The sequence below is a fragment of the Pituophis catenifer genome, unplaced genomic scaffold, assembly GCF_029215685.1.
Source record: "Pituophis catenifer annectens isolate HBS135680 unplaced genomic scaffold, rPitCat1.0.hap2 SCAF_16, whole genome shotgun sequence".
NCBI classification, from domain to species: domain Eukaryota; kingdom Metazoa; phylum Chordata; class Lepidosauria; order Squamata; family Colubridae; genus Pituophis; species Pituophis catenifer.
The window spans coordinates 10,428,432-10,480,305 of NW_027256896.1; the positions used below are offsets into that span (position 1 = coordinate 10,428,432).

Here is a 51,874-nt window from a genome sequence, read left to right on the forward strand (position 1 = left end):
TGGTTACGGACTGAGAAAGTGGAGCAGGGAGAACAGTAGGCAGTGAGAGCGAGTTGCTTCAACATTTAGTCCTTGACATGCGACCATAATGAAGCCTGCCCATTGCGGTTGTACGTTGTGACGGTGGTAAAGCGGGTCGGTGATGTGAGTGATCTGATTTTGTGATGTTTTTTGTGGTAGTTGTTCAGCACCCTCAGCGGTTGTTAAATATCATAATTGTTAAGCAAACCAGCAATTCCCAACGAGTGAAGTTTTGCCAGAAAAGGAAAGGGAGGGCCAGTTTTCTGCCAAAACATCCTAAAAAGCGGTCATGTGACCACCCATCCCCCAAGACCCTGCAAATGGTTGCTGAGCGCCCCAGGTTTTGTTGGCTTGACGGTGTACCTTTTTTTTCAGGTGGGCCGCAATTTGAATGGTCGCTAAGGGATTGGTCGTAACTCGAGAACTACATTGTACGTCAACAGTAGGGGATCGGGGACTGGCTTTCATTGAAAGTTGGGGTGATATTTGGGGAAAATGAGCGGAAACAACCGAACTGGGGAGTTTTAAAAGGCCAGAAATTGAGACTGTGGTCTTCCTTGTAGATAGAGCCCATCTGTGTTGGGTGAGAGCAAATATTTGTTCAGTTTACTGGTAAAAGCCTCCAGCACTTCTGGTTTTAATGATTCAGTATAAGGTTGTTTTGTGCCCCATCCCTCACTGCGTTGGTTTAGCTGTGGTCCATTCTAAACCTGAGCTTAAAGGAAAGGGGAGAGGGAGGGAGGGAAGGAAGGAAGGAAGGAAGGAAGGAAGGAAGGAAGGAAGGAAGGAAGGAAGGAAGCGATTAACCATATGTATTCAAGGAATCTATGGAAAGGGGAAAGAAGGAAGTAATTAACCATATGTATTCAAAGAAACTGGAAAGGAAAGGGGAAGGAAGGAAGCAATTAATCATATGTATTCAAAGAATCTATGGAAAGGGGAAGGAAGTAAGTAATTAACCATATGTATTCAAAGAAACTGGAAAGGAAAGGGGAAGGAAGGAAGCGATTAACCATATGTATTCAAAGAATCTATGGAAAGGGGAAGGAAGGAAGTAATTAACCATATGTATTCAAAGAAACTGGAAAGGAAAGGGGAAGGAAGGAAGCGATTAACCATATGTATTCAAAGAATCTATGGAAAGGGGAAGGAAGGAAGTAATTAACCATATGTATTCAAAGAAACTGGAAAGGAAAGGGGAAGGAAGGAAGAGATTAACCATATGTATTCAAAGAATCTATGGAAAGGGGAAGGAAGGAAGTAATTAACCATATGTATTCAAAGAAACTGGAAAGGAAAGGGGAAGGAAGGAAGAGATTAACCATATGTATTCAAAGAAACTGGAAAGGAAAGGGGAAGGAAGGAAGTAATTAACCATATGTATTCAAAGAAACTGGAAAGGAAAGGGGAAGGAAGGAATTAACTATGTATTCAAAGAATCTATGAAAAGGAAAGGAGAAGGAAGATAAGGAAGGAAAGGAAGGAAGGAAGGGATTAACCATATGTATTCAAAGAAACTATGAAAAGCGGAGGGGAGTGGGAGGGAAAGAAGGAAGGAAGGAAGAAAGGAAAGAAAAAGGAAAAGAAAAGGGAAAGATGAAAGAAAGAAGGAAGGAAGGAAAAGGAAAGAAATATAAAGGAAGAAGGAAGTCTGGGGAAGTGGCAATTTTGGAGAAAGCAGAGAAAATCAGACTGGAATTCTGTATGAGAATTGAAGAGCGCATCAGACATCAATGCCCGGAGGGAGGCAAAAGTTTCTGCCCTTGATGGCAATGCTAATATTTTCTCTGGGTCATCGTGCTAAGAGCAACGAACTCCGACACTGAAGCTCTGGGTCGCAGCCAGATGGGGAGCCGGGTTCAGTGGGCAGGTTTGGAGAAAGTGAAATGCCCTGGGGGAAAAAAAACCCAACAACTTGTGGTTCAAGGTCTGACTGGCATCTAAGAGCCCCAACATAAGATAAAGACAGTCTTTTTCTCCTTGATCATTCACTGCTTGCTTTGGTGCTCAAACCACTCATTTTTATCCCTCGTATTCTGTATGGAGGATTAAAGGTATCAAGTGTGCACTTTAGTCTAGAAAGGTAAGATAAAGATGATTTGATTTAATGCAGGAAATTTCCTCCAGTGAATGGCAGGTAAAACCCTTATGAGAGAGTCTAAGGCACCAGCCTAGAAACCAGGAAATTCTCAGTTCTAGTCTTGCCTTGGGCATGAAAGTTGGCTGGGTAACTTTGGGCCAATCACCAGGAGAGTGGGAGTTCTAGCTCTGCCTTAGTCGTGAAAGTTGGCTGAGTATCTTTGGGCCAATCACCAGGAGAGTGGGAGTTGGCATGAAAGTTGGCTGAGTAACTTTGGGCCAATCACCAGGAGACTGGGAGTTCTAGTCTTGCCTTGGGCATGAAAGTTGGCTGGGTAACTTTGGGCCAATCACCAGGAGACTGGGAGTTCTAGCTCTGCCTTAGGCACGAAAGTTGGCTGGGTAACTTTGGGCCAATCGCCAGAAGATTGAGAGTTCTAGTTTCACTTTAGGCATGAAAGCCAGCTGAGTGATTTTGACCAGTCCCCTTCTCTCCACCCTACCCGCCTCACAAGGTAGTTGTTGTGGAGAGAATAGGAGGAAGAAGCATGAAATATGTTTGCTGCCTTGAGTTATTTCTAAAAATAACCTAATAACTGCAGTGACTCACTTAACAGCTGCTTTGCTTAGCAACAGAAATTCTTGTCCCAATTGTTTTGATATTAAGTTGAGAACTACCTGTACAGGAACTCTCCTCACTAATTGGATGGTACAAATGTGTGTCAGCGCTGGGTTAAACCTATACAATTCTTAAGGGCCTATGAAGAAACTTTCAGCTGCTCCAATCTACGTATATTGCATAGATCTCTTTGATTAGATGAGAAGGCTCCAAACTTGGCAACTTGAAGACCTATGGACTTCAACTCCATAGGCTGAAGGAGCCTGGATAGCTCAGCAGACTAATGCATTGTAATTTAACTCCAGCTGTCTGCAATTAATAAGTTCGAATCTTGCTAGGCTCAAGGTTGATTCAGCCTTCCGTCCTTTCTAAGGTAGGTAAATTGAGGATCCAGTTTGTGGGGGCAATAAGCTGACTTTGTAAAAATATACAAAACTATGGCTATTGCTTAATGCATTGTAAGCTGCCCTGAGTCTCCAGAGAAAGGCGGCATATAAATCAAATAATAAAAAAAAAACTCCCAGAATTCTGCAGTGTTGGAGAAGTTGCCAAATTTGGAAACCCCTGAATTATACTCCTTTGAATACAGCGCAGATACCATCTAGTTTGGAGATTCAGAAGTTACGGGAGGGCCCAAAGACTAGGAAGACTTAAAGAGCTGCAGATTTGGGTGTCATATGGAGCTTCTTGTCCCACGCAGATCCCAATCTGAAATATGATTTGGATGGAGGAAATCATCATCATTTAACGACTCCATAATCCCTGGCGGGGTGGAGTCTGGGCAACTGAATGGAGCTAGTAGAGCGTTTAATGGCCGGATGCCCTTCCTGTCGCCAATGCAGATCTTTTTTCAGCAAATATATTCTCATTGTGCCCAGAGAGAGAAATATCTGCCTCTCCCTAGGATCGAACACTCCTGCATGGAGGAAATGAGGATGGTAAATAAAGGAAGTACCGGAGCCGCTAATAAAAAGGAAGGACCGTCTAGTAGTCTGTTTTCCAGGCTTGGGGGTGGAACGTTTCAGCTCTCGGAAGTAATCGTTTTAATTTTGCACACAAGGCTAGAGTGGTGGCTGTATTTCCTAAACCAGTAGTAAACTATGGATTATTTTACTTGGAACTCCTTGAAGGTATCTAGTGCAGGGGTCTCCAACCTCCAAGCTAAACTGGCTGAGGAATTCTGGAAATTGAAGTCCATGAGTCTTAAAGTTGCCAAGGTTGGAAACCCCTGATCTAGTGGCTTTGTATGGACCAGAGAAACAAAATTTAGAATAGAATAGAATAGAATAGAATAGAATAGAATAGAATAGAATAGAATAGAATAGAATAGAATAGAATAGAATAGAATAGAATAGTTTATTGGCTATGTGTAATCGGACACACAAGGAATTTGTCTCCGGTGCATAAACTCTCAGAATAGAATAACAGAGTTGGAAGGGACCTTGGAGGTCTTCTAGTCCAACCCCCTGCTTAGGCAGGAAACCCTACACCACTTCAGACAAATATGTCTAAAATTATGGAAGGAGATCTGGTCTTGTTTTTTCTTTTCTTTTCTTTTCTTTTCTTTTCTTTTCTCTTCTTTTCTTTTCTTTTCTTTTCTTTTCTTTTCTTTTCTTTTCTTTTCTTGTTTTCTCTTCTCTTCTCTTCTCTTCTCTTCTCTTCTCTTCTCTTCTCTTCTCTTCTCTTCTCTTCTCTCCCTTTCCTTTCCTTTCCTTTCCTTTCCTTTGTGCAGCCGATGGGGTCACTGCTACTTGTATGGATTGTTTCTGGAGGGCACCCTTTGTTTTAAAGGGGGAGGCCCCTAATGGTCATCTGCGGTTCTGCTCAATTCATCGCGCCCAACTCTTCCGTCTGATGGAGAAAAAAAAAAATGCCCTTTTTTGCCTCCAGTGTTTTTAATGGCGAAATGACCAAAACGGAGACGAGGAAAAAAAGGCCATCATCTCGTGTCCCAGACTCCTTTCATATGGAAAGAAGAAGTTGTTTAAGCCCTGCTTTGCTACTACAATGTAGGACTCCGCGGGCTGGCTGGGCGCAAGAGCCCGCGGGAGCGCGCCTGGCTCCGGCTGCGCTCGGGAGGAGGAGGAGGGCTAGTCGGTCTCTTTTAAGGAAAGCCCCCAGCCTTCCGCCCAGCCCTCCCGCCGGCCCTGGGGTGGAGCCAAGGGGGCTGCTGCAGAAGCCGGAGCAGCGGCCCCCGAGGCTATAAACCCGGCCGGCCCCTCTCTTGCCCGGCTAAGCAGGCAGGCAGGCAGGCAGGCAGGCATGGGGGTGCTGCAGCGCTGCCTGGCGCGGGGACATTGGCGCTTGGGGAGCCTCCAGCCGCTGGCCGCTGCGCCCTGCCTTCGCCTTCCCGGAGCGCGGCTGTACAGCTCGGGTGAGTGAGTGAAGGGAGATCTCCGGGTCTTTGGGGGGCGATCGGGTCTCGCGTGGGAAACAGGCAAGCCCTTTCCTCCCTCCCTCCCTCCCTCCCTGCCTGCCTGCCTGCCTGCCTGCCTGCCTGCCTTTCTCTCCAAAGGCTGCGCGCCCTGGGCGCAAAGGAGACGAAAGGCAGCGCTGCGCCCGAGGCAGATTGGCATCTCTGGGTGGGGGGCACCCGGTTGGGGCATCTCTTTGGAAGGAAACTTTGGCCGGGCACATCTGGCAAGAGGTTCCTTCGGGGATGGCGGAGAGGGGGCAGTTTGGATGGCCTCGGGTGGTATTTTGCTTTCCGAGCTTCCCATCCTCCAGACAGAGCAAGGGTGTCCAAACTTGGCAACTTTGAAGACTTGGGGATTTCAACTCCCAGAATTCCCCAATTCTGGGATTTGAAATTCCCAAGTCTTCAAAGTTGCCAAGTTTGGACACCCCTGTTTCAGAGCAGGTACAGGTTCCCTGGACATTGCTGAGGATCGCTTTCTGGGGACCGGGCACCGGGCACCAGGCACGCTCTTTTCTCCCAAGTTGAAGGGCATCTCTAGAGACAGGCCAGGTTGAGCAAGGCTGATTGTGAAAGTTGGGCATTCCGCGGGCCTGTTTCATAGGAACAGCCTGTAGCACTGATGAACCTTCCTGTCAGATTCCAGGTTCCGCAAGGGCAGCCCTACAGACAGAATCACGGTACTTTGCAATTTGAAAAAGGCTACCGAATTCAGGGTGGCATCAGCCTACCTGGATGGTCATCCCACAAGTCCAGATCAGGGGTGCTATTCAGCAGGTTCCGATAGGTTCTGGTGAACCTGTAGCGGAAATTTTGAGCAGTTCGGAGAAACGGTCGCGGAAATTTTGAATAGCTTTGAGAATCGGCAAATACCACCTCTGGCTGGCCCCAGAGTGGGGTAGGAATGGAGATTTTGCAATATCCTTCCCCCAGGAATGGGGTGGGAATGGAGATTTTGCAATATCTTTCCCTCCAGGAGTGGGGTAGGAATGGAGATTTTGCAATATCCTTCCTCCAGGAATGGGGTGGGAATGGGGGTTTTGCAATATCTTTCCCCCCAGGAATGGGGTGGGAATGGAGATTTTGCAATATCTTTCCCCCAGGAGTGGGGAGGGAATGGGAATTTTGCAGCATCCTTCCCCTGCCACACCCACCAAGCCACGCCCACAGAACCAGTAGTAAAAAAATATTGAATTCCACCACTTGTCCAAGCAAGGGGGAGCCCTGCTGGCACAACTGTGTTTGCTGGTTGTGCTGTGAAGGCTTCCTCTGGGATCTTTTGCCAATGACTCTGCCTTTTAGCTAGCAAAGCTGGGATCTCCTGGTGGTCTCCATATTCAAGCCTTAGCCAACCTGACCGCCCTCTCCAACTTCAACCCGAAGGAGGATAATCGGGGGAGAAAAATCACAGGCACAAATCATACCAGTATCCTTATTCCTCTCATTTAGTATTTCTCATTGTCAGCAAGTTTCAGAAGTGTGGACTTCAACTTCCAGAATTCCCCCACCAGCCTACATGCACCTTGGCTGGGGAATTCTGGGAGTTGAAGCCATTACATCTTGCCAAGGTTGAAAAACACCACTCTTAATTAAAGATGTCCTCGTTTAATGTTCGTCTTGAGTTCTTTCTGTTTGCAACGCCGCAATTTATTTATTTTGGTTAAACTTGGATCCTGCCATGTACGATTCCCAAGCAAAATCCGGGTGCTTAAAACCCCAAGTTTCTTTAATTATAGCTTGTTGAATAAATTTAGTGTACATACTGAGCTGCGAACCATGGTTTACATGATGCCATTAAGCTGCACGTTTCAACATAGCTTAACATGACGTTAAACTTAGTAAACTCTTCCCAGCATCATCCTTTCCAGTTACGCTTCCCTGCCTTTCAAATACCGTATTTTTCGGACTATAAGATGCACTGGTGTATAAGATGCACCAAGATTTCGAAGAGGTAAGTAATAAAAAAAAGTTTTTGCCCACTCTGGCCCTCAGGAGCACTCTGCAGATCTCCCAAACTCTCTGCGTGCCCAATTTTTTGCGAAAATCAGCTGAAAAATGGGTCATTTTTCACCCATTTTTGCAAAAAATGAGGTATGCAGAAGGTTTGGGAGGCCTGCAGAGTGCTCCTGGGGGCTGGGGGAGGGCAAAAACGCCCCCGTTTTTGCGAAAATTGGGCGGAAAATAGGCCTGTTTTTTGCAAAAATGGAACGAGAGGGGCAGGGCTTCGGGAGGCCAAAAATGGCTGTATTCGGTGTATAAAATGCACCAACATTTCCACCCTCTTTTAGGGGTGTGGGGAAGGTGCGTCTTATACTCCAAAAAATACGGTAATATTCAGCATCTCTCTTCTTTGCTTTCCAGACTTATACACCATCACCAGGAAGTTAATACCACTGGGAAAAGGAGGGACAATAAAAAAAAAAAAGCTTGGAGCATAAAGCTTTATGCTTTTCACTGCTTTTTTTTTTTTCAAAGTCTTGGGAACTGACTAGGCAATCCGTTCTCACTTTACTTCTTTTTTTCATTGATGACTTCAAAATTGTTAGAGGGCATCGGTCAACCACTTCAACTGTTTTTCCCTCTTTCCCGAGAATGGAATCAAATTTGCATTTTAATTTCAAAACATCCTAAAGAAGGAGAGCCCTTCTTTTAAAGAGAAACCCGTTTGAGTCCAACAAGTAACCTTCAGCAGTATTGGACTATGTCAGTTCTGTAGAATTCGGCTGCGATGATGGAAACCATCCTCTCTTCTGTTGTAACCTCTCTTCTTAAGCCACCATTTAGGAAGTTTTAAATGGGAGACCAGGAAAATAATCCCCTGAAGGGTTTGCCACATACATGTCAGACAATAGCTGAATTCACCCCTTAAGTCAAGTCATCAGGTGGATACTTAGATAGTTAGATAAGATAAGCTGCATGAAACCTAGTGTTTCCACTACGCTTACTTAAAATAAACCATGCTTTTGTGCTGTGATGTATGAACGAATTCGCATTAGTTAGAACTAGGGAATTGGACTAGTTCACACTGAACTAGTCCACTTCGCTAGTTCTAACTAATGTGAATTTGCTCCCACTTGGGCAAATTTGCTCAGAAGTTGAGAATGATTGCTAGTCCGTGATTGGACTAGTTCGCACTGAATTAGTCCAATCACGGATTAGCAGTCATTCTCAAGTTCTCAGGCATGAAGATTCCTTTTTGATCAAATCAGTGCTGAATGTTAACATTGGAGATCTTCTTTGGTGCTGGAAAAGACTCCTGTGAGTCCCTTGGACTGCAAGGCGATCCAACCGGTTAGTCCTAGAGGAGATCAAACCTGACTGCTCTTTAGAAGGCCAGATCCTGAAGAGGAAACTCAAATACTTTGGCCACCAAATGAGAAGGAAGGACTCCCTGGAGAAGAGCCGAATGCTGGGAACGATGGAGGGCAAAAGGAGAAGAAGGGGACGGCAGAGAAGGAGGTGGCTGGATGGAGTCACTGAAGCAGTTGGCATGAGCTTAAATGGACTCCAGGGGATGGTAGAGGACAGGAAGTCCTGGAGGAACGTTGTCCATGGGGCCACGATGGGTCAGACATGACTTCGCAACTACCAACAAGCCAGTTCAAAAACACTGCTAAATTGGACCTAGTATCTCCTGATGAAACACGGATGGACTTCATGAACCAAAGCATCTTTGCTTCACTGTGACTCACTGAATGAAGGACACTTGGCCAGTTGTGAACAATATACAGTCACCGGCCATGGATTACAACTCCTAGCCCTTGGGCTCACTCAGCCCATAATCCTGAAGCCATGTAAACCAGTCCTGTCTTAGTTCACATGTTAAGGCCATTATTTGGTTTTGTCTTGGGTCAATGATATTAAAGTAGTGTAGTACTCAAAGCCCTTCTACCTCTGAGTCTGGAAATATATATATATATATATACACACACAAATGTTCTTTTTTGAATTAGATAAGCCACCCAGAATAAGTTTGGAGCTGGGCAGGCTTCTAAATCAAATCAAATAGCCCATGATGGTCACTTTTCCAACTGGGTCTTATTAATGAATTCTAGCACATGACACCTGTTGCACCCCAAGATCCCACCTGCAAACTTTATAAAATAACAGAGTTGGAAGGGAGCTCGAAGGGACCAGAGAAGAGAAGAGAAGAGAAGAGAAGAGAAGAGAAGAGAAGAGAAGAGAAGAGAACAGAACAGAACAGAACAGAACAGAACAGAACAGAACAGAACAGAACAGAACAGAACAGAATAACAGAGTTGGAAGGCACCTTGGAGGTCTTCTAATACAACCCCCTGCTTAGGCAGGAAACCCTCCACCACTTCAGACAAATAGTTATCCAACATCTTCTTAAAAACTTCCAGTGTTGGAGCATTTACAACTTCTGGAGGCAAGTGGTTCCATTAATTCATTGTTCTCACTGTCAGGAAATTTCTCCTTAGTTCTAAGTTGCTTCTCTCTTGGATTAGTTTCCACCCGTTGCTTCTTCTCCTGCCCTCAAGTGCTTTGGAGAATAGCTTGACTCTCTCTTCTCTGTGACATCCCCTGAGATATTGGAAGATTGCTATCATGTCACCCCTAGTCCTTCTTTTCATTAAACTAGCCATGCTCAGTTCCTGCAACCGTTCTTCATATGTTTTAAGCTCCGGTCCCCTAATCCTCTTTGTTGCTCTTCTCTGAACTCTTTCTAGACTCTCAACATCTTTTTTACATCGCGGAGACCAAAACTGGATGCGGGATTCCAAGTATGGCCTTACCAAGGCCTTATAAAGTGGTCTTAACACTTCACATGATCTTGATTCTATCCCTCTGTTGATGCAGCCTCATGGACCGAATCCCACTTTTCATTCGTATTGCTGTGTTTCCCCTTAAAGGACATTTTCTTCCCAGACATTTTACCATGTGATGATCTGGAACAGTAGCTATAGAAACAGGTGCAACACCCTAGAGAATGGCTTATGCGTGCGCATGCGCACAGAGAGAGAGAGAGCTTGAATCGCAAAGCCTCGGCGGCCCCCATTGCTTGCAGAGACACACAATTTCGCTTTGCCAGGTGTCTCTGCCGGCAACCGCCAGAGAGCAAATTAATCACCAGGAATCAGACAGTGTGCTTGGAGCATGTCCAGCCAACCTTTGCTGACCTCAAAGACTCAAGAGAGCCGTAAACTGGGATCATCTGAATTTAATGATTGGCAATTTGATTCCCCAGGATTTCAAAAAGCAAGCCGGTGGGGCGGGGGGGAGGGTTCCCCAGCTCCTTGAAGTTCAAGGATTGTGAAGCTGTGTCAGTTCTTCCTTTACGAAGACAAGGAAGTACGAGATCCCGAAAAGCAGGAATAAAGGAGGGACGAGAAAGCGAGACCTGTGAAATTCCCACTGAATCGGATTGCTTTAATCCACCGTTCATCAATCTTGGCAATCTTTTAAGATGTGTGGGCTTCAACTCTGCTAGCTGGGGAATTCTGGGAGCCGAAGTCCACACATCTTAAATTTGCCACGGTTGAGAAATAGTGGTTTTAATTTGCCATAGAACTGGTGTTCAAAGTTACAAGACAGCTCAACTTCCAAATATCTATGGAGATTCTCAGTCATCCAGGGCATGGCTGTCCTAAAAGTGCTTTTTCGAAAGGCAACTGGACTTTTTTCTTTTTCTTTGAAGATGTTTCGCTTCTCACTCAAGAAGCTTCTTTAGTTCTTCAGAACTGAAGAAGCTTCTTGGATGAGAAGCAAAATGCCTTTAAGGAAAAACCAAATCCAGTTGCCTTTCGAAAAAGCACCTTTGGGATCAACTTCCAAATCTCTTGCCGTTTTCCATGCAAGGGAGCCACCTTGCCTTGGCTAAGAACGCTGAGGTCTAGCATCTTGTTTACCGGCGTAAGCATTGACTTTCAATTTTTTTATAGAAGCGAATGCCTGCTAAATTAATGAGGCCGCCAAGGGTTGAAAAACAGGTGTGCCGGATCACTTCAAAGATCAATTCAGCCTGCCAGTAGTTGGAAACAGCATAAATATGATGAATTGATGAATTATAGATGGTCCTTGATTTACAGTCATTTGTTTAGCAACCGTTGGAAAGAGAAAACGTGGCTTACGATGGGTCCTTGCGCTTATGACTGTTGTAGCATCCTCACAGTTCTGTGATCGCCGCTTGCGACCATCCCAGCCGGCTTCCAACACGCAAAGACAATTAAAGGGAGCTGGACTCACTTAACAACTGTGTGATTCACTTAACAACCACCTTGCTTAGCCACAGAAATTCTGGTCCTCATTGTGGCCGTAAATCAAAGATGATCTGTAACGGGGGTCTCCAACCTTGGCAACTTTAAGCCTGGTGGACTTCAAATCCCAGAATTCCCCAGCCAGGGAATTCTGGGAATTAAAGTCCACCAGGCTTAAAATTAGCAAGGTTGGAGACCCCTGGTCTGTAATGAATGAATGAACTAGCAAACTGCAGGCAGGACTTGAATGTGGCTTGTCCTTCTGTGACTTAACATGCGTGAACCCCATCACCAGCCTTCGTGAACCATGGCTTATGGCTTAGAATAGCAGATGAAACCTAACCAATTGTGGCTGATTCTTTGAGCCGTAGTTAAATTTAATAATAACAATAATAAGCACTGGCTGTAATGACTAGAAACCTCCCACCGATTTGTCAAAGCTTCTTTCCGAGTCAGGCGCTTTGTTGCCATCTTGTGGCAGGGAGTTCCGCAGTTCAAATCCATTCCTTGCAACAACAACAAAAATCCTTCTTTTTGTCAGCTCTAAATCACCCAGAAATCAGGGTGGTCTCCTCAGGTTGGGTTTCAATACCCCCAGGTGGGTGTGATAGGAGGAAGACTGTTCGGTGCCAACTTACAGCCCTTTCTTTGCTTGGCAGGCGTAGGTGAGCTGCAGGAGCGCACATTGATCGCAGTGAAGCCGGACGGAGTCCAGAGAAGGCTGATTGGAGATGTCATCAAACGCTTCGAGAAACGGGGATTTAAACTGGTGGGACTCAAGTTGCTCCAGGTAAGCATCGGGGAATAATAAAATAGAGAAAATAGAATAGAATAGAATAGAATAGAATAGAATAGAATAGAATAGAATAGAATAGAATAGAATAGAATCTGGAAGGGACCTTGGAGGTCTTCTAGTCCAGCCCCCTGCTCAAGCAGGAGAACCTATACCATCTCAGATAAGTGACTGTCCAGTCTCTTCAAAAAAAAAAACAAACAAACCAGAAAGTCCAGTTGCCTCTTGAATTAAAATTAGAAATAATAGGAATAGGAGTAATAGGAATAGAATAGAATAGAATAGAATAGAATAGAATAGAATAGAATAGTATAGTATAGTATAGTATAGTATAGTATAGTATAGTATAGTATAGTATAGAATAGAATAGAATAGAATAGAATAGAATAGAATAGAATAGAATAGAATAGAATAGAATAGAATAGAATAGAATAGAATAACAGAGTTGGAAGGGACCTTGGAGGTTTTCTAGTCCAACCCCCTGCTTAGGCAGGAAACCCTACACCACTTGTGACAAATGGTTGTTCAATCTCTTTTTAAAAAAACTCCCAGTGTTGGAGCATTCACTCCAACTTCTGGAGGCAAGTTGTTCCACTGATTCATTGTTCTCACTGTCAGGAAATTTCTGCTTAGTTCTAAGTTGCTTCTCTCCTTGATGAGTTTCCACCCATTGCTTCTTGTCCTGCCCTCAGGTGCTTTGGAGAATAGCTTGACTCCCTCTTCTTTGGGGCAGCCCCTGAGATATTGGAAGACTGCTATCATGTCTCCCCTAGTCCTTCTTTTCATCAAACTAGACATACCCAGTTCCTGCAACCGTTCTTTATAAGATAACTGAGACCTGTTTGCACGAGCACCCACCAATTAAAACCTGTAGCTCTGAAAAACCAGGCTTGTCAGATGCGACTCTTTTCCATCCTGCTCTGTGTTTACATGTGCTTCATTGATTTTGAAAAAGCATTTGATAAAATAAGACACAGCAAACTATTACAAATCCTGAAACAAGTGGGACTAGATGACAAAGACATCCGAATCATAAAGAATCTGTATTAGCATCAGGTAGCAAATGTGAGACTCGGCCAAAAAATACTCAGATGATGCAGAAATACGAAGAGGGGGGTCAGACAGGGCTGTATTCTGTCTCCGCTGTTGTTTAACATCTACTGGAAAACACCGATGCTGGCCTCAAAGTAAACGGATCAACAATTTAAGATATGCTGATGATACAGTTCAGCTTGCCAGTAAGCATGAAGACCTTCAGCTCCTCATCAACAGTCACAAAAATATCGGAAAAATACGGCTTGAAGCTTAGCATCTCAAAAACCAAGATCATGGTCGTCAGCAAACAACCCATTAATTTACCACTGATAAATTCGGAAGGAATACCACTAAGAAAAGTCGAAAGGATCACATACCTCGCTTCTAATTTACATGAAAGCTGGGACATGATCAGTGAAGTAAAGACAAGGGTAGAGAAAGCTCGAACGGCATTTTTCAAAATGAAAAAGACCTTCTGCAGTCACGGCATAAATCTAAGATTGAAAATCAGGCTTGTCTGATGTTACATCTTTTCTATCCTGCTCTACGGAGTAGAGAGTTGGTCTCTCATGGAAAGCCACTTGAAGAAACTAGAAGCATTTGAAATGTGGATTTACAGGCGGCTGTTATGTATAAGTTGGGTTAACAAAATCAGAAATGAGGAGGTGATAAGCCTCCTGGGAAAGCCAAGGGAAATCATCAAAGCCATTAAAAAGCGAAAGTTAGAATATTTTGGACATGTGATGCGACACCCAGAAAAATGCGGCATCCTTCACTTAATCCTCCAGGGAAAGATTGAAGGCAAATGAGGTCCAGGCAGAAGAAGAAGATCATGGCTTCAAAATCTAAGGGACCGGTTTGGACAAAACTAAGCAGCCCTTTTTCATGCCGCTGTTGATAAAAATAAAATCACCAACATGATCGCCAACGTCCGATGACGGAGGTGGCACAACAAGAAGAAGAAGCTCTCATCCCCTCACCTGCCCTGGGGGAGGAGATGAGAAATTGGGGGTGCCATTTTCACGAGAAGGAGGATCATGACCAATTTTCTTTTTCCTTTTTTGTGGCTGATTTTATTCAAGTTTATGACAAAGTGAAATTCAAATACAGACAAAAGCTAAGTGGAAAAGACGGAAAGAAAAGTGTCAAAAAAGAGAGGGATAAAAAAACAGAACTTTTTTTCAGTGCAGTAGAATGCAAAAAACAAAAAAACAAAAAACCAGCCTCAGTCTTTTGCTTTTACATTTCTAGATCTTCTGAGCCATCTCTAAAACAGCAAAATGATTCTAATCTACAATTAGAATTTCAGGGTGTTGGGTTTTTTCCCCCCAGTTCTGAGCACAAAATCCAGAAATGGCTTCCAAATGGAAACAAAACTTGATGAATTCTTCTCTTTAATTAAAACAGTCAATTTTGCCATCTGTGCCAACTTTACTGCCTCTATCATCTGTTCTTCTGCTGTGGGAATTATGTACCATTCCATATTTTTTGCATATTTCCTGGTCTGGACTAGCTCACAATTACTTCCTTCCCTTCCAGGCCACCGAAGGGATCCTGGCTGAACATTACCATGAGCTGCGCCGGAAGCCGTTTTACCACGATCTGCTTCAGTACATGACCTCTGGGCCCGTCGTTGCCATGGTAAAGTGATTTTCTATACTGGTCCTGTTGTCTTCGATACTGGAGAGGGTTAGAATGTCCAGTTTCATTTCAGGAGTAAAGTCTCTCTGTCTCTGTCTCTGTCTCTGTCTCTGTTTCTGTCTCTGTCTCTGTCTCTCTCTCTCTCTCTCTCTCTCTGTCTCTGTCTCTCTCTCTCTCTCTCTCTCTGTCTCTGTCTCTCTCTCTGTCTCTCTGTCTCTGTCTCTGTCTCTGTCTCTGTCTCTGTTTCTGTCTCTGTCTCTCTCTCTCTCTCTCTCTCTCTCTCTCTCTCTCTCTGTCTCTCTCTCTGTCTCTCTGTCTCTGTCTCTGTCTCTGTCTCTCTCTCTCTCTGACTCTGTCTCTCTATCTGTATCTCTGTCTCTCTGTCTCTCTTTGTCTCTTCTCTCTCTCTCTGTCTCTCTGCCTCTCTCTGTGTCTCTGTCTCTCTATGTGTGTGTGTGTGTGTGTGTGTGTGTGTGTGTGTCTGTGTCTCTGTCTCTCTCTCTCTGTGTCTCTGTCTCTGTCTCTCTCTGTGTCTCTGTCTCTGTCTCTGTCTCTCTGACTCTGTCTCTCTATCTGTCTCTCTGTCTCTGTCTCTCTTGGTCTCTTGTCTCTCTCTCTCTCTCTCTCTTGGTCTCTCTATCTCTCTGCCTCTCTCTGTGTCTCTGTCTCTGTGTGTGTGTGTGTGTGTGTGTGTGTGTGTGTGTGTGTGTGTCTGTCTTTCTGTGTCTGTGTGTGTGTCTGTGTGTCTGTGTCTGTCTCTCTCTGTCTCTTTCTGTGGCTCTGTCTCTCTCTGTCTCTCCCTCTCCCTCTGTCTCTCTCTCTCTGTCTCTGTCTATGTCTCTCTCTGTCTCTGGTGTGTGTATGTGTCTCTGTCTCTCTCTCCCTCACACTCACACACATGCAGACAGACACAGACACACAGGAATGGATGGATGGAAGATAGATAGATAGATAGATAGATACCATAGTATAGAGATAGATAGATAAGAGATAGAGACAGACAGATGACTGATAGATCAACAGTTAGATGGATACATGGTAGATTGATAGGTAGATCATAGATAGAGCCATGATGGCGCAGTGGGTTAGAATGCAGTATTGCAGGCTAATTATGCCAACTGCCAAGAGTTTGATCCTGACCAGCTCAAGGTTGACTCAGCCTTACGTCATTCTGACATTGGTAAAATGTGGAACCAGATTGTTGGGGACAATAGGCTGACTCTGTAAACCGCTTAGAGAGGGTTGTAAATCACTGTAAAGCGGTATATAAGTGCTATTGCTATTGCTAGATAGACAGAGACAGGCAGACAGTCAGATGATAACTAGCTGATAGATAGACAGACAGACAGATAGAGCCCTTGCATACACAAACTGTATGTATGTATGCATATTTTAGGAGTGGATGACTGTAATAAAGTTAAGGAAGGAACTACAGCGATAAACAAAATAGATTACATATGTAGTGCATCTTAAATTCAATCCAATTCTTTCTCTTCCTGATTTTTGTCGAATTACACAGCTTTGCCCTTTTTCCTCTTATAACCTGTAGGTGTGGGAAGGTTACAACGTTGTCAAGACTTCCAGGGCCATGGTGGGAGAGACCAACCCGGCTGAAGCCAAGCCAGGCACTGTCCGGGGTGATTTCAGCATCCACGTTAGCAGGTACAAGAGGGTTGGTGATCAAGAGCCCATGATATCTGATTGGGGACTTCTGTGTTCAGATAAAAGACAGTTCAGTGTCCTGGTTAAGGCACCAAGCTAGAAACTAGGAGACTGTGAGTTCTAGTCTTATCTTAGATGAAAGCCAGCTGAGTGACTTTGAGCCAATTACCAGGAGATGGTGAGTTCTAGTGCTGTTTTAGGCATGAAAGCCAGCTGAGTGCCTTTGGGCCAGTCACCAGGAGATGGTGAGTTCTAGTGCTGCCTTAGGCATGAAAGCCAGCTGGGTGACTTTGGGCCAATTACCTGAAGATGGTGAGTTCTAGTCCCACCTTAGGCACAAAGCCAGCTGGGTAGCCTTGAGCCAGTCACTCCTTCTGAGCCCTAGGAAGGAGACAATGGCAAAACCACTTCTGAAAAACCTTGGGCATGAAAGCCAGCTGGGTGACTTTGGGCCAATTACCTGAAGATGGTGAGTTCTAGTCCCACCTTAGGCACAAAGCCATCTGGGTAGCCTTGAGCCAGTCACTCCTTCTGAGCCCTAGGAAGGAGACAATGGCAAAACCACTTCTGAAAAACCTTGCCAAGAAAACTTTATGCATTTGTCCAGGTAAGATTCTTGGCACCCCATTTTAGTCTCCCATCCAATTTCTGACCTGGTCCCATCCTTCTTAGCTTTTGGAGAACAGACACAGTGATGCCCTCACCAAACTGAATGTTTCGTGGCCCCTTTTTTCCCCTTACAAACAGGAATGTCGTCCATGCCAGCGACTCGGTGGAGACGGCGCAGCGAGAAATCAGTCTTTGGTTTCGCAGCAACGAGCTGATTGACTGGGATTGTTGTGATCACAAGGTCATGTATGAACCATGACGTGGCCTCTCCCATTTCCGGACATGGGATCTACTACCTCGGGCTCACTCACTTGTTGCCTTCCTGGAAGATCGGGTGTTTTTCAGCCTGTGCATCACAGGTTTAAATCTCAGGGGTCTTTGAGAGGAGGCGAACCATGTGCCAAGACTTTGCTCAAGGCAGAAGACTGTGCCAGGCCTCTTCCAATGCCCGTTTTGCCAGCTGTCCAGGACCGTGCTGTTATTTTTGGGAGTACGGTTCTTAATGGGATATTCATTAAAAAGAAGTCAATTTTAATTTTTTGGCGGTATTTCTAACATTGTGTTGGGAAGGAAGGTCTCGTTTTATCTTCACCTGTAGCCTGTTGGCGTTGCAACACTCCAGCACACACCACACCCCCAACACACACCAAATATTTCATTTCTTCTGCCATCATTTGAGTGGATGGAAGGTCCGCCTTGACTTATCCGGACTGCCAGGATAAGAAAAAAAATTAGTTTTTTCCCTTAATTCTTATTCACCCTCTCTCTAGGAGAAAGTGGACTTCAGGAGTGGGGCATGTATCAGAGGGATATTTATTAAGATGAAGAAAGTATTTGAATGGCTGTTTTTTAATTCAAAAGAAGAAAGGTATTAATACTTTATCTGCAATCTTTCCCTCCCTCCCTCCCTCCCTTTTCTTTCCTTCCTCTCTTCCCTCCCTTTCCTTTCCTTCTCTTTTCCTTTCCTTTCCTTCTCCCTTCCTTCCCTTCCCTTCCCTTCCCTTCCCTTCCCTTCTCCTTTCCTTTCCTTTCCTTCCCTTTCCTTCTCTTCCTTTCCTTTCCTTTCCTTCTCCTTCCTTCCCTTCCCTTTCCTTCCCTTCTCCTTTCCTTTCCTTTCCTTTCCTTCTCCCTTCCTTCCCTTCCTTTCCCTTCCCTTCCCTTCTTCTTTCCTTCCCTTCTCTTCCCTTCCCTTCCCTTCCCTTCCCTTCCTTCCCTTCTCTCTTCCTTTCCTTTCCTTTCCTTCTTTCCTTCCCTTCCCTTCCCTTTCCTTTCCTTTCCTTTCCTTTCCTTTCCTTTCCTTTCCTTTCCTTTCCTTTCCTTTCCTTTCCTTTCCTTCCCTTCCCTTCTCCTTTCCTTTCCTTTCCTTCCCTTCTCCTTTCCTTTCCTTCCCTTTCCTTCTCTTCCTTTCCTTTCCTTTCCTTTCCTTCTCCTTCCTTCCCTTCCCTTTCCTTCCCTTCTCCTTTCCTTTCCTTTCCTTCTCCCTTCCTTCCCTTCCTTTCCCTTCCCTTCCCTTCCCTTCCCTTCTCCTTTCTTTCCCTTCTCTTCCCTTCCCTTCCCTTCCTTCCCTTCTCTCTTCCTTTCCTTTCCTTTCCTTTCCTTTCCTTTCCTTTCCTTTCCTTTCCTTTCCTTTCCTTTCCTTTCCTTTCCTTTCCTTTCCTTTCCTTCCCTTCCCTTCCCTTCTCCTTCTCCTTCTCCTTTCCTTTCCTTTCCTTTCCTTTCCTTTCCTTTCCTTTCCTTCCCTTCCCTTCCTTTCCCTTCCTTTCCTTCTCTCTTCCTTTCCTTTCCTTCCCTTCCCTTCCCTTTCCAGCAGAGCACAGTTCAGTTATGCTCTGAATTAGATTTAGTAAGGATTTGTTTTGTTTTAAATCAGATTTTTTTTAACCTATCAATTCCTTCTGGAAACTGATTTAGCAGTCTCTCTTTTCCATGGTCCTTATTCTCCTGTCGGTTTCATCATCAGTTTCCCTGAAAACCTGATCTAATCAGTTTCACAGTGTCTTGGACAGTTTTTCAAAGCTGATACAAAGTTCCCAGCTTCATCCACCCCACCCCACCCCACCCCACCCAGTTTGTATAAGGACCATGTATCTTCTGCAGCATCATCATCCCACCACAAATACAGCTGGTACTACAGCATTAAAATATACCATATCTAGAAGGAACAGTTTGGCCTAGTGCTTAAAGTTGCAGGCTAGAAACCAGGAGACAGTGAGTTCTAGTCCTGCTTAGGCATGAAAACTAGCTGGGTGACTTTGGGCCAATCACCAGGAGACTGGGAGTTCTAGTCCCACCTTAGGCACGAAAGCCAGCTGGGTGACTTTGGGCCAATCACCAGGAGACTGGGAGTTCTAGTCCCACCTTAGGCACGAAAGCCAGCTGGGTGACTTTGGGCCAATCACCAGGAGACTGGGAGTTCTAGTCCCACCTTAGGCACGAAAGCCAGCTGGGTGACTTTGGGCCAATCACCAGGAGACTGGGAGTTCTAGTCCCACCTTAGGCACGAAAGCCAGCTGGGTGACTTTGGGCCAATCACCAGGAGACTGGGAGTTCTAGTCCCACCTTAGGCACGAAAGCCAGCTGGGTGACTTTGGGCCAATCACCAGGAGACTGGGAGTTCTAGTCCCACCTTAGGCACGAAAGCCAGCTGGGTGACTTTGGGCCAATCACCAGGAGACTGGGAGTTCTAGTCCCACCTTAGGCACGAAAGCCAGCTGGGTGACTTTGGGCCAATCACCAGGAGACTGGGAGTTCTAGTCCCACTTTAGGCACGAAAGCCAGCTGGGTGACTTTGGGCCAATCACCAGGAGACTGGGAGTTCTAGTCCCACCTTAGGCACGAAAGCCAGCTGGGTGACTTTGGGCCAATCACCAGGAGACTGGGAGTTCTAGTCCCACCTTAGGCACGAAAGCCAGCTGGGTGACTTTGGGCCAATCACCAGGAGACTGGGAGTTCTAGTCCCACCTTAGGCACGAAAGCCAGCTGGGTGACTTTGGGCCAATCACCAGGAGACTGGGAGTTCTAGTCCCCACCTTAGGCACGAAAGCCAGCTGGGTGACTTTGGGCCAATCACCAGGAGACTGGGAGTTCTAGTCCCACTTTAGGCATGAAAGCCAGCTGGGTGACTTTGGGCCAATCACCAGGAGACTGGGAGTTCTAGTTCCACCTTAGACATAAGAGCCAGCTGGGTAGTTTGGGCCAGTCCCTCTCTCTCAGCCCAATTCACCTCACAGGTTGTTGTTGTTGTTGTGGGGAAAACAAGAGTAGGAAGGAGTTAGATAGATACCTTCAGCATCTTGAGTGACTTATAAACTAATAGGTGGGATTAAAAACATCTAAATAAAAACTAAATAAATTACAGAAGACCCCATTTTCAAAACTCACAAAAGCCAAGCAAATAAGAGAGAAAACAGCTTTCCGCTGACAGGATGCTTTCATGCAGATTCACCTCAACACCTGACCCAGGCATTGGATGTTAGGTACCATAAACCATCAAACAGATGTGTTCTGTTGCTGTCTTCAGTTTTGAGTCACAAGGGGCAAAAGTCACATTCCAGGAAACCCGTCTCCGTTCCAAAAGCTTTACTTACCTGGGGTCACCTAGGGCAAAAAGAACCCAACCCAAATCAGTCCTTCCAGAGGTTAGAAATTATGGGTCACGCTAGTTTACTTCAGGGTGGATAAAAATCAATGATTTTTTTTTAAAAATAAAAAAATTCAGATTTTTTTTATTTGAATCGGATTTTTTTGATTTAAATCGGATTTTTTTGATTTTTATCAAATTTATTTTAATGAAAAACTTTTGGGATAAAAATCTATCGTAAGATAGTTTTCTATTTAAGATACATAAATAATTTAGTTTATTCAGCATGAAATGCAGCTTAGTTATGTAGCAGGAGGCTGTATATTCTGCAACACTGGGACTATGGGTGAGTCAACAGCGGGTCAAAGGAGTAGCAGAGATGACAGTTGCTCTTTAAAAATTATGATTTAAATCGAGTTGATTTAAATCAAGCCTTTTTACTAGTGATTTAAATCATGATTTAAATTGTGATTTAAATCAACTCGATTTAAATCAAATCCACCCTGGTTTACTTTAACTTCCTTGCCGGAGAGGAGAATGGGGCAAGTAAAAGGGCTCCATTTACAAAGCTGGCGTGGACATTTGCATCATTCAGACTCAAATTCCTTCTCCTACAGGAAAAAAAAAATAGAAACGGAAGAAAGTCCTTAAAAAAAAAAATAATGTTGAGATGAAAACTTGCATCCCATGATATTCATAAACGAGAAGGTCACATGAAAACCACTAAAGAGAGGAAAAAAAGACAACTTTCAGAGCTGGTAACAAAACGGCTGATTTGCAACTGTGACCCGTGAGAGAACATCGGGGCGAGGGCAGAGGTGGGTTTCAGCAGGTTCTAACCAGTTCTGGAAGAACTGATAGTGGAAATTTTGAGTAGTTTGGAGAACCAGTAGTAAAAATTCTGACTGGCCACGCCCACATCTATTCTCTGCCTCCCAAGTCCCAGCTGATCAGGAGGAAATGGAGATTTTACACTATCCATCCCCTGGAGTGGGGTGGGAATGGGGGTTTTGCAGTATCCTTCCCCTGGAGTGGGGTGGGAGTGGAGATTTTGCAATATCCTTCCCCCAGAAGTGGGATGGGAATGGGGATTTTGCAATATCCTTCCCCCTGGAGTGGGGTGGGAATGGAGATTTTGCAGTAGCCTTCCCTTGCCACGCCCACCAAGCCACACCACGCCCACCAAGCCACGCCCACAGAACCAGTAGTAAAAGAATTTGGATTTCACCACTGTGTGGGCTCTGCTGGATTAAGATGGTAAAAAAATATCACCCACGCAATTAAGGATGATGTGAAACTGATTCTTGGATAGACTGGGCATACGATTTGAGTTATCAACCTTATCATAAATACAATAATAAATCTAATATTTAATATAATAACGGTAAATTTAATAAAATGTTAAAAAGGTGGGATAAAAAGCAAATAAATAATACACAAATGAGATTAAGGCAGTACTACAGGGACAAGATAGAAAGAGATTGCAATGTGGGTGTTTTTGTCCTTGGATGGAAGTTCTGAGTGGAATCAAGGTCAAATGTTTGCTTGTCTCAGCAACACCCTCCATTTCGAAAGCTCGTTTCAGATGTCCTTGTTTCCACGCTACCTGTTTGCACCTGAACTTTGTCTTGCAATACTTTCTTCTTTCTGCTTCTGGACACATTTCTTTAAATATATAAATGGTGATACATTATTGAAATAATGCAAGAGCCCGTGGTTTTTTTTTTAAAGATTACTTTTAATATCACATGAATAAGGTAAAAAGATTCCCCTCGCACATATGTGCTAGTCGTTCCTGACTCTAGGGGGCGGTGCTCATCTCCGTTTCAAAGCCGAAGAGCCAGCGCTGTCCGAAGACGTCTCCGTGGTCATGTGGCCGGCATGACTCAATGCCAAAGGCTCACAGAACGCTGTTCCCTTCCCACCAAAGATGGTGTCTATTTTTCCACTTGCATTTTTAACGTGCTTTCGAACTGCTAGGTTGGCAGAAGCTGGGACAAGTAATGGGAGCTCACCCCATTACACGGCACTAGGGATTCGAACCGCTCAACTGCCGACCTTTCGATCGACAAGCTCAGCGTCTAAGTCACTGAGCCAACGCGTCCCTATCACATGAATATCCAATTTTAATTTTTTTTTAAAAAATGGCTACTTATTGTTAATCTGGGTGCAAAACCTCAGTTCCTTATTAGTTGATTTGGTGATATTATTACAACATTGAGAAAATGCTTAAACTTTGTACAGATAAAACCGCAAACCAACTGCACTTTTCTCTTCCCCCAAATCCTGTTTTTCTTCTCCTTGTTTTCTTCCTGAAGGTGTTGTAATCCACCAGATCCCAGTTGTAAGTAAGACTTCTTCTTCTTCTTCTTCTTCTTCTTCTTCTTCTTCTTCTTCTTCTTCTTCTTCTTCTTCTTCTTCTTCTTCCTCTTCCTCTTCCTCTTCTTCTTCTCCTTCTCTTCTCCTCCTCCTCCTTCTTCTTCTCCTCCTCCTCCTCCTTCTCCTTCTTCCTCTTCTTCTTCTCCTCCTCCTCCTTCTCCTCCTCCTTCTTCTTCTTCCTCTCCTCCTCTTCCTCCTCCTCCTTCTTCTTCCTCTCCTCCTTCTCTTCCTTCTTCCTCTCCTCCTCCTCCTCCTCCTTCCTCTCCTCCTCCTCCTCCTCCTCCTCCTCCTCCTCCTCCTCCTCCTCCTTCTTCTTCTTCTCCTCCTCCTCCTCCTCCTCCTCCTCCTTCTTCTTTCTTCTTCCTCTTCTTCTCCTCCTCCTCCTCCTACAATTGCCCACCCCTGTTCTAGGATGTCCCATTGAACGGAGCGCCTCCTAGGCTTCTAAACAAGGAACTACCATTCCCGGCATGCTTTGGATTTCAACCCAGCGCGCAGGCGCACCGGGGAGCAAGCTCGACTTCGCTGAGAAGCTGCTTAGACGAGAGGTGAGTTGGGAAGGGCAGAATTGTTGGGGGGGGGGGGCGGGGGCGGCAATATTGGGAAAGAGGAATTGAGCAGTGGGGCAAAGCACCCCTAATTGCAACCCTCTGCAACCCTCTGACGTTGCTGGGGCTGCAACTCCCACTGTATGTTGCAACCGCGGGTGGGGATAAGGGGAGTTGTAGTCCCAGCTCATTTGTCTCTATGGAAGGCAAAAGAGGCTCGTGCAATTCCCGGGCGGGGTGTGGAGCCCCCCCTTTTTTTTCCGGGCTCCCCACTGCATGCGGGGGTATCAGCCCAGGAACCTCGGGAGGGCGAGAGGGCAGGAACGGGAACGGGGCTCAGAAAAGCTTTTGCATTTGCAACCTGGCGCCCTCCGCTGGGTAGGGAACCTTGGACTCTCGTCCTCTTTTTCATTGCCAACCAGCTGCGCGACGTGGTGGGGGTCGGCCAGCCTCTTAACCCTAGCAGAGGAAGGGGCAAGGCTGCCCTCCCCCAGGGAAATCGATTTGGGGTTGCAAAAATAAGGGGATTTCTCGACACTCCCCCTGTCCCCGTCCCCCCCCCCCCCCCGCTCCCCGGGAATCCCAGCAGCTTCATTGCCTTCTCAGGAATAACAGCTGCTTCGTCTTTTTTAAAATTAGCTGTTTCTTAAACTTTTTTTTTTTTTTTTTTTGCTCTTTTGGAGGACGCCCGAAGAGTTTGGCTATGCAACGGGGTAGTAGTGGTGCTGGATGATATAGACATAAGTGTTCATTAAATGCAACATTAAAATGGACACACTTGCAAACTATTTATGGATTGCATCCTGCAAAAAACAGTATTCAACCTGTGAGATACTAACGTAAATATTTTTTTCCCCATGGAAAACCCTGTCTTTAAAAAAAAATAAAATAAGAAGAAAGTCTGTAGAGATTCTCAGTCATCTAGGTCACCTTTGTCCGAAAGGTCCTTTTTCTGGAGGCAAGTGGACTGTCTTGTTTTTTTTTTTTCTTTGAAGATGTTTCGCTTCTCATCCAAGAAGCTTCTTCAGCTCTGACTGGATGGTGGGGAATGGAAGGATTTGTAAGCTGAAGAAGCTTCTTGGATGAGAAGCGAAACGTCTTCAAAGAAAAAAGAAACCCCAAGAAAGTCCATTTGCCTCCAGAAAAAGCACCTTGGAACAAGAATGGAGAAGAGTCACATAGTTTGCAATGTTTGCGCGTGTCTTCAATATCTGGCAAATAATTTTGATTTTCCCAGAACCCTAGACCCCCAGGAATTCTCCAACATCCTTTAAAAAACACTACCTTAAAAAGAAGTGATTGGAAATTTCTTCCTAAGGAGGCAGAGGGACAAAGAGAATTCCTCCTGGTGTTTTTTTTGGGTGGGTGGGTGAGGTTTCTATAATCTCCCAGGATTTGAAATGGGTGCTTAACATTAAAACTGTCATTAAAAAGGCAGAACAAAGAATGTTCTTCCTGCATCAACTTAGGAAGTTCAGACTGTTCCAGTTTTTAACAGTTTTACAGAGGAATGATTGATTTGTACTTCTATAACTGTCTGGTTTGGTACAGCAGCCAAACAGGACAGGTACAGAGTCCGACGGAGAGTCAAGACTGCAAAAAGAACAGTTGCAACAAGGCTGCCTTCCATGCAAGTCCTGTAGATTGCAAAGGTCAGGAAGAGGGCTGACCTGCAGACCCTTCCCATCCTGGATATAAACTGTTCCAACTTCTCCCCTTAGGAGGGCGCTATAGGGCCGTGATGGTAAACCTATGGCACGCGTGCCACAGGTAGCATGCGTAGCCATATCAGTGGGCACGCGAGCTCAGCTCCACCGCACATGCATGTGCCAGCCAGCTGATTTTTGGGCCTTCTGGGCCTACCGGAAGTAGGGAAACAGGTTGTTTCCTACCTCTGGAGGGCCACGGGTGGGTGGTGGGGAAGGCCCGTTTTTCTCTCTCACCTGGCTCCAGAGCCTTTCTAGGAGTCTGGGGAGGGCAAAAACGGCCTTCCCCACCCCCCGGAGGCCCTCCAAAGGCCAGAAATGGCCTGTTTGCCAACTTGGCAAACGGGACTTTTCTGTCCTCTGGAGGGCCTTTGGAGGGGGTGTGGAAGGACGTTTTCGCCCTCCCCAGACTCCTAGAGAGGCTCTGGAGCCAGGTGAGAGAGAAAAACGGGCCTACCGGGCCATCGCGTGCCAGGAGTGGGGGGGGGGTCGTGCACATGGGGGCAGGGCGCATAGAATTATGGGTGTGGGCACGTGCGCACGCGACTCCTGACGCCCTCCCCCTCCTGGCACGCAATGGCAAAAAGGTTAGCCGTCATTGCTATAGGGCATTGCATGCCAAAACAAGAAGACACAAGGACATTCTCCCCCCCCCCCCCAAAAAAAATGCCATCACTCTGCTAAACAACTATCGGTAATTCCCACGACACTGTCAAACTATCGTAGAAAGGCAGTATTACCATCGTTATTCTCATCTTCCCAGTTGCCCAGTCTCCTTATCTTCTTGTGACTATAACTTCGTTGCTTGTATCTTAACGATTTATATTGTTTTAATTAGTATCTTAGTATGATTTATGTCGACTGCTTCTTTAGTATCCATGACGATCACTAAGTGTTGTATCTAATGTTTTATGATGAATGTATTTTTACAATGGCTATGATCGTGATCTATCACTATTGTATGTACACTGAGAGCTTATGCACCGGAGATAAATTCCTTGTGTGTCTAATCACACTTGGCCAATCAAGAATTCTAATTCTAATGTCTATTAACCCACATAGTGTGGCTGTAGTATTGTTATTTACCCTTATTATTGTCTTCTTTACTTCCCTCTTTTATTGGTATTGTTGTTACGGTTTGTTGCATGGTCAGCCAGATGTTCAGACTTGGCATTTGGCATTTTTGTCTACCTATTGGGTGCTTTCCAAAGACCTGTGACAGGCAGATGTGGATGTTTGATGGTGTCAGAGGTATCATTGGAGGATTTAAGCTGTTCCAAGCAAAGCTGCCATTTGCAATTGACTTGATGGGAATTTGTCAATGCCGGTGATGTTCAAGTGGTGCTCCAGATGCTTTAGGATTGCACCCAAGGCGCCTATTACTATTGGTACTGCATAGGCTTGCTTTTGCCATGGTGGTTCTATTTCTATTTGCAGGTCTTTTTATTTTGTTATCTTCTCCAGTTCTTTCTCTTCTCTTCTGCGGTCTCCAGGTACTGTCAGTTTGAAGTCTAAAGCTCCAGAGCAATTTTGCTTCTTCACTTAACGATGACTTTCTCTATTTTTATTATTCTCTCTGTTGCTTTGCATGTACGCTCTCAGTGCTTCTGTACTGGAGACAGATTCCCTGTGTGTCTAATCACTCTCGGCCCAATAAAGTATTCAAGTTTAGCTTGAATTTCTGGATCTCTTCCCCTCTTCTTTTTGCAAAGCTGCTCAAACCACTCTGACTGTTTTGCAAGTGTTACTCTTGTAAAGACAACCGATTGCATCACATTCTTTCCTTCAGTCCAATGCTTGGAAGATCCTTCTCCATTCCTTCCTTCCTCTATGGCTCCAACATTCCTATTGTTGCAAGCTGGAGAAGAAAAAAAAAAAGGTTTTTGTTGTGCAAGAGAGCTGGAATTTGGGGATCCTTTTCCTCCAAGGATTCCCCTTCCTGAAGCTGCCCTACACATTTTCTCCAAGGTTGGTGACCTCGAAAAAGGAGAGGAAAAAACTAATTTTTAAAAGAATTTTGTAAAACTTTTTTTTAAAAAACAACAACATATGTTTGAGCTTGAAAACCTGTTTGGGTGAAAGGTGAGGATTGCGACCTGTGTTACTTGCTGCAGAGGTTGTTATTTGAGTTTTGAAAGAAATGGAGATAAGAGGCAGCACAAATTCGATTTTCCTTTTTCACCTTCAAACCAATCCAATCTTGCATTTAACAGTAACAGAGTTGGAAGGGACTTTGGAGGTCATCTAGTCCAACCCCCTGCTCACGCAGGAGGCCTATACTAGGGATTCGAATTGCCGAACGAATATAATTATATATATACCGTGTTTCCCTGAAAATAAGACCCTGTCTTATATTTTTTTGAACCCTGAAATAAACGCTTGGGCTTACTGGCATGTGCTCAAAAGCCCGATTGGGCTTATTATCAGGGGATGTCTTATTTTGGGGGAAACAGGGTAGATAGATAGATAGATAGATAGATAGATAGATAGATAGATAGATACTGCTTTTTCCAAAAATAAGACCCTGTCTTATATTTTTTGAACCCTGAAAATAAGCGCTTGGCCTTATTGCCATGCGTTCAAAAGCCCGATTATTATAAGCCGGGCTTATTATTGGGATGTCTTATTTTGGGGGGAAACAGGGTATAGATACAGATACAGATACAGATACAGATACAGATACAGATAGATAAAACAAGGTAACAAAATACAAAGACCTCAAATAGAAATAGAACAACTGTGGCAGAAGAAAGCAAAGGTAGTGCCAATAAAATAGGCGCATTGGATGCAATCCCGGAACATTCGCAGCACCATTTGAATACCATCGGCATTGACAAATTCACCATCAGTCAATTGCAAAAGGCAGCTTTACTCAGGACCGCTTAAATCCTGCAATGATACTTCTAACACCATCAAACATCCCCATCTACCTATCCCGGGTCCTTGGAAAGGACTCGATAGGTAGACAGAAATGCCAAATCGAGTCTGAACACCTGCTTGACCGTGTGACAAACCATAATCCTATTGCGGGTTTTCTCCCCATCTCAGGATCGGTTGTGACCCTGCCTTGCTTCCTCTAGAACCAGCTAACTATCCATGGCTCAGTCGGGCTTTGCTTGTGAACCTCCTCCTGATGTGGACACAGATGACTGCCTTCCGGAATATTCATATATCTTCAAGCCTGACATCCTCGAGTAAGTATTCCCAAGCTGCTAGGCCTCTTTAAGGTTCCCGTAAACCTGGTTGGGTGGAACAGAGAATAGGGAATAGGGAAAATGGAGAGTGGAATGGAGTGGAGTGGAATGGAATGAAGCTGGAAGGGACCATGGAGGTCTTCTAGTCCAGCCCCCTGCTCAAGCAGGAGACCCTATACCATTGACGGCTAACCTTTTTGCCGTCGGGTACCAAAAGCCGGGGGAGTGTGAGGGGTTCGTGTGCGCGTGTGCCCATACCTATTATTCAATGCCCCCCTCCCCCCGCACATGCGTGCGCGAGCCCCCTACACACTCCCCCTGCTTTTGGCACGTAATGGCCCGGTGGGCCTGTTTTTCACTCTCCCCAGGCTCAAGAGACTTCCTAGGAGCCTGGGGAGGACGAAAACAGGCCTTTCCCACCCCTCGGAGGCGCTCCGGAGGCCAGAAATGGCCCATTTGCCAACTTCCAGTGGGCCCGGAAGGCCTGAAAATCAAATTCACTTGCCGGAGCTGAGCTGGGGCAACGCTCGCATGCCCACCAATATGGCTCCGCATGCCACCTGTGGCACATGTGTCATAGGTTCACCATCACGGCTCTATACCATTTCAGACAAGTGGCTGTCTAGTCTCTTCGTAAAAACCTCCAATGATGAAGCACCCACAACTTGTTCCGCTGGTTGATTGTCCTCACTCTTAGGAAGTTTCTCCTGAATTCCAGGTTGCTTCTCTCTTTGCTCAGTTTCCATCCATTGTTTCTTGTCCTGCCCTTTGGAAAATAAGTCGACCCCCTCCTCTTTGTGGCAGCCTCTCAAATACTAAAATACTGCTATCATGTCATCCCAAATTCTCCTTTTTCTCCTGTAATATTTCGACTTATCCCACCTTGTTTGTTTAAAATACAAGTTAGCTACGAGAGAGCTGGTGTACCCTGTTTCCCCGAAAATAAGACATCCCCTGATAATAAGCCCAGTCGGTCTTTTGAGCGCATGCGCTAAAATAAGCCTCCCTCCCGAAAATAAGCCCTCCCCGAAAATATTTAAATGCAGAGCTGGAAATCAGGTAAGACGGCAAGAGGAGCCCCATCTTGCTCCATGCGCCCCAAAATAATAAGACCTCCCCGAAAATAAGGCCAAGCACTTATTTTAGGGTTCAAAAACACATAAGACAAGGTCTTATTTTCAGGGAAACACGGTAGTTAAGGATTGGGAAGGTTATTGCCAGTCATGGAAACACTTATCAGTCCAATCTACCTTGTAGGATTATTGTGGGGATAGACTAATAGAGATTCCCCTGTAAGCTACCTACAGCTCCTGGAAAGAAAGACAGGAGATGTTAAGGAATATGCAGAGTAACCCTTGGGTAGCAAGGGTGTGCACATGAAAACGTCTGAGAGTAGTTATGAATAATCACAGTCAGCACACAGATACACCGAGTTGTGATATACTTTTACTTTTAGGAAAAAGTAAAACAAAGTCCAATAAACAGTCCAGGTCATACACAGATGAAGCAGTAGATAGTCAAAACGTCAGTCTAGGGATATTCCAATAACAAGGTCTTCTTACCATACGTCTTAGTCATTCACAGTTCTTCTGGTTTGGCAAACAGTAGCAAAAACAGCAGTGAGCGGTAGAGAGCAGCAGTGAGCAACAGAGAGAATAAACCATGATTCTAGCTCCCTCTTAAAGACATTGGCCACAGAGCTAGCCAATCAGGACACAGTATGATGCAATACAGCAATACAGTCTTAAAACAATACAATATAGTTTTGATACAAACATATATTGATGGTTTATATATTGCCAACCCAATCAGTTAGGTAACAGTCATTTCCTAACAGGATATATAGGTAGTACTCATTTATCAACCGCGGTTGGGACTTGCAACCCTGTCATTAAGTGAAGCATAATTGTGTGCTGATGATCTCCCGCTTTGAATTACTTTACAGATCTGCCAGGGTTGTAAGTGCAGGCATAGGTTGCAACTTTATTTTTTTATCCCTGACATAATTGCAAACGGTCGCTAAACAAGGCAGTCGCTAAACAAGGACGACCAGCAATTTTCTATTTTGGTCGGATTAATTTTACGTCTGTTTTAATGTTACTGGTTTTATGCTGGTTGGTCTGCAGCTGAAAGAAAAGCAAACCAGCATTGCACTGCTAAAAACACCTTTGTATTTCCTCACATTAAACACGAAAGCCAGTTTAGTGTAATGGTTAAGATGCTGGCCTGGAAACCAGGAGACAGCGAGTTCGAGTCCTCCCTTAGGCATGAAAACCAGCTGGGCGACTTTTGTGCCAATCACCAGGATACTGGGAGTTCTAGTCCCGCCTTAGCCATGAAAGCTGGCTGGGTGATTTTGAGCCAATCGCCAGGAGACAGTGAGTTTTAGTCCCGCCTTAGTATGGAAGCTGACTGAGAGACTTTGGGCCAGTCACTCTCGCTCTCAGCCCAACCCGTCTCGCAGGGTGATTGTTCTGGGGAAAATAGGCAGCAACAGTAGATATGCCCCCTGCCTTGTGTTTTATATAAAAAGGGTAGAATATAAATCTAATAGTAATAGCACTATAGCAATAGCACTTAGACTTATATACCGCTTCACAGTGCTTTCACAGCCCTCTCTAAGCGGTTTACAGAGTCAGCCTACGGCCCCCAACAATCTGGGTCCTCATTTTACCCACCTCGGAAGGATGGAAGGCTGAGTCAATCTTTAGCCAGTCAGGATTGAACTCCAGACTTTGGGCAGAGTCAGCCTGCAATACCACATTCTAACCACTGCGCCACCAGGGCTCCTAATGCAACATCCAATCAACTACAGCAGTAGCAATAGCACTTAGATTTATATACCACTTCACAGTGCTTTTACAGCCCTCTCTAAGCGGTTTACAGAGTCAGCCTATTGCTCCCCAACAATCTGGGTCCTCATTTGACCCACCTCGGAAGGATGGAAGGCTGAGTCAACCTTGAGCTGGTGAGTTTCGAACTGCCGAACTGCAGCTAGCAGTCAGCAGAAGTAGCCTGAAGGACTGCACTCTAACCACTGCAACTACCTCGGCTCTAAATCATTCCTGTCCAGTTTTGCCATTTTTCTCATTTTCTACTTTCTAAAGTTTTATTTAAGAAGTGCTATTCGTCTGGGTAAGTAACCTGGAGTAAAGAATATGATTCAATTTCCTTTTTTAAAATTTTTTTTACTCCTTTAATTTTGTGAATCCTGGAATTTCCTTTCCAGTGTTTAATGCTTTTTCACTTGGGAGCCGCCCAGAGTTGTTGGGTGTTGGGTGGCAAATAAATAAGTATATCAATTAGCAAACGTGTTGGTAGCTCCTGATTTCAGACGTCTCCCTTCTTCTGGTTTTTCTAGAGGAAAAGTGGCTTTCATCACAGGCGGCGGCTCTGGTATTGGATTCCGCATCGCTGAGATCCTGATGAGGTAAGGAGAAGCAAGATTTCTTTCAGGATCTTCAGCCAGGATCTTCTACAGTCTTGATTTGATCTTAGCAAAAGGCTCTGGAATTGATCTGTCCCTGTCTACACACACACACACAAACACAGCCAGCCGAGGGTTAAGAAAGTACTTGGCACACACACAGGTCTTTATCTCAAACTTGGCAGCAATATAAGCACCGTCTGCCAAGAGCTTTTACTGCAACAGATAACATAAAATTACATACGCATTGCAAATAGTCCAGCAAAACAATATCCCTTTCGGCAGCTTCAGACGTTGTTCAAGTGACTAGCCAAAGTTCGTTTTTGTTCGTCACAGGGTTTTACCAGCCACCACCCTCTCTTATATAGTCTCTGGGGTGTGGTCCAGTGACTCAGTTCTAATCCCTAGCAGGCCTCCTTAACTGCTGCAACCGTTTATCACGCCTTCGTTGGCGTGCATCCAGGAACGACGGCTCTCCTTCCTCGCTCTCATCTGAGACACCTGGCTCCTGGCTAATCTCCTCTCCCTCGGCCGGCACCTGAGACAGTGCCAGAGGGGAGGGGCCTGGAGAGGGAGGCCTGGCTGACTCCTCTCCCTCATGTTCGGAGCCTTCCTCCTCCGATGAGATAGGCTCAGAGGGCGGGGCCACAACAGGAATATTTTTATCTTCCCCATTTCCACGGCAGGGTAGCTGGCATTTTGTTTTCGGGCAAACGAATGTGTTCTTCTCGGTTGAGACGAGAACATCTCCCACTGCTGTCCCGCTGTTTTTTTCGTAGAACGTAGAATCTTAAGGCCGGAAGGGACCTTGGAGGTCTTCTAGTCCAACCCCCTGCTCAAGGCAGGAGGACTTAAACCAGGGGTCAGCAACCTATGGCTCTGGAGCCCCATGTGGCTCTTTGGGCCCTCTGCTGTGGCTCTCTGTCAGGTGATCCCGCCACTGGCTGGCCCCGCCCCTTGCCCTCCCCTCCCAGTCACTCCTTGCCTGGCCTGAGAAGGTAAGGGCAATGGCGGGGGATGGAGAAGCAGCCAGGGCAGAGACAGAGAGATACAGAGAGAGGGGGAGGGAGAGCGACATAGAGAGATACAGAGAGAGGGGGAGAGAGGGAGGGAGGGGAGAGAGAGAGATGTCAAAAGGGTTTTGTGGTTCCCTGTGTTTTTTAACAACTGGTTCTCTGCCCTAATGACCAGCTGGGTAGGCGTGGCTAAGGAAGGGTCATGTGACTGGTGGAAGTGAGTGACATCGAGTTGGCCACGCCCACCCAGATTTTGTGGCTCCCGGTGTTTTCTTTTCTGTGGGAAATGGTCCAAATGGCTCTTTGAGTGTTTAAGGTTGCAGACCCCTGACTTAAACCAGCTTGGTCAAATGGTTGTCCAGTCTATTTGAAAACCTCGAGCGATGGAGCACCCATAACTCCAGGAGGCCAACTGTTTCATTGATTAATTGTTCTCACTGCCAGAAAATGAGTTCTAGATTGGGTCTCTCCTTGATAAGTTTCCATCCGTTGCTTCTTTGTCCTGTTTTCTGATGCTTTGGAAAATAGGCTGACTCCCTCGTTTTGTGGCAGCCCCTCAAATATTGCTATCGCATCTCGCCTAGTCCTTTTCTTTGTTAGACTAGACCAGTGGTGGAGAACCTTTTACTCACCGAGAGCTGAACACAGTGGTGGGTTCCTCCCGGTTCGGCTCAGTTCGGCCGAGCCGGTAGCGGTGATGATATGACGTCACCGAACTGGTTCTCTTTGTTTGGGAGCTGGAACCTCCTACCCACCCCCGCCCCCGCGTTATTCTTACCTTTTATTTGGCCCCGCCCCCAATCTATTGCTACTTCCCGCGTCCCAGCTAATCGGCTAGAAGGAAAAAACTGTTTAAACTCTTGCCGCAGAGCTTCAAAGGGCCGCCCTACAGCTGATCAGTGTTAAAAGGCAGTGTGGTGGTAGACCGGTGCCTCCAAAAACAAATGGGTAGACCGGTGCCACCAAAAACAAATGAGTAGACTGGTGCCTCCAAAAACAAATGTGTAGACTGATGCCTCCAAAAACAAATGAGTAGATCGATGCCTCCAAAAACAAATGAGTAGACTGGTGCCTCCAAAAACAAATGGGTAGACCGATGCCTCCAAAAACAAATGAGTAGACTGGTGCCTCCAAAAACAAATGAGTAGACTGGTGCCTCCAAAAACAAATGGGTAGACCGATGCCTCCAAAAACAAATGAGTAGACCGGTGCCTCCAAAAACAAATGGGTAGACCGATGCCTCCAAAAACAAATGAGTAGACTGGTGCCTCCAAAAACAAATGGGTAGACCGGTGCCTCCAAAAACAAATGAGTAGACCAGTGCCTCCAAAAACAAATGAGTAGACTGGTGCCTCCAAAAACAAATGGGTAGACCGGTGCCTCCAAAAACAAATGAGTAGACTGGTGCCTCCAAAAACAAATGGGTAGACCGATGCCTCCAAAAACAAATGAGTAGACCAGTGCCTCCAAAAACAAATGAGTAGACCGGTGCCTCCAAAAACAAATGGGTAGACCGGTACAGCTCTGCAAGCAGTTAAAAGCCTGGTAGACCAGTACTTCTGCTAAATCCGAAAGAATTGTCACATGACCATCAAACCACGCCCACAAAATAAGCCACATCCACAGAGTATAGTAAAAAAATTTAGAACCCACCCCTGGCTGAACAGGTATGTGCTTTGCGTGCTTTTGGCTCCTTCCCCATGTGCACGGCTTTCGCACACCCCTGTGCGCTGCGTGCACAATTCCACCATCTGCCTATGCGCACGGTTTTCACACGCACAATGCACATGCGTGGACGCCATCTGCGCATGCACACGCTCTGCACCAGTACTCTCGCGCACATGTGCAAACATGCATGCATGCGCATGGGGAGAGCTCTGAAGACCAGCTGAGTCTCCTGAATTGTGCGCATGTGCACCGGAGGCCCAAACACCAGCTGGGGCACGCGTTCATGCGCAGCTACAGGTGAGTCGGGCAACAGCTTGCATGCCCGTAAAGATGGTTCTGCGTGCCACCTCAGACACGCGTGCCGTAGGTTCGCCATCACGGGACTAGACATATCTAGTTCCCTCAGTCATTCATTGTATGTGTCAGCGTCCCAGCACTGACATATAATAAAGAGAGGAGAAGCCTGAACTTTTGCCTACTAAATCCCTTTGAAGATTCTGTCTCCTCGGAGATGGGAGAGGGGGGAGACATTCCTGTGATCTGACGAAGAAGGGATCAGGAAAGTGACTTGGAAGATAGCCAAAGAGAAGCAGAGAATTGGGGATCGGAAAGGGAGGGATTGGGGGACAAAGGTCAGGACTGACCGTGAAAGAGCCAGGATCAGATTGTTGTGCTCGAATAAAGAGAAAATTTCCTTAAAGATCGGCAGTTTGGAAATTCATTTATTTTGAGATAGCATCGAAACCTGACAGTATGGTTAGGCTCCAAGTTTCTTATCATCTTTGTTGTTCTTCTCTGCACTCTTTCCAGAGTCTCAGCATCTTTTTCTATATTGTAGTGACCAGAACTGGATGCAGTATTCCAAAGTGTGGCCTCACTAGTGCAGTTTCCCAGATATTAGTCTGCTGAGCCTGGATAGCTCAGCAGACTAATGCATTGTAATTAACATCCAGCTGTCTGCAATTACTGTATGTTCGAATCTCACCAGGCTCAAGGTTGACTCAGCCTTCCATCCTTTCTAAGGTAGGTAAATTGAGGACCCAGTTTGTGAAGGCTATTGCTTAACACATTGTAAGCCGCCCTGAGTCTCCGGAGAAGGGCGGCATATAAATCAAAATAAAAAAAAAATTGCTTTTGCATTTCTTTAAAAAAAAGAACAAACCCTAAAACTTTAAAGTAAAAAGAAAGAAGTTTTTGCATTCCTTGACTTCTCTGTCTGATCTTGGGACATTTTCCTGCAGGCACGGTTGCCAGTGTGTCATTGCCAGCAGAAACTTTGAACGGCTGAAAGAGGTGAGTGGCTGAGAAATCCTGGTAGTTTTACTGTCCCATTTGGGATATTAGTACCCTGTTTCCCCCAAAATAAGACATCCCCTGATAATAAGCCCAATCGGGCTTTTGAGCGCATGACAATAAGGCCAAGCTCTTATTTCAGGGTTCCAAAAAATAAATAAAATAAAATAAGACAGGATCTTATTTTTGGGAAAACATGGTAGCTTCTCGGAGAAGCAAAGAGGCCTCCCATTTTTTGTGGTCTTCCAAAGTTTCAGGAAGACATGGTTGTTTTGGAAGGTTTTTAGAGACCGATTCTGATTGGGTCAATGGCCCTGAAGGTGGATCATTATATCTCAAAGTTGACAACTTTTAAGATGTGTGAACTTCACCTCTCAAAATGCTGGCTGAGAAATTTCGGGAGTTGTAGTCCGCAGATTTTAAAGTCGCTGAGCTTGAGAATCCCTGACTTAGATTAGGTTGTGGTTGGGTTAATGATAAGTATAATGCTATTTGTATTTGCGGTGGAGCATGTCTGCTAAAAAATCCTTTTAGAAAGGCACCCCCACTCTCACGGAGACAATTCCCCCCCCCTTATATTTCTTCGTCTATAACAACTAAAAGATATACAATATATTCCAATTGTACCCTTATCCCATCCAAAACAACATATATTTTTGAGTAGGTTTATTCCCGTTGCCTTCCACCAACACTGATTTTATAAAATCCCCCCATATTTCATTATAATTGTTTGCTTCAATCATCCCTTTTTTAAATTCAATTTCTGTTGTTAGTTTATCATTTGTTGCCCTACTCCAAATTTCATGATACCACTCATTTCTTTGAATATCCCAATTTCGTCCCCAGTATTTAGCCATCACTAATCTAGCTGCTATTATCACATTTACAATCAATTCCTTTTTTTTTGTTTCATTTATATCCCGTTTTTCCACCAGCAACAGTAATGCAAATTCTTGGTGACATGTCTAAATTTACATTCTTTTTTTCTCCTTTTTCTTTTGTCTTTCTTTTTTTGTATTTAGATGTATATATGTGCTATGTTTGTATTATTTGTATTTAAAAAAGAAAAGAAAAGAAAGGCACTTCATTCTATCCCTTTTCTAAGTAGCAAAAATAAAGAAAATATTACCAGTTGGGAGATCAATAGAGCTTATCAGTGCAAGTATTAGATTTAATTTTCTTAAATGAGGGTTTATGGGGAAATTAAAATTTCTGGTTGATTCTATGATACACACAGAAATCAATAGTCTTCTACATATTGCCAATCTTTTGGCTTGCCCAGCGGGGAAAGATTCTGGAAGTCACAGAAATTGTGGGGGAAGAATGTTGTTAAGTGAAATCATCTTCATTTAACAACCCCATAATCCCTGGCGGGGTGGAGTCTGGGCAACTAAATGGAGCTAGCAGATGCCCTTCCAGTCGCCAATGCGGAGTTTTGTTCAGCAGATATATTCTCAGTCTGCCCAGAGAGAGAAATATCTGCCTCTACCTAGGATCAAACTCTTATAGCCTCCTGATTGTGAGGCGAGAGCTCCACCCCACCACTCCAATCATGTTAAGTGAAACACGTTGAAAAAAAAATCAAAAATTTCAAGGAGGTGTACAGGTAGACCTCATTTAGCAGTGGCCTCATTTACTGACTGAAGTTGCAACGGTGATGAAAAAGTAACTTTATGACTTAATCCCCCCCATTTACCGCCTTGGCAGGTATTGTCGAGCAACTGAAAGCTGAAATAAGATGGCAAGCACAGTCACAGTTTTGCTCAGTGACCACTTTGCTTAATGACCAAGTTGCCAATGCCAATTGTGGTCACTAAATGAGAACTACCTGTACTTAACTTCCCCGTGTGACTATCGATACGACGTTTTGATTCGGTATTGTGCATCAACCCAATACAGATTGTAAGCCTTTGTTAATTGCTGAATTAACTAGATATACCCACTCAGTGGTAGATTTATGCAGTCAAAATTGGATAAATGCAAGTTCTGACCCAGCTCCCCAAACACGACAAACCCTGTGAAATTAACTCAAAAGATTCCTTTATTAGGAGTGCCAGCAGCTCTGGGAAAAAGTTTCTTTCTCACTGCAGGCTAACAAGTCTGTCCAGCAGGGAGATAAATAGTTGTCTGTCACATCTATTCATCTCTGCCCCCTACTTTTATCCCCAGAGCTAGGGTGGGGCTTTGCTAGCAGTGGTGGCTCTTCCGTCCCAAGGACCGGCCCATAGATTTCCACTGCTCTCCTCTCCTCTGCCTTCTGTGCATCCGTGTGTTAGGCACTGGACCCAGCTGTTCCTCCTCTTCCTCATCAGCCACCTCCAGACCTGGGAGCTGTTGACTCTCCATCTGAGGCTGATGGGCAGTCCAGGCTCCACCTCTGTCTCTCTCTCTGATAGCTCCATTCCCTCTTCCCCCTCGGACCTCTCAGTTTGCCTTGATGCTGATCCTGACTCCCATGCCTCCTCCTCCTCCTCTGATTCAGCTGCTGGAGGGGCCGGTGACTGACAAGCCACAACAGCAAACCTGGTTGAGCATGGCATGCTAACCCAGCTAGTAAAGCTTTTTGAATGTCTCTAAAAAATAGGAAATGTTTCTTCCCATTGCAGTGCTGTCCTCTTCTGGTGTCTCCTGCCAGGCCACTGTCTGATCACCCAAAATCTTTACTTCTCCTGACAGGCAGCCAAGAAACTCTCTGCAGCCACCGGCCAGAGATGCCTGCCCGTCTCCCTTGATGTACGGCAACCTCAAAGCATTTTAGCAGCTGTGGACGAGGCCCTCCGAGAATTTGAGAAGATCGACATCCTAGTTAACAGTGAGGGTTTGGTCCTCTTGGAGGTTGGAAGTTCTCCCCATCTGCAAGCTTCAGGCTGGGAATGGGTGGTCCCTGAAGGGTGATCTTTTTGGGTGCTGGAAAGGTTCTGGTAGTTGAATTCATAAATGGCCCAGTGCGCTCTTTGATACAGATCCTCTGCATCCCATCTTCACCTTTAGAAGATCTATTGGACAACCATCCAACCCAGGGGTGAAATCTACTTACCTTCCCTAACGGTTCGGAAGTGCACACTTGCTCTGCTCGCACACGCATCACATGCAATTTTGGACCCTCTGTGGATGCGCAAAGCCTTCTGCGTATGCGCAGAGGGTCAAAAACAGGTTACTTCCTGGTTAAAACCAGGAAGTAACGGTGTCCGGGCGGGTGGGCGGAGCTTTGTACTGCTGCTGCTACCAGTTCGCCGAACCATGCGCCGCCACCGCTACCAGTTCGCCTGAACTGCTGCGAACCGGTTGCATTTCACCCCTGATCCAACCCCACAGAAACTTTGTCTCAAGAATCAAGAATGTTTCTTGAACGTATTTTGTATATTTTTGATCAATAAGGGTTGATACCCACCTCAGTCCAACGTCTCTTTGAGTTCACCAGAGCTGTGTTTCTCAACCTTGGCAAACGTGAAGATGTGTGCAACTTCAACTCCCAGAACTCCCCAACCAGCATAGAATTCTGGGAGTTGAAGTTGCACCCATCTTCAAGTTGTCAAGATTGAGAAGTGCTGTTCTTGAGCCCCTATTTTCATGATGCAAGTGTAAGGCTGATATTTAGTTAAAATCCCCTATCGATAGCCAAACTCCTTGGCTACTAGACAGATGTTGCATCTAGCTCAGGGGTCTGCAACCTTAAACACTCAAAGAGCCATTTGGACCCGTTTCCCACAGAAAAGAAAACACCAGGAACCACAAAACCCTTCCCTTGACTGACTATTTTTTGAGCAGCCACAAAATTAGCCTATGTAGTTGAATTAAACATTCTGTTTTCTTCTGAAACTTTTCTTGCATTTATCCATGGTTGGCCTACTGGGGGGTTGAAAAGCTCAATAAATCGCGTGCTGGCAGGTGTCGTACATCGGTGGTTATGATGCCTATTTTGCGTGAGAGGGAGCCGCAGCAGAGAGGTGAAAGAGCCACATGTGGCTCCAGAGTCACAGGTTGCTCCCCTCTGATCTAACTTAATTTCAAACATGGCTCCCTACCCTCAAGGATCTAACCAATTTGATTAATAATGGATGTGTTTATGGGGATATCATCACGTGCAACAGCTTCTGTGGTGGGAATTTCCATATGTTGAGATGATACGAATTCAGGTCTTAAAGACTGCAATCCAGCAGGTCACACACTGTCTGTCTTGTTCCTTTTCCACTGTCTTGTTTCTCAGATGCTGCCGGGAACTTCCTTTGCCCTGCTAGCTCTTTATCGTTCAACGGTTACAAAACGGTGATCGAAATCGACACTTTGGGCACCTTCAACGTCTCCAAAGTCCTGTATGAAAAATATCTTCGGGTAAGAGGCTTTCAGTTGTACAGGTAGTCCTTGACTTGCAGTCATTTGTTTACTGACTGAAGTTATACCAGCACTGAAAACAAATGACTTGGGAAGAACTTCAGTGGTGGGTTTCAAAATTTTTTACTACCACTTCTGTGGGTGTGGCTTGCTGGGCATGGCAGGGGAAGGATACTGTGAAATCTCCATTCCCAACCCACTTCAGGGGAAGGTTACTGAAAAATCCCCATTTCCTCCCAATCAGCTGGGACTCGGGAGGCAGAGAATAGATGGGGGCGGGGCCAGTCAGAGATGGTATTTACCAGTTCTCCAAACTACTCAAAATTTCCACTACCGGTTCTCCAGAACTGGTCAGAACCTGCTGAAACCCACCTCTGAAGCACTTCTCACCGCACAAATGCAGCAGCCGTCTCATGGCGATTCCTTCTTTGCAGACTGGTTTTCAGGTAGACTATCTCTGGTCCTGGAAGTTCCACTTTCTTACCGAAGGCTATAAAAAATACGGTTGCAGCATTCCCCCCCGTAGTCACATGATCCAAATTCAAGTGATTGCCAACTGGCATGTTGTTTATAACGATTGCACTGTCCTGGGGTTGTGTGATCGCCTTTTGCAATCTTCTGACAAGTCAACGAGGAAGACCGATTTGCTTAACGGCCACACGGTTCACTTACCTAGATTCACTTAATAACCGGGTGACTGACTTATCAACTTCGGTGGTTCGCTTAACCCGTGAGGCAAGAAAGGTCATAAAACGGGGCAAAATTCACTTAACAAATGTCTCACTTAACAACATACATTTTGGGCTCAATTGTGGTCGTAAGTTGAGGACTACCTGTGCAATTGGGACCAGAATGTCTGTTGCTAAGGAAGGTGGTTAAGTCGGCCAGACCTGAATTTACGACCTTTTTTTGTCAAGAGTTGTTAAATGAATCGCTGCAGTCATGGCCCCATCTTGACATTTTTTATTCCTCTGTGGATGCCCCTAAAATGGACATTTCACCCTGGGGGAGGTGAGGCTTCAGTTAGCCATTTGCCATTTTATTCTTTATTTCTTAAATGCCACAAAGGATGACTATGAACGTCATCAAAAAAGCACAACAAAGAATGTTCCTTCTGCGCCAACTCAGGAAGCTCAAACTGCCCAAGGAGATGCTGATCCAGTTCTACAGAGGAATTATTGAGTCTGTCATCTGCACCTCTATAATTGTCTGGTTTGGCTCTGCAACCCTACAAGAGAGACACAGACTTCAGAGGATAATTAGGACTGCAGAAAAAACAATGGCTACCAACCTGCCTTCTATTGACCTGTATACTGCACGAGTCAAAAAGAGGGCTGGGAAAATATCTACAGACCCCTCACATCCTGGATATAAATTGTTTCAACTCCTACCCTCAAAATGACGTTATAGGGCACTGCACACCAGAACAACTAGACACAAGAACAGTTTTTTCCCTAATGCCATCACTCTGCTAAAGAAATAATTCCCTTAACACGGTCAAACTATTTACTAAGTCTGCAGTACTATTAATCTCATCGTTCCTATCACCCATCTCCTCCCACTTACGACTGTATGACTGTAATTTTGTTGCTGGCATCCTTAAGATTTATACTGACTGTTTCCCTACGACTACCATGTATCTTTTCTTTTATATACACTTAGAGCATATGCACCAAGACAAATTCCTTGTGTGCCCAATCACACTTGGCCAATAAAAATTCTATTCTATTCTATTCTATTCTATTCTATTCTATTCTATTCTATTCTATTCTATTCTATTCTATTCTATTCTATTCTATTCTATTCTATTCTATTCTATTCTATTCTATTCTATTCTATTATTCTATTCCATTCCATTCCCCTTCCCTACCCTACCCTACCATTCTGTATTCTATTCTATTCTATTCTATTCTATTCTATTCTATTCTATTCTATTCTATTCTATTCTATTCTATTCTATTCTATTCTATTCCCTACCCTACCCTACCCTACCCTACCCTACCATTCTGTATTCTATTCTATTCTATTCTATTCTATTCTATTCTATTCTATTCTATTCTATTCTATTCTATTCTATTCTATTCTATTCTATTCTGGTTTTTTTTGACATTGACCTGAACTTTGCTGCTTGTTTTATTGACGTAGGAAAATGGCGGAGTCATTGTCAACATCACAGCCACTCTCAGCTACAGAGGCCAAGCTCTCCAGATGCATGCTGGGTCCGCCAAGGCGGCCGTAGGTATGAGGACCAAGCACTCTGTGTCCCCTCTTCTTCTCACCGGTAACTCTGTCCAAGGTTGAGGGTTTCACTCCTCTTGTGGCTGAGGATGATGGATCCTCAGGAAGGAATATTATAGCCACTCCCTCCAGTAGACCTGGGCATATCGGGGTAAGAACCCCCCTTTTGACAACTAACTCTAATTTAGCTGAGATTTTTGGGAATCGGAGAACACATCCTCTTAGTTTGGAATCCATTTTTGGACGATGGAGTTAGATTGCATGGACTTTTCCTTTCTTTGACTTCGTGTAACGCTGTGTACAGGAAACCACATATCGGTTGCTTATTTCTTCTTCCGCACAGCAATCTGAGAGAATCCATGATTCTCTGGGGTTTCTCCAGAAAAGTTGCTGCCAAACTGAAAAGTACATGGAAAGTATGAAATATGAATTAAATCAAGTTACCGTATTTTTCGGAGTATAAGACGCTCCGGACTATAAGATGCACCTATCTTTTTTGGTGAGGAAAACAAGAAAAAGAAATCTGCCTCTGCCTCTCAGCTATTTTGCCTTGTTACAGCCAACAGCCTGCTTTACTTTCATTTTCGTTTTCAGCATAGCTTCATTAGCACAAGGAAAAAAAAATCTGCTCCCAGTAATGTACCTCCATGCAGCAAGCAGCAGAGGCCCGTGCAAAACAGCTGAGAGTCGGGAGGCAGATCCAAGGGACAATCAGCTTGTGCTAATTAGGCTGTGCTGAAGCTGAAATGGGCTGTTTCTTCTTGCTGCTTGCTGCAAAGCGATAAATTGCTGGGAGACAGAGGCCAAAGGGTGGGGGCCAGTGGGTGGGCGGGGCTACATTCAGTGTATAAGATGCACCTAAATTTTCACCCCCTTTTAGGGGGGGGGGAAGGTGCGTCTTATACTCTGAAAAATATGGTAGTTCTTCATCCTGACCTTGTCCACCTTAGAAGGTGTACCCCAAGGCCCAAGAATGTACCGTATTTTTCAGAATATTAAGACACTCTGAACTATAAGACGCACATACCTTTTTGGGGGAGGAAAACAAGAAAAAAAAAATCTGCCTCTGCCTCCCAGCAATTTGCCTCCTTGCAGCAAACAGCCCGTTTCAGCTTCAGCACAGCCTGATTAGCACAAGCAGCTGATTGTCAGTTGGATCGGGCTCCCAAAGATCAGCTGTTTCAGGCTTCAGGGATTGCCATAGCCTATTTCCGGCGGGTGGGTGGGGCTACATTCTGTGTATAAGACACACCCAAATTTTCACTCTCTTTTGGGGGGGGGAAGTCTGTCTTATATTCTGAAAAATACGGTACATTCCTAATTCTTGATGGGACCAAGACTTGTGTATCTCCAAATTATGCCTTCATTTCATGAGCCGTATACCCTTCCTCCTTCAAAAAGAGGAGTCTTAATCCTGAAATAACGTCTTCGTATCACGAAACCCTCTATAGTCCTAATTTTGTGCTTCCCTGGGACAATTCTTAAACCCATCTGTCTCTTCACAGAGGCTATGACGAAGCATCTGGCTGTGGAATGGGGGCCTCAACGAATTAGAGTGATTAATGTCGCCCCCGGTCCCATCAGTGGCACAGAGGGGTACCGTCGCTTGGGTAAGTCTTCTGAACTGAGAACAGCTTGTAAGGTAACTTCTCGGAGAGCTTCTGAGGTAGCTACTAAGACAGTGATGGCTATTTTTGCCATCGCGTGCCAGGAGCGGAGGGGGGGGGCGTCGTGCGTGTGTGTGCCCACACCCATAATTCTATGTGCCCTGCCCCCACGCATGCACATGCGACCCAACCCCCCCCCCCCCGCTCTCCCCGCTCCTGGCACATGATGGCATGGTAGGCCTGATTTTTTGCTCTCCCCAGCCTCCAGAGCCTTTTTAGGAGTCTGGGGAGGGCGAAAACGGCCTTTCCCACCCTCCCAGAGGCCCTCTGGAGGCTGAAAACAGCTCATTTGCCAACTTTCGGAAATGTTCTTTGTCCCACTGGAAGTTGTCAAACGGGCCATTTCCAGCCTCTGGAGGGCCTCGGGAGGGGTGGGGAAGGCCGTTTTCACCCTCCCCAGACTCCTAGAAAGGCTCTGGAGGCTGGGGTGAGAGAAAAATGGGCCTCCCCCCCCCCCCACAGGCCCTCTGGAGGCAGGAAACAGTCTGTTTCCCTACTTCTGATGGGCCCATAAGGCCCGAAAATTATTTGGAGCTGAGCTCGCGTGCCCACCAATATGGCTACGCGTGCCGTCACGGTACTAAGACAACAATTAATTAATTAATTTATTTTATTCGGCTTATATGCCGCCCTATTTCACAGTGGACTCAGGGCAGCTCACAACAATAAAACACAAGCCACAATATAAAATAAAGACTAAAATCTACAAATTTAAAATTAACCCTTAAAACCCCATCATCAGTCCATAAATCTTCTAAGAGAGCAGCTCTTGAAAGGTGTGAGTGTATATAGAGAAAGTGTGGAATAAGAATTATTCCTGGAGGGGTGTTTTTTTTTAAAAAAATAGAACATAGAAATTTTCTATAGAGATAGTCCTCTGCTTACAACAGTTCCCTTAGTGAATGACATTACAACAGCACTAAAGAAAAAGTTACTTATGACCATTTTTCACAGTTATGACTGTTGCAGCATCCCTATGATCATGAGTCAGTTGTCAAGAATTTGGATGCTTGAGAACTGACTCATATTTATGACGGTTGCAGTTTTCCTGTGTCATGTAATCCTCCTTTTGTGACCTTTTAATAAGCCAAGTCAATGGGGAAAGCCAGATTCACCATGTTACTAATTTAACAACTGCAGTGATTGACTTAACAACTGAAAAGTCGTAAAATGGGGCAAAATTCACTGACTGAATTTTTCACTTAACAACATAAATTTTGGACTCCATTGGGGTCGTAAATTGAAGGCTACCTGTATAACATTTTAAATGTTATGTGCCTATAGTTTTTAAAAGTTTATAAAGTAAAATAACTAAAATAAAACATTTATACTGCAAATTAAAATCATAACCTTGAATTCAGAAGAACACATGGTACTCCAAAAGAGTGGGAGTGTGTGAACTGGGGGGGGGGGTTCAAATTAAAGTGCAGATTAAGCTGATTATTTAATATCTCCCATTTTTGCCAACTCTCCGTGTGTTGAGATATGTGAACTTGGAACATTCCTCGTAAAATGCAAATTAAACTGATTATTCAGGACGTACATAGTTCCTTCCCCCCCCCCACCTTCAACCAAAACTAAAAGCATTTGTGATTTTACAATGGGTTCCAATGGAAGAGAAGAACTTGTTAAATGCAGGGGTGTCCCTCAGGGTGTGGTCCAAAGAGTCAAGATGGCCACAACAATCCAATTGAAATTCCAACTGTTTCTTTTATGTGTGTGCATAAAAAGACAGGTATTGCTCATTCATTCGTTCGTTCGTTCATTCATTCATTCATTCATTCCAGGGGTAAAATTCACTTACCTTTCCCTACTGGCTCGCAAATGTGAGCGCACAAGCCTCCACGCATTTGCAGAGCCTTCTGCGCATGTGCATAAGGTAAAAAATGGAATGTGATGACGTCCGGGCAAGTGGGCGGAGCTTCCCGCTGCCAGCGCTATCAGGTTGCACGATCCGGATAGATCCGGTTGAATTTCACCACTGATTGATTGATTGATTGATTGATTCATTCATTCATTCATTCATTCTATTTCTTTTTTTCTTTTTTCTTTTTTGTGATTTTTTTTTAAAAAAAGATTAAACAAAACATAAAACATCCATCACCATTACAATTGTAAACAGTGTGTTTATCGGGTACAAATCCCTTTTGCTTCTTCCCCTTGTTCATATTTTACTAATTTCTCATATTTTCAATCTGATATATATCTTTATATCATTATCCTCATTTTGCCAATTATTTAACAATGGCATTATCATTCCAAAGAAAATTATTTTCACATATTATATTATAACATTCATTTTATAGTCCATATTTCATTTCCATGTTTTATTGTCTAGCCATTGATAAAACAAATCCCATCTCTTATAATATTGTTTATCTTCCCATTCGTTCTACTTCGATACTGTTCATCTCACCTAAGTGACTCTTTGAGAGGCTTACAATAAAAGCATGTCATGAAATACAAAAGCATAAATAATACAAAATACAAAAGCATAAATAAGAATGATGTTAAAAACAGAATTAAAAGATAGGGTTGCAGGGTTAAAAACTTTAAAAAGCTCAAAAAGATGGAGGCAACCCCCTCACCACGCTAATCATTGCCTAACATTAATTATGACACTGTGGTGGTCGCCATCTTTTTTTTTTTTTTTTTGGACCACACCCTGTGGAGACCACTGGATTGTTCTGTGGGCTGATGTCCTTCCACGTTCCTGTTTCTTCTCAAATGGGCCAACGTTGTCCTTTTCTTTTGTTCTTAGTTCCACCCAGCTTTGAATCCAACAACTTCTTCCAGAACATTCCCCTTCAGCGGGCTGGGAACAAGACGGAGATTGCTCACAGTGTCCTCTACCTGGTTAGCCCCCTCTCGTCGTATGTGACCGGCACAACTCTTGTGGTGGACGGCGGAAGCTGGATGACTACGGAGAATTCCTTTGCCTCACTGTTGGGTATAGCTAAGCTATAGGTGAAGTTTCTTTCCTGCTCGGTGACTTTTACAAGCAGGTCTCCTCTGAGTCACCTTCCACTTCTCGTCCAGGTTGCATTCCTTGCCATAGCACAGACGTGATTGACTCCAATCTTCTGGGATGTTTTTTTGGGGCGGGGGCTTCCAAAGCCTGAGCAGACTTGACCCAGGCTTGGGTTCCCAACCCAAATCATCTTCAAGAAAAATGAGATTCTGACTGAGATGACAAGGCCATAAAGCAGGGATGAGCAAATATGGCCCCTTTATGACCTGTGGACTTCAACTCCCAGAATTCCTGAGCCAGCTTGGCTGTCAGGAATTCTGGGTCTTGAAGTCCACAGGTTGTAAAGGCCACAGTTGCCCACCCCTGGCCTAGTTTATTTCATTAGGATCATAGAGTTGGAAGGGACCTGAGAGGTCATCAAGTCCAACATCCTGCACCCTGCAGGATGAATTATACCGCTGAGTGACTATCCAGCCTCCATTTTGAAAACCACCAGTGAAGAGGAAGAAACCATAGTGCAGTACTGTAATCCAGTTGTTCTCAAGCTTTTCTTCATCACAGAGCCCCTTTTAAGTACCTTTTATGGCCATGGACCCTCAAAAGACTTGAAATTTAAATCATAGCATTTTTTTTCAAGCCTTCATGGACCTTCTGGGATGGCATTGTGGCCCTCCTCAGGGGTTGGCGGGCCAGAGGTTAAGAACCACTGATTTAATCCATTTTGCTGATTGGTTGCTCTTATGGTCAGTGTCTCTGGAGATTCTCAGCCATCCAGGTCATAGTTGTCCCAAAAGAGCTTTTTCAAAAGACAGCTGGACTTTGTTTTTCCTCAAAGACGTTTCGCTTCTCATCCAGGGAGCTTCTTCAGTTCTGACTGAAGAACTGAATAGTTCATCCAAAACTGAAGAAGCTTCTTGGATGTCTATGGAGATTCTCAGTCATCCAGGTCATGGTTGTCTCAAAGGTGCTTTTTCAAGAAGCAACTGGACTTTCTGGTTTTTCTTTGAAGATGTTTCACTTCTCATCCAAGAAGAGCTGAAGAAGCTTCTTGGACGAGAAGTGAAACATCTTCAAAGAAAAACCAGAAAGTCCAGTTGCCTCTTGAAAAGCACCTTTGGGACCTCTTAGGGTCAAATTCTTCTTAACATCTCATCTACATCCTCGTAGTTTCACCCCATCTAGTCTTACCCCCTGGAGCAAGTGAGAATAAGTCCGAACCTTCTATAATGGGACAACCCTTCAGATATTTGAAGAGGACGACCACACCTCCTTCCGACCTATTTGTCATAGCCCCATCTCCCTCTTTCTCCAGAAGCTCGAGTTAGTTCTTCCTCTTTTCCCACCTCCTTCAGTCTCCAACTTTCTAAAGGACAACTTCTTTGTTGGAACTGTCAAACTTTAGGTATGACCCTATGCAGTGGTGGGATTCAGCCGGTTCGGGTGAATCGGTAGTTAAATTGCTGGCTGGCCCCTCCTCTTCCTGCCTCGCCCCTTCCAGGAGTCCCTATGTGCCCCATTTTGGCTCCCAGGTAAGTGCAGGGAGGCCTCCTAGGCCCAAAACGGGGTGTGTGGGGGGGTGCGTCCCTCCCCCCGCAGCCCGTTTTTGCTCCCAGGGGGGTGCAGGAGACTGAGTGCTGCTTGTCACACCCTCTGGCCACACCCACCATGGCCACGCCCACCCAGCCAGTCATTAGGGCAGAGAACAGATTGTTAAATTATTTGAATCCCACCACTGACCCTCTGTAAATAACCCTACGTGGACTTCAATTCCCTATGTAAATGGTATGTGCGAGTGACCTTGGAAGAGCCGGCACACTAGACAGCGATCAGAGGAAAGGGGTATAGCAAACGTTTCAGAGGGAACCTTCCCTAGTTTCTTGGGCTGTAAAGGTGACGTGGGGGAGGGATATACTTTCAGACTTGCAAAATTCGGTTAATGTAACCTTACAATAAAGTTAGAGATGATCCTCCTAGGAATGCTGCTTGTCTGGATTATTTTGTAAAGTGGACAGCAACCTTGCAAGCCTGAAAGTACATCCCTTCCTCACTGATTTTATAGTCTGACACTGAGTTTGCTACTCATCTACTTACTATATTTTTCAGACTATAAGATGCACCAGAATATAAGACACACCATGATTTCGAAGACGTAAACAAGAAAAAAAAAAGTTTTTGCCCTCCCCAGCCCCCAGGAGCACTCTGCAGGCCTCCCAAACCCTCTGCGCGTCCCGTTTTTGCGAAAAATGGCCCGTTTTTCACAAAAACGGGATGCGCAGAGGGTTTGGGAGGCCTGCAGAGTGCTCCTGGGGGCTGGGGAGGGCAAAAACGTGACCCATGGGGGTTTTGGGAGGCCAAAAGGGCCCGTTTTTTACGAAAACAGGGCCTGCAGAGGGTTTGGGAGGCCTGCAGAGTGCTCCTAGGGGCTAGGAAGGGCAAAAATGCCAGTTTTTGTGAAAAACAGGCTGGTTTTTGGCTTCCCAAACACCTCCACATGTTGTGTTTTTGCCCTCCCCAGCCCCCAGGAGTACTCTGCAGGCCTCCCAAACCCTCTGCAGGCCCTGTTTTTGCAAAAAACGGACCAGTTTTTGGCGAAAACGGGATGCGCGAGGCGGGGTTTCAGGAGGTCAAAAATGGCTGTATTTGGTGTATAAGACCCTATTTTAAGGAGGGAGGAAGTGCTTCTTATACTCCAAAAAGTACGGTATCTATTTGGTAATTATTATTTCTGACCTGAAAATATGATCCTTCCACCCGCTGTCAGAACTAATCCTTCCATCACCCCCATCATTCTGCCAGAACCGATGAAGCTTCTTTGGATGAGAAGTGAAACGTCGTCTTTCTCCTCAGGAAAAACAGTCCAGTTGCCTTTTGGGAAAAAAAAACTCCTTTGAGACAACTATGACCTGGAGGACCGAGAATCTCCAGAGACGTTCTGATCTGACCATTTCCTGGCTGTCTGCTCTTCCTCCTGTCTCCCAAGGTCACTTCTACATACCACCACTCCCCAAATCTACTTTTTGAGTTCCAGAATAAGTTTTATTTCAAGGTCATTTCTCTACTCGGATATTTCTTCTTTTCCCCCACCCCGTTCCATCTATTTGAATGTCCCATCAAGGTCATTTCCTGTCTCCTTGGTTTTTTTACAGATTTCTGGAGCACGGAACTAAAGAGAGATAAATGAGAAAAGGACCCCCGACATTTTAAGAAAGTGCCTTCAGTGCTTCTCTGCAAACCGTCTGTGACATTGTGTGTACGGATAGCAGCCACTCACCTTTCCTAATTACAAGGTAGTTTAGATAACCTGAGCCAAGCTGGTTTGTAAGACGGGTCTTTGTCGCACAAAAATTGGTGGTGGTGGCACGAAAAGCTACAGACTGCATCCTGTTCACCCACCACCGGAAGGGTGGTTGAGGCCAAAGTCCACAACAGTGGCAGAAACAGCTTTGATTGGTTTGTAAGCCTTTGTATCATTTCCACTTCATTCTCAATCACAATTTGGGGACCCAAGTAATGAATCTGCACTTGTCCGGCTCCTGCTGTACGTGACATTATCTGCCCCCGTCTACACCCCTAATAAAATAAATACTCTACTTTTTGACAAACTCCCTTTTTACAACCCTGTAACCCTTTAATTTGGGGCGGAGTCAAGGCAACTGGATGGAGCTGAGCATTTACTGGCCGGATGCCCTTCCCGATGCCACGTGGAAGTTCTGGTTCGTCTTGTAGCATTGTCAACCCATTCAGTAGCTGTTCCGGAGAAAGATTTGCATGGCGATGATTGGATGTGTTTGATGGGATGATGGAGCCGTGGTCAACCCTGATTTCTTCCCAGGGACTGTATTTTTATTTTTTAATTCCTGACCACTTGGGGGGGGGCACAGGGCGATTGCTTACAGCAGGGGTGTCCAATCCTATCCACTTTAAGACCTGTGAACATCAATTCCCAGAATTCCCCAGCCATTCCATGCTGATTGAGGGATTCTGGGAGTTGAAGTCCACTAGTCTTAAATGTTGCCAAAGTTGGACACCTCTGGCTTAAACAGTGACTGGACCAAAGTTTCTAGCCTTTTTAAAAATGTGGTGGGAATTTTTACACCTAAAAGCATGAATGTGCCTCATATGTCCTAACCCCATCCCCTTGCCCCAAAATTATTTGTTTTTTGCCATTATTATAGTGGCAAACACTATATTCCTGAAGCCAGATCCTATCTCTTCGGTTCATCCCACAAAAATGCAAATAATGTTTTAAGGTCGCTTTTAGAAGAATAAATAGATATCTCCTCCCAAAATGTACAAAGACTTCCTCGGGGAAAGGTACCATATTTTGATAGCCTTGGGTAAGAAATGGAACTTCCAGGACCAGAGATAGTCTATCTGAAAGCCAGTTTGCAACCGGGGAATAGCCACGAGATGGCTTAGTGCTGCTTGATTTAAAGGCATCTGGTTTGGAAACGTGGGATGCCAGAACCCATCGCTCACGTCCTCTTCCCCCAACAGGTGCCCCTTGCCTTTTTCCCGGGGTGGGTTTCTGCCTTTTCCCTGTCACGGAGTTGTCAAGTGAACTGTTGCTAAGCAATTAATCCTTCCTTCCCTCCAGAGCCAATGGGATTCCTGAAGCTGCCACTCTTGCAATTCTTTGCGTAGCTATAGTAACAGGCAGGTGTCGGAGGCGGGAAACATCTCTTGGTCTCCAAGGATGCAGGCTTTAGACCAGGCGGACATCCTAAGCTTGAGACGAGAGCATGCTGGTTCTTTTAGCAGG

General features: G+C 45.0%; 2 protein-coding genes across 4 annotated transcripts; both read left to right on the forward strand.

The window, feature by feature from the left end:
• Positions 1-4,936: 4,936 nt before the first annotated feature.
• Positions 4,937-17,633, forward strand: NME4 (NME/NM23 nucleoside diphosphate kinase 4). Its single transcript, XM_070955118.1, has 5 exons — positions 4,937-5,093; positions 12,013-12,143; positions 14,721-14,822; positions 16,372-16,484; positions 17,232-17,633. The coding sequence occupies exons 1-5, from the start codon at positions 4,982-4,984 to the stop codon at positions 17,350-17,352; spliced, it is 579 nt and encodes a 192-aa protein (XP_070811219.1). The 5' UTR covers positions 4,937-4,981; the 3' UTR covers positions 17,353-17,633.
• A 5,932-nt stretch (positions 17,634-23,565) lies between these two features.
• Positions 23,566-50,702, forward strand: DECR2 (2,4-dienoyl-CoA reductase 2). 3 transcript variants are annotated; one of them, XM_070955213.1, is made up of 10 exons: positions 23,566-23,600; positions 28,355-28,500; positions 31,862-31,930; positions 35,853-35,904; positions 38,581-38,716; positions 40,112-40,236; positions 42,382-42,475; positions 43,980-44,084; positions 46,903-47,108; positions 50,259-50,702. In XM_070955213.1, the coding sequence occupies exons 2-9, from the start codon at positions 28,403-28,405 to the stop codon at positions 47,106-47,108; spliced, it is 885 nt and encodes a 294-aa protein (XP_070811314.1). In that variant the 5' UTR covers positions 23,566-23,600; positions 28,355-28,402; the 3' UTR covers positions 50,259-50,702. The 3 variants fall into 3 exon arrangements, with proteins under 3 accessions (XP_070811314.1, XP_070811312.1, XP_070811313.1); XM_070955211.1 differs by having other exon boundaries at positions 46,903-47,091; XM_070955212.1 differs by having other exon boundaries at positions 28,387-28,500; positions 46,903-47,091.
• Positions 50,703-51,874: the final 1,172 nt, after the last annotated feature.

What these genes read in the sequence shown, in the direction of transcription:
- DECR2 (XM_070955211.1), top strand. Translation starts at nt 28,403, where the DNA reads ATGGCTCAGTCGGGCTTTGCTTGTGAACCTCCTCCTGATGTGGACACA. An exon ending in ACTTTGAACGGCTGAAAGAG is followed by an intron (nt 35,905 to 38,580) that starts GTGAGTGGCTGA and finishes TTCTCCTGACAG; the next exon opens with GCAGCCAAGAAACTCTCTGC. An exon ending in TGTATGAAAAATATCTTCGG is followed by an intron (nt 40,237 to 42,381) that starts GTAAGAGGCTTT and finishes TTATTGACGTAG; the next exon opens with GAAAATGGCGGAGTCATTGT.
- NME4 (XM_070955118.1), top strand. Translation starts at nt 4,982, where the DNA reads ATGGGGGTGCTGCAGCGCTGCCTGGCGCGGGGACATTGGCGCTTGGGG. An exon ending in TGGGACTCAAGTTGCTCCAG is followed by an intron (nt 12,144 to 14,720) that starts GTAAGCATCGGG and finishes CTTCCCTTCCAG; the next exon opens with GCCACCGAAGGGATCCTGGC. An exon ending in CTGGGCCCGTCGTTGCCATG is followed by an intron (nt 14,823 to 16,371) that starts GTAAAGTGATTT and finishes TATAACCTGTAG; the next exon opens with GTGTGGGAAGGTTACAACGT.